The sequence below is a fragment of the Lissotriton vulgaris genome, unplaced genomic scaffold (genome assembly GCF_964263255.1).
Source record: "Lissotriton vulgaris unplaced genomic scaffold, aLisVul1.2 SCAFFOLD_1864, whole genome shotgun sequence".
In the NCBI taxonomy this organism is placed as follows: Eukaryota; Metazoa; Chordata; class Amphibia; order Caudata; family Salamandridae; genus Lissotriton; species Lissotriton vulgaris.
In genome coordinates, this window is record NW_028252660.1 from 77,314 (window position 1) to 148,953 (window position 71,640).

The window sequence follows — 71,640 nt, forward strand, 5'->3', positions numbered from 1 at the left end:
ATTTGCATATAGCCAGGTTCTGAGCTGGGATGGGGCAGTGAGATAAATAACGGTGATGGATCAAGCCCTGATCTTTGGACTGGGTAAGAGTGGTCTGTTTAACTCAGACACTCTGTTCATCACCACCCCTTTTCTAAATCGTTTTTGGCCACTATAGGTGTGGCAGGGTATACTCAGACATGAGTCCCTTTCTCACTGCTCCATCAGGATTCAAGCAAGCCGGGCCGAAGAAGGCTGAAATGCCAGAAACCGGTCCCCGGTAGCTTGTCTCCTTTCTGGTGAAGAATTGGCTTGGTAGTTTAGTCTGCCCTGTTCCCATGATGCACTGGGCCAGGGACAGACTGATTTGCATATAGCCAGGTTCTGAGCTGGGATGGGGCAGTGAGATAAATAACGGTGATGGATCAAGCCCTGATCTTTGGACTGGGTAAGAGTGGTCTGTTTAACTCAGACACTCTGTTCATCACCACCCCTTTTCTAAATCGTTTTTGGCCACTATAGGTGTGGCAGGGTATACTCAGACATGAGTCCCTTTCTCACTGCTCCATCAGGATTCAAGCAAGCCGGGCCGAAGAAGGCTGAAATGCCAGAAACCGGTCCCCGGTAGCTTGTCTCCTTTCTGGTGAAGAATTGGCTTGGTAGTTTAGTCTGCCCTGTTCCCATGATGCACTGGGCCAGGGACAGACTGATTTGCATATAGCCAGGTTCTGAGCTGGGATGGGGCAGTGAGATAAATAACGGTGATGGATCAAGCCCTGATCTTTGGACTGGGTAAGAGTGGTCTGTTTAACTCAGACACTCTGTTCATCACCACCCCTTTTCTAAATCGTTTTTGGCCACTATAGGTGTGGCAGGGTATACTCAGACATGAGTCCCTTTCTCACTGCTCCATCAGGATTCAAGCAAGCCGGGCCGAAGAAGGCTGAAATGCCAGAAACCGGTCCCCGGTAGCTTGTCTCCTTTCTGGTGAAGAATTGGCTTGGTAGTTTAGTCTGCCCTGTTCCCATGATGCACTGGGCCAGGGACAGACTGATTTGCATATAGCCAGGTTCTGAGCTGGGATGGGGCAGTGAGATAAATAACGGTGATGGATCAAGCCCTGATCTTTGGACTGGGTAAGAGTGGTCTGTTTAACTCAGACACTCTGTTCATCACCACCCCTTTTCTAAATCGTTTTTGGCCACTATAGGTGTGGCAGGGTATACTCAGACATGAGTCCCTTTCTCACTGCTCCATCAGGATTCAAGCAAGCCGGGCCGAAGAAGGCTGAAATGCCAGAAACCGGTCCCCGGTAGCTTGTCTCCTTTCTGGTGAAGAATTGGCTTGGTAGTTTAGTCTGCCCTGTTCCCATGATGCACTGGGCCAGGGACAGACTGATTTGCATATAGCCAGGTTCTGAGCTGGGATGGGGCAGTGAGATAAATAACGGTGATGGATCAAGCCCTGATCTTTGGACTGGGTAAGAGTGGTCTGTTTAACTCAGACACTCTGTTCATCACCACCCCTTTTCTAAATCGTTTTTGGCCACTATTGGTGTGGCAGGGTATACTCAGACATGAGTCCCTTTCTCACTGCTCCATCAGGATTCAAGCAAGCCGGGCCGAAGAAGGCTGAAATGCCAGAAACCGGTCCCCGGTAGCTTGTCTCCTTTCTGGTGAAGAATTGGCTTGGTAGTTTAGTCTGCCCTGTTCCCATGATGCACTGGGCCAGGGACAGACTGATTTGCATATAGCCAGGTTCTGAGCTGGGATGGGGCAGTGAGATAAATAACGGTGATGGATCAAGCCCTGATCTTTGGACTGGGTAAGAGTGGTCTGTTTAACTCAGACACTCTGTTCATCACCACCCCTTTTCTAAATCGTTTTTGGCCACTATAGGTGTGGCAGGGTATACTCAGACATGAGTCCCTTTCTCACTGCTCCATCAGGATTCAAGCAAGCCGGGCCGAAGAAGGCTGAAATGCCAGAAACCGGTCCCCGGTAGCTTGTCTCCTTTCTGGTGAAGAATTGGCTTGGTAGTTTAGTCTGTCCTGTTCCCATGATGCACTGGGCCAGGGACAGACTGATTTGCATATAGCCAGGTTCTGAGCTGGGATGGGGCAGTGAGATAAATAACGGTGATGGATCAAGCCCTGATCTTTGGACTGGGTAAGAGTGGTCTGTTTAACTCAGACACTCTGTTCATCACCACCCCTTTTCTAAATCGTTTTTGGCCACTATAGGTGTGGCAGGGTATACTCAGACATGAGTCCCTTTCTCACTGCTCCATCAGGATTCAAGCAAGCCGGGCCGAAGAAGGCTGAAATGCCAGAAACCGGTCCCCGGTAGCTTGTCTCCTTTCTGGTGAAGAATTGGCTTGGTAGTTTAGTCTGCCCTGTTCCCATGATGCACTGGGCCAGGGACAGACTGATTTGCATATAGCCAGGTTCTGAGCTGGGATGGGGCAGTGAGATAAATAACGGTGATGGATCAAGCCCTGATCTTTGGACTGGGTAAGAGTGGTCTGTTTAACTCAGACACTCTGTTCATCACCACCCCTTTTCTAAATCGTTTTTGGCCACTATAGGTGTGGCAGGGTATACTCAGACACGAGTCCCTTTCTCACTGCTCCATCAGGATTCAAGCAAGCCGGGCCGAAGAAGGCTGAAATGCCAGAAACCGGTCCCCGGTAGCTTGTCTCCTTTCTGGTGAAGAATTGGCTTGGTAGTTTAGTCTGCCCTGTTCCCATGATGCACTGGGCCAGGGACAGACTGATTTGCATATAGCCAGGTTCTGAGCTGGGATGGGGCAGTGAGATAAATAACGGTGATGGATCAAGCCCTGATCTTTGGACTGGGTAAGAGTGGTCTGTTTAACTCAGACACTCTGTTCATCACCACCCCTTTTCTAAATCGTTTTTGGCCACTATAGGTGTGGCAGGGTATACTCAGACACGAGTCCCTTTCTCACTGCTCCATCAGGATTCAAGCAAGCCGGGCCGAAGAAGGCTGAAATGCCAGAAACCGGTCCCCGGTAGCTTGTCTCCTTTCTGGTGAAGAATTGGCTTGGTAGTTTAGTCTGCCCTGTTCCCATGATGCACTGGGCCAGGGACAGACTGATTTGCATATAGCCAGGTTCTGAGCTGGGATGGGGCAGTGAGATAAATAACGGTGATGGATCAAGCCCTGATCTTTGGACTGGGTAAGAGTGGTCTGTTTAACTCAGACACTCTGTTCATCACCACCCCTTTTCTAAATCATTTTTGGCCACTATAGGTGTGGCAGGGTATACTCAGACATGAGTCCCTTTCTCACTGCTCCATCAGGATTCAAGCAAGCCGGGCCGAAGAAGGCTGAAATGCCAGAAACCGGTCCCCGGTAGCTTGTCTCCTTTCTGGTGAAGAATTGGCTTGGTAGTTTAGTCTGCCCTGTTCCCATGATGCACTGGGCCAGGGACAGACTGATTTGCATATAGCCAGGTTCTGAGCTGGGATGGGGCAGTGAGATAAATAACGGTGATGGATCAAGCCCTGATCTTTGGACTGGGTAAGAGTGGTCTGTTTAACTCAGACACTCTGTTCATCACCACCCCTTTTCTAAATCGTTTTTGGCCACTATAGGTGTGGCAGGGTATACTCAGACATGAGTCCCTTTCTCACTGCTCCATCAGGATTCAAGCAAGCCGGGCCGAAGAAGGCTGAAATGCCAGAAACCGGTCCCCGGTAGCTTGTCTCCTTTCTGGTGAAGAATTGGCTTGGTAGTTTAGTCTGCCCTGTTCCCATGATGCACTGGGCCAGGGACAGACTGATTTGCATATAGCCAGGTTCTGAGCTGGGATGGGGCAGTGAGATAAATAACGGTGATGGATCAAGCCCTGATCTTTGGACTGGGTAAGAGTGGTCTGTTTAACTCAGACACTCTGTTCATCACCACCCCTTTTCTAAATCGTTTTTGGCCACTATAGGTGTGGCAGGGTATACTCAGACATGAGTCCCTTTCTCACTGCTCCATCAGGATTCAAGCAAGCCGGGCCGAAGAAGGCTGAAATGCCAGAAACCGGTCCCCGGTAGCTTGTCTCCTTTCTGGTGAAGAATTGGCTTGGTAGTTTAGTCTGCCCTGTTCCCATGATGCACTGGGCCAGGGACAGACTGATTTGCATATAGCCAGGTTCTGAGCTGGGATGGGGCAGTGAGATAAATAACGGTGATGGATCAAGCCCTGATCTTTGGACTGGGTAAGAGTGGTCTGTTTAACTCAGACACTCTGTTCATCACCACCCCTTTTCTAAATCGTTTTTGGCCACTATTGGTGTGGCAGGGTATACTCAGACATGAGTCCCTTTCTCACTGCTCCATCAGGATTCAAGCAAGCCGGGCCGAAGAAGGCTGAAATGCCAGAAACCGGTCCCCGGTAGCTTGTCTCCTTTCTGGTGAAGAATTGGCTTGGTAGTTTAGTCTGCCCTGTTCCCATGATGCACTGGGCCAGGGACAGACTGATTTGCATATAGCCAGGTTCTGAGCTGGGATGGGGCAGTGAGATAAATAACGGTGATGGATCAAGCCCTGATCTTTGGACTGGGTAAGAGTTGTCTGTTTAACTCAGACACTCTGTTCATCACCACCCCTTTTCTAAATCGTTTTTGGCCACTATAGGTGTGGCAGGGTATACTCAGACATGAGTCCCTTTCTCACTGCTCCATCAGGATTCAAGCAAGCCGGGCCGAAGAAGGCTGAAATGCCAGAAACCGGTCCCCGGTAGCTTGTCTCCTTTCTGGTGAAGAATTGGCTTGGTAGTTTAGTCTGCCCTGTTCCCATGATGCACTGGGCCAGGGACAGACTGATTTGCATATAGCCAGGTTCTGAGCTGGGATGGGGCAGTGAGATAAATAACTGTGATGGATCAAGCCCTGATCTTTGGACTGGGTAAGAGTGGTCTGTTTAACTCAGACACTCTGTTCATCACCACCCCTTTTCTAAATCGAAAAGAAAGTTTCTGCATAACCTCCTAATGGCTGTTCCACCTTATTACATGTCTCTTGCAGACATATAATATCAAAATTCCACAGATATTTTTCGAGTTCAGGATCTGAATGTAGTTTTTTTGTGCCTACAATGTTCCATGAAAGTATGGTCGTTGCCCTAGGGGCCTTGTCAACTTGATTTTCCTAACGAACTTTTGAATGAATTAATTTTTTGTTTGTGGAAGAATTGCTGTATTTGAGGCTTAATTCCCCAGTGAAACGTTGAAGCTCTTTAGTTATTTACAGTATAGGGATTCTGATTATGTCAATCTATTTTATTTTGATTGACAGTGGGGGAAGCCAGTTCCAGTCTGCTGTATCAAGGTGTACGGGATTGCAAAATCGTTAAGTATGTTCCTGTGATCTATTTAATGATATTGTAACTGACTCTATTGGAGGGATGTGGCTGGCATCACTTGCACCTATCGCGTTCCTCAGAAGAGAGGTCTTTGTCTGACCCACCCAGGCTTGTTTGTTGCCCGTCACAGATGGATGTGATTTGTGGTCAATAGATGATGAAACAGTCGAATATTTCTCCTCATACAAATTTTAGAATTTTCCCCAGTCTGTGAAGATACTATGCTTTTTTTGTAATCAAATTTGCAATTTCAGGTGATGTCCAGGTTACTTCTGCGGCCTCATAAGGATTTCCAGACTTCAATTCTGTTGCATCTGTGCATGTGGAGGGTGGATAGCTGAGGTCTTCCTGTGCATCCAGTGGTTTCAAGATATTAAATCTATTCAGATTATGGCTGTTACCATGTGATTTATAATGGGGTTGGAATAAATGTCTAAAGGCTTTCGAAAGGAGCCAATATCAACTGAGGGCTTATTTTCTGAGGACATTGTTTTGGATGTGGTTCCTTATCAACGAGAGCCTGGACAGATCTAGTGTGGCAAATCATTTGCAGAGGGCTTTTCTTTTGCATTTATTCTACTCAAGGCTTATTTGCAGAGGAAATAGTTGTTGTTTTTAGGTGTAAGTCATTATTAAGCATGGGCGAATTTTGCGAATCTGGCGTTCTCGAATTTTGTGAATTTGCGAACTCGCAATCCGCAAAATCCGCGAATTCTCGCGAATTTGCGGAATTTTTTTTTGTGTTCGCAAGGATTTTTGCCAGTTCGCGAGGATTTTGTACCAGTTCGCAATTGCGAACTTACATGTCGGCTCGCAACGGTCGCGATTATGTTGTTTCTACGTCTGGTTCATCATCACAGGTTCCCAGCACCCTCTGCTTCACCCCTGCCACCCTCTGTTTCACCCATGCCACCCTCTGGTACATCAATGCCACCCTGGTTCATCATCACTGTAGATTATGGGGGGGAAAAGCAAGCACACCTGCCCTGCTTCAACTGACATGAATTAATTTGGGGTTGATTTATTAATGTGTCACTGTTTTAAAATTCCAGTCTGGCACCTGCTTCCTTATCTGTAATTTGCTTTCTGTTGCAGTGCGATTTATTTTTCCAGGACCTTTGTGGCCTATTTGTAGCTATTCTATGAGCCTGCTGTGAGGGTCAGAGCAGGGTCATACAATTGTTGCAACTAGCAACTGAACTGGGAATTTGCGGATTTTTTTTTTTTGTGTTCGCAAGGATTTCTGCTAGTTCGCGAGGGTTTTGTACCAGTTCGCAATTGCGAACTTACATGTCGGCTCGCAACGGTCGCGATTATGTTGTTTCTACGTCTGGTTCATCATCGCAGGTTCCCAGCACCCTCTGTTTCACCCCTGCCACCCTCTGTTTCACCCATGCCACCCTCTGGTACATCAATGCCACCCTCTGGTTCATCATCACTGTAGATTATGGGGGGAAAAGCAAGCACACCTGCCCTGCTTCAAATGACATGAATTAATTTGGGGTTGATTTATTAATGTGTCACTGTTTTAAAATTCCAGTCTGGCACCTGCTTCCTTATCTGTAATTTGCTTTCTGTTGCAGTGCAATTTTTTTTCCAGGACCTTTGTGGCCTACTTGTAGCTATTCTATGAGCCTGCTGTGAGGGTCAGAGCAGGGTCATACAATTGTTGCAACTAGCAACTGAACTCTGGAGGGGCCCCAGTCAGGAAGCACTACAGGGAATGGTTACTAATGATGAGTTTGAACTTTTGCACATGCTGAATGCTTTCACTTTTGCAAAACTCGTTTTTCTGCAGAACAGCATTACAGCAACTGTAATGCCCCAAACAAGCTTACTTGTGAAAGTTGATTTCTAATCCAAAAGTGATCCAAAGAAAGCCAAAAGGCCTCAAATCCAAAAAAGTGCAGGCAAATGTCAACCTGAGGAGTTATTCTGATAAAAATCATCATTTTCAGAAGGTCTATGCTGCTTGCTAGTGGATTTCTTGTGCAGAATTGCAATTTTTGTAATTTCGCGAGTGCGAGATTGTTGCTGCCCGCCGCACCTACATGTTCGCAATTGCGAACTTACACCGCACGCCGCAAAATTGTATCACCAAGAAAAAAAAATCCGCTGCGTGCGAATTTGCGGATTTTCGGTAAATTCGCGAGCGTTCGCGGATTGCGAATTTACCGAAAATCCGCAAAATCCGCGAGCGTAACGGATTTTCCGCCCATGCTTAGTCATTATCCACGAAAGTCTGGGCAGAACTGTTATAACATTTTATTTGTAGAGGGTTCCTTTTCTGCAGTAGTTCCTGAGGGTTTGGTACTGTTACTAAGTGCTCGCCTGTAGTGCTTTGGGCTTTAATTAAAGAATGAGGGGATGATTTTGCATTTTTGCTGGGCTGGGTAACGCTGATTCGTGTTCTCGTTCTCGTTCACTTATGTTTGCAGAGATGCAGCGGAAAGCCATTTTGTGGTTGCCCTTGTTGAAACGCGAGGTGTGCACTCAGGGTTCGACAGCTCTCTGTCAGTAGGGAGGGTTGTACCGTATTTAGGTTCTATATTAGGAAAAGATCTTGTTTGCTTAAATATCAGAAACAATTTCGCAGTTCTTTCTTTTAATTTCATTGCCTTTTTGTTTTTCTCTCTTTTTATTTTGTTTTCTTATTTTCTTTTATTTGCTTCTTGAGGTGACAGCTGGTTCCATGAAGGAATCTAGTACTGAGCTCTTATTAAGATAATGCATTGCTTCAAGTGACAGGAAAGTGTTGGTATCAAACATTGGCTCAGCATGATTGGGTTTTTCACAACCATTGTTCTGAGAGACCTTCAGTTTTGTGCACTTTGGCTACTATACAATGCTTTGTTTGCAGTTGTGTCAGAGAGGGATTCAGTTGGAGAAGTATTTGTTGGCAATTCCTCAGTGTCTGTTGTAGTGTTGCGCTCCAGTCGTTACGCGAGAGCGTGATGACGTGGAGCGCGGTCGCCATTTCGTGGGCGCATAGAGCGCCGATATCGGAGCGATCCGGACGCGTTTCCCGCCGCTCTTCTGTATATATAAATAAATACACTTAATGACCCCTAACAGTATGTGCCTTATCATAGAGACTAACTAGCACCATTACAGTGGTGACGAGGATGGGATCTGAGCAGAAAGCAACACAAGGACCGACTGCAGAGCAAGTAAGGAGGCCACGAGGAACAGTGACCAGGGGGCAGTGCACAGCAGGAGAGCGCGGCAGAGGACTACACCACAACAGGCAAGCACCCATATAAGAAGCAGCCAAGAGCTGAGGGGGGCTTGCACACCTCACAATAAAGAAGGGAGACACCCAATCCCACAGCAAGGGCAGAAGTGGAGCCCGGAAAAAATTATATCCAGCACACTCTAGAAATAAAGGAAAGTCCCAAAGAGGGAAGCAAGCCACAGAGAGGGACCACCCACAACGGAGGGAATCAACGTCCCACCAGGCGCAGCGTCACTCAACTGAAGCACCAACTAGGAAGCTAGGGCCCTGGCGTAACAAGCACAGCACGGACAGGAGCGTGTCTTGGAGCCCCAACAAGATCAAACGCACCACAGAAGCACAAGCACTCCGGGCAGTCCACGGGGAGAAGAGACAGCGCCAGATAGATGTGCAGAAATGTGTGTGCAGGCTTATGACTCGAATCCCATTCCTACCCAAACCGGGCGAGCCCCTGATGAAATGGGTGGACTGGAGAGAATACTTTATGAACTACTAGCAGCCCGTCCCGACGTTATCCGGGTATGAATTGCTGCCGGCCAGTAGTATATTGTTTTGTAGGATTTCGTTTTGATAGTATTTCTTATCTGTGACAGGCCTGTGAAACGCTCGGATTCACAGTGCACTGCTGATGCACTGAAGAGTGCGCGTTCAGTAGTGTGTGAATTCGAGTTTCCCTACTTTATTTTTTCTTGCAATATTATATAGCGCAAACTCGACAGCATTGCATGAGCACAATTTACATTACAGAAGAACACATTCATTTGTGGTTGGCACGGGGAGACAAAGCGATTTGCCTGGAATCACAGGATGTTGAGCTGAGGCCGAGATTCGAAAGTAGCTCTCCAGCTCTAAAGTTCGCAATTCTAGAACTTGTGGCGGGGGGTGTGTCTAAAAGTGTATGTCGCTGCTGGCCATCAATGAGAGAGACCTGTGCATTTTTCAAATGGGTGGTGAAAAAATATGAGCATGTTGCTGGAGATGTGGGCCGCCGTGCCACCAATGTACTTACCGGGAGAGGATAAACACCCATTATTCCCCAACTTTTTTTCCGCATACCATCACTCTGCATACTTTCATTATGAAAGTGCCATGACTCTGCAATGCAATTATAACACATGGCATTACATTTTATATGCTTTTACCACGCATACATTTACAACGAAATTCGTTGTAAATGCATGAATGGTAAAAGCATGTTTTTTTTAATGTTTGGATAAGGTAAGTATGGGTATAGGGATATATGTTTTGGGGTACTGAGGTATATGTTTTGGCTATTTTAAGGGTTCAGATATAGTTTTGGGTTATGGGGTACACCAGTAGTTTTAGGGTTTAGGGATAGGTATGGGTTTTGGGGTACAGGGGTATTTTTAGGGTTCAGGGCTAGGTTTGGGTTTTGGGGTATAGGGGAATTTTTAGGGTTCAGGACTAGGTTTGGGTTTTGGGGTACAGGGGTATTTAAGGGTTATGGGGTAGTTTTGGGTTTTGGGGTGCAGTGGTATTTTTAGGGTTCAGGGCTAGGTTTAGATTTGGGGGTACAGTGGTATTTTTAGGGTTCAGGGATAGGTTTGGGTTTTGAGGTACAGGGGTATTTATAGGGTTTAGGGCTAGATTTGGGTTTTGGGGTTTAGGGATAGGTTTGGGTTTTGGGGTACAGGGGTATTTTTAGGGTTTAGGGATAGGTTTGGGTTTTGGGGTACAGGGTATATTTATAGGGTTAAGATGGGTTAGTGTTTATGGGTGTTGGGGTATTTTAAGGAGTAAGGGTGGGTTATGATTATGGGGTGCAGGGGTATTTAAAGGGAGCAGGGTGGGATTAGCACACGATATGAGACATGGCATGAAGGGCGGAACGTACCACACGCCCCCAGCGTTTGTCACGCCCCAGCACACGCCCACAGCACAGCGCAGACACGCCCACAAGGGACTACTTTGCTAGCATGGTTCATTTGCCTTTTAAATGTATATGGTGGGCGTCTGCATAGCCTATGTCCTTCTGCTGCAACTGCCCTTTCCAACGCTGTATTGGGTGTTGTGATTGGTGCTGTGGTTCCTGAGATTACCCGCCTCAAATGTTTGGGCTCTCTCTTTATTATATTAGTATAGATTTAGAAGCTCTAGAGGATGAGAGTGGAGAGGCATTTCCCAGCAAAAGGAGGAAGAGAATCTTTCTCTAAAACTTAGGCCCAGAAGGAATCAGGGTCTTCCAGAATCTGGTTCCCGCGCAACGGCAGATCGCTGGCGACGACGTGTTTCGGCACGCAGTAGGAGATCTAAACAAACGTTACAGACCGGCGGTGTGCACGTCTATAGACAGATACAATTTCCAGCAGAGGAAACAAGCGACGGGGGAGTCCATCGACGACTACGTGGCAGCATTGAGGAAACTAGCGATCACGTGCAAATTTGGGACCTTGCATGACGAGTTTATCAAACACCAAATAGTCATGCACACGACAAACACAGCAATCAAGGACAAGCTCTGGGTGAATGGGGATGCTACCCTGAAGGAGGTCATAGCTATGGTGAAAAAGGCGGTGCTATCCAAAAGATATGCGGATGCCGTGAAGAGAGAGAACACCGCGAGGCCCATGGTCAATAAAGTTGTCGAAGCAGAACCATCGGAAAGGGACAAAACAACGGCAGAGGAAGGGAAAGCACAAGGCAAATGGACTCCACGTTCCACACAGGCAAAGAAACCGAACAAGGAGGGCACTAACACATGCTACAGGTGCGTGACCCCATTCCATGCGGCATATGATAAACGTTGTCCTGCCTTCCGGGCGAAATGCATGTATTGAGGAATTGTAGGACCCTTTGAAAAGGTGTGTTGTCGCAAGATGAAAAGGCCAACAGTCAAGTACATTGCGCAAGATGAGGGAGTTGACGAAGTCGAGGAAGACGAAGACAACAATGTATTGTGCATTGAAGAACAAGTGCTGGGCATTGACTGCAGACGCTCCAGGAAACCACAATGTGACATGGTTATAGGAGGGGTACCGGTCAAGATGGTAGTTGACTCTGGTTCCCCGTACACCATTGTACAACAGACAGTGTGGAGTAAAATTTCAAACCTAGCCTGGGATCACACCTTGAACCTCCAGACATACGTCCCGTAACGTTTACGGGTGAACCCATCCCGATGGTTGGATATCGAGTCTTGAAGTTTGTGTTCAAGGAACGCAGTGCTGAGTGCAAACTATACGTGGCTGAGAAGGGTCCCTCAGTGCTGGGATGGATCGACCAAGGCGACTTGGGCATACAATTGAACTCAGGAGGGGACACACAAGTCCTGATGACCAACGTAGAGCATCAGCCAAACTTCACAAAAATGAAAAGCGAGTTCCCCACAGTGTTTGGAGGAAAGGTCGGGAGACTAACAAAATTCACACACAGAATTGATCTTAAGGAGAACGTCACACCAGTGGCTCACAAAGTGAGGAATATACCTATAGCAATCAGAGAAGTGGTGCAACAAGAGCTGCAGAGATTGCAAGACTACAGGATCATTGAACCGATAAACTGTTCAGAATGGCTGGCCCCATTGATGGTGGCCACAAAACCCAACGGTAAGGTTCGCCTGTGCGTGGACTTGCGGGAGCTGAACAAGTGCATAATCGTGGAGAAATTCCCTTTACCAAGGATTGAGGAAATGCTAGCAAAAAAAAAGGGGATAAAGTGGTTATCCACCATTGATCTCACGTCTGCATATCACCAGATAGCCCTGCATCACACGAGCTGAAAACTGACATCTTTTATTACGCCCTTCGGATGTTACCAGTTCCGCCGGATGCCATTTGGCCTGGTGTCAGCAGCGGCGGTGTTCCAAAAACTGATGCACAAACTATTTAGAGACATAGAGGGAGTACAATACTTCCAAGACGACATCTTGGTGATGGGCAAGGACAAAACTGACCATGACAGGAAGCTGGCAAGAGTGCTGCAAGTATTGGAAAGAAATAGCCTGACAGTGGAGTGAGAAAAATGCAGGTTCGGAATGGAGTCAGTGACCTACTTAGGGCACGAGATTGGTGAGCAAGGCATCACGCCCGAACACGCAAATGTCAAGGCGATATGTGAAGCACCCGCACCAAAGAACAAGGAAGAAGTGAGATCATTCTTTGAGATGGCCGAATATTACAGTAAGTTTGTGCAGCATTTCGCCACCAAGACACACCACCTGCGGCTACTCATACGCGACTAAACAGCCTTTGAATGGACAGGATAGGCGCAAGGAGAATTTCAGAGAATCAAGGAAGACATCAGCAAAGCAATCCCTCTACAAGGGTATGATCCACAAGGACAATCCATATTGACTACTGACGCGAGCGAACAGGGACTAGGGGCAGTCCTCATGCAAGAAAGGAAGGATGGAGAGATGGCAACAGTCAGCTTTGCGTCTAGGTCATTGTCACTGACAGAACAGAAATTCAGTGTAATAGAAAAAGAGATGCTGGCGGCAGTGTGGGCCATGGGGAAATTCCGCCAATTCTTATGGGGTACGAGGTTCCTACTTAAGACGGACCACAAACCACTGGTCAAAGTGCTCACGTCATACAGTCATGCTAGCGCTACACCCCGCATCGCCAAGATGACGCTGAAGTTGTTAGATTACAGATATGATGTCGAGTACATCCCGGGAACTAAAAACAAGGTGGCAGATTATCTCAGCTGAGCCTCAGCGATGGAGGAAGCACCCACTGGCGCTGACGAGGACGAAGTCAGAGTAGCTTTTGCGGAAGACCCGGAGAAAGTGATAAGTGGTCAGGAATGGAAACAGGCATATGACAATTACACAGATATCAAAGAAGTCAAAAGCTTCCTACTGCAAGGATGGCTGGAGAAAAGACACCTGAAGGCGGAACTAAGAAAATTCTTTGAGGTGCGGGAGGAATTGTCCATTGGAGACCAGGGGACACTCCTGTTTAGAGGTGACAAAGTAGTCCTTCTAGCGTCACTGATACCACACTTGCTAGCGGTGTTGCATAAAGGGCACTTAGGCATTGTGAAGACGAAGTTGAGAACCAAGCAAATGTACTGGTGGCCGGCAATGGACATCCAGATCGAGAGACAAGTACGTGAATGTGACCAGTGCCAAAGAGCGGATAAATCTCAGACCCTACTACGGCCTTCGTTGGGGAAGTTCGACAAGCTTGCTAACCCTTGGGAGGAATTGCCTATAGACATTCTTGGGCCAGTACTGGATGCACAGGAAACTCTGAAGTACGTGTGTGTTTTAATTGATCGATTTTCAAAGTGGCCAGAGGTAGACATACAGGAGGAGATGGACACAGAGACAGTTCTTAGATTTCAGTCTGCCACCTTCCTTAGAGAATGCAAAAACCACAGGTGATGGACAGAATGCAGTACAATGTCATACATTCACCCCAGTACAGAGATCTTGGTCTAAATCCATCGTTTTTTTGCACTCCACACCACCCCAGTTCAGACATGGCCATATGCAAATCAGTCTGACCCTGCGCCTCATGGGAACAGTCCAGCCCGAAGCCATGCCTTCCCTGGACCGGAGACAAGCTACCGAGGACCGGTTTCTGGCATTCCAGCCGTCTTCAGCCCGGCTTGCTTGAATCCAGTGGTGTGGAGTGCATGGGAAGACATGGCTTGGCAGTTCGGGCTGGACTGTTCCATGAGGCACAGGGTCAGACTGATTTGCATATGGCCATGTCTGAACTGGGGTGGCTGAGTGAGCTAAAGAATGGTGATGGATTAAACCCAGATCAGTTGACTGGGAGTGAGTGTTTGATTTGCTCAAACGCTCCGTCCATCATCCCCTTTTGTTTCGCTTTGTTCGCCCTAAGTTGGCAGAGTATGCTCAGACGTGAGTCCCTTGCTCATTTGGCCACTGGATTCAAGATAGCCTGGCTGATGAGGATTATGAATCTGAAACCGGTCCCAGGATGCTTGTTTCTGGTCCAGGGAAGACATGGCTTGGCAGTTTGGGATGGACTGTTCCCATGAGGCACAGGGTCAGACTGATTTGCATATGGCCATATCTGAACTGGGGTGTCTGAGTGAGCTAAAGAATGGTGATGGATTAAACCCAGATCAGTTGACTGGGGGTGAGTGTTTGATTTGCTCAAACGCTCCGTCCATCATCCCCTTTTGTTTCACCTTCCTTAGAGAAGGCATCCCCTGCTCCATTCTGAGTGACAATGGACCTCAATTTACATCGGAAAAGTGGTATCAGTACATGGCACGGAATGGCATCAAGGTGAAACACATGACGGTCTACCACCCAGCGGGCAATGGACTAGCCGAAAGGTTTAATCGCGTCAAAATGGGCTCCATACATGCAGCCATAGCGATGGACAAAGACTGGGAAAAGGAAGTATGGAGTATGCTGTGGGCCTACCGCATTACGCCCGTTAGTACTGGATACAGTCCGTTCCAAATTCTAAGAGGGCGTGACCCTTTCACCAAGGATAATCTGGCGTGGAAGGAGAAGACGGTCACGAGTAAATGGTCACCGGCAGTGGTGCAACACAACTTAGAGAGAGCACAGAGAATAAACACTGAGCACTACAATAAGAGGCGGAACGTGAAGGATACTATGTTGGAAAAGGGAGAGTGGGTCCGAGACAAACTGGCCCAGTTGAGAAGGAAAGAAGAGAGCAAATATAGCTTGCCCATGCAAGTAAAAGAGGTGTACGACAGAGCGGCATTGCTGAGCGACGGAAATGGGTGGTCGCAGGATCGCATGGCAAAGTGCAACTAGATACTACAGTGGCCCCGAGAAGATGGGTCACGGACACAAGACAACCAAGGTTCACCGACTGACAGTCTATCACCGTGCGAAGGGGGAAAGAGTTAGGTGCAGAAAGAAGCGGAATCGATCACGAAGAGGTAGACAACCCCATCGCAGAGGAACATCCGGAGAAGGCTGACAAGACTCCTGAGGTGGGGAGTCCCAAAGGAACAGGAAGGAGAAAGAATAACACAGTAGAGGACTGTGAGAAGGGCATCACCTCCACTCAGGTAAGGCGTACACGTGCAGGAAGAACTATAGTGAGGCCTGCCAAATATAGAGACTATGAGCTGGATGAAGTGAAGTAACTGTCGCCCTAGAGACTCAGAGACCAATTGCATTTTGTTGTGGTCGTTATAAAGAGGGGAGATAAGTAGTGTCGCACTCCAGTCGTTACGCGAGAGCGTGAGGACGTGGAGCGCAGCCGCCATTTTGTGGGCGCACAGAGCGCCAATATCGGAGCGATCCGGTCTCGTTTCCCGGCGCTCTTCTGTATATATAAATATATACACCTAGTGACCCCTAACAGTGTGTGCCTCATCATAGAGACAAACTAGCACCATTACATCTGTGGCTGCAGAAGATCTAGAAAGCTTGTTATCTGTATTAGGAGGGGAATGCGCCTTGATGGTTTGTATTTCCTCAACCAGGGTGGAAACAATGGTTGGAAATGCCTGCAGTTTTTCAATAATAGGACTGCAGGTACAAAACTGGTTGTGTTTATTACATTTGATACCATGATTTCTCTGGTTTGCCCGCCTCGAGGCAGGGGCGGTAGCCGGTAGGCGCTATGTGTACCAGCTACAGTGGAATAGTAAACCTGAGTCATGGTAGTCCTTCTTTTATGTCTGTTACTTTTTCACACTTGGACACAACCTCTGCTGCGCGTGCGCAGTGTCCGCGCCGCTGCTGCCGGTCAGATGAGGTTATTAATGTTAAGCAGACGTGTGCCGCTCTCTGTACGTCAGTCTTCTGGTTTCCATAGGGACGGGCTAGTACGTCACGGCCGATGAGTAGACCTGGCAACCAGCCTGCGCCTCGCACACCTCCCCCCCGCCTCGCGCAGTCAGCCGTGCGTTCTGCTGACGTCAAAGTGACGTCAATGAGGCGGCACGACCTGTCAGCGCCGAGAGGGGAAGCGACGCGAGGGCACGACGAGGGGGGTTTCCAGTCAAGAGCGAGCGCGCGGAAGGAGGTGCGAGACAGAGCGCGCGAGGGAAGGCAGCGCGAGGAGGAGAGCGGCGCGAGCTCTTCAGTCACACACAGGCGCGAGGACACCTGCGCGAGGTACTGACTTGAAGAGGCAGCGCGAGAACAGGCGCGAGGGGGGCTGCTGGCAGCACGTGGCCGCTCGAGCGCGAGGACGGCAGGGCGGAGAGGCGCGCGGCAGAGCCGTTAACGGCCGTTGGAGGGGCAGAGGCGCGTGGACTCTGGGAGAGAGGGGTTCAGGGTCCGCGGAGGGCTTCCAGGGAGAGGCCGGTACCCACCTGAGAGGGGGACTCTGAGGGGGAGAGGCAGAGACTCCACGGGAGGGAGCCCCGAGTTTAGATAGGGCTCTCATGGCGCCTCTCGGAGGGTGGTGACCGGCTGAACCTTGTGGAGACGGGCACTGGCCTCAGAGAGACACATGGAGGCCACAAGCGGAGCCCCCCTCCTCGGTGCCACCCACGGACACCTGGTGCCCGAGACAGCTAGGGACAGGGGTCACCCCCATGGGTGGTCTCCGACGAGACTCTTTCGGCCCCTGGTCCGCACATGGCGGCTTTAGCCGTGGGGCACCCGAGGCCCTCCTGCGATGCCCACCGCTGGGTGTCTGACCAGCACATGGTGACCTTAAGCTCGCGGGCACCTGAGGCCCGCCTGTAATGCCCACAGACGGGGGTCTTGCCTTCTGGGGTGCTGGCACTCACCACAGCTTGGAGTCTGACCAGCACATGATGAGCCCCCGGGGCACCTGAAGCCATCATGCCATGCCCACAGACGGGGGTCTTGCCTTCTGGGGTGCGGGCACTGACCATAGGTGGGGGCGTCTGACCAGCACATGATGTTTTTAGCCCCCGGGGCACCTGAAGCCATCATGCCATGCCCACAGACGGGGGTCTTGCCTTCTGGGGTGCGGGCACTGACCATAGGTGGGGGCGTCTGACCAGCACATGATGACCTTGAGCCTGGGGGCATCATGTGGTGCCACACGGGGCAGGCATTGACCACAGGCGGGTGTTTGACCAGCACATGATGGCTGTGGCACTGGCCACGGGTGATATGGTAGCTTTAGCCCTGGGGGCCACCCTCTAATGCCCACTGGTGGGTGTCTGACCAGCACATGGCGGCTTTAGCCCCGGGGGCACCTAAGGCCACCCTGTAATGCGCACAAACGGGGGTCCTACCTTCTGGGGTGCGAGCATTGACCATTGGTGGGGGTGTCTGACCAGCACATGGTGACCGGGGGCACCTGAGGACATGTGGTGCCACACAGGGGGCGGGCATTGACCACAGGTGGGTGTTTGACCAGCACATGGTGATCCAAGGCCCGGGGGCACCTGAGGTCATCAGCGTCTTGCCTCCAGAGGGGCAGCCACTGACCCTATCCAAGTGATGCCCACGTTGACTTTGGTGGTGTCAGACACTTGAGACCTGCGAGGACTGAGCCCGTGCGGGCACGGGGTGTGGTGGAGGGGGCCACTGCCCTTCCATTCCCTGCCCTCTAGGTACACTCATCTGGAGGGGTCCACTGCCCTTCCATTCCCTGCCCTCCGGGTACACTCATCTGGTGGGGTGGAGGGGTACACTGCCCTTCCATTCCCTGCCCTCTAGGTACACTCATCTGGAGGGGTCCACTGCCCTTCCATTCCCTGCCCTCTAGGTACACTCTTCTGGTGGGGTGGGGTGGAGGGGTACATTGCCCTTCCATTTCCTGCCCTCTAGGTACACTCATCTGGTGGGGTGGGGTGGAGGGGTACATTGCCCTTCCATTTCCTGCCCTCTAGGTACACTCATCTGGTGGGGTCCACTGTCCTTCCATTCTCTGCCCTCTAGGTACACTCATCTGGTGGCGTGGTGTGGAGGGGTCCACTGTCCTTCCATTTCCTGCCCTCTAGGTACACTCATCTGGTGGGGTGGGGTGGAGGGGTACATTGCCCTTCCATTTCCTGCCCTCTAGGTACACTCATCTGGAGGGGTCCACTGTCCTTCCATTCTCTGCCCTCTAGGTACACTCATCTGGTGGCGTGGTGTGGAGGGGTCCACTGTCCTTCCATTCCCTGCCCTCTAGTTACATTCATCTGGAGGGGTCCACTGTCCTTCCATTCCCTGCCCTCTAGGTACATTCATCTGGAGGGGTCCACTGTCCTTCCATTCCCTGCCCTCCGGGTACACTTATCTGGTGGCGTGGTGTGGAGGGGTCCACTGTCTTTCCATTCCCTGCCCTCTAGGTACATTCATCTGGAGGGGTCCACTGTCCTTCCATTCCCTGCCCTCTAGGTACATTCATTGGAGGGATGGGTGGAGGGGGTCCACTGCCCTTCCATTCCCTGCCCTCTAGGTACATTCATCTGGAGGGGTGGGGTGGAGGGGTCCACTGCCCTTCCATTCCCTGCCCTCTAGGTGAACTCGTTTGGTACTGAGCGGCCGGCCCATCTCTTTCAGACACCTCACACGGGTGTGCTCTTTGCGGGTTTCATTTCAACCTGCCTTCGCTGTGTTTAATGAGGTACAACACTGCCCTTGTTTCTGCCTGCAAGAGGACGTTTCATGACGGAAACATTCTTACGAGAAGCCTGAACGATTGTGTCATTGGGCAAAGTGTCAGGGCCTGGATAATCCCAGTTACGTTTGTGGTGTCCTGGTAATCCGGTTGGCCCGTTTCTGGTGGCGGAGCAGGTGATGGCTGTCTAATAACTACCCAAGGAGGGCTCTGTGTACAACACTGTTGGACACACTCCCCTAGTCCCGCATGTGCCATGGGGAGCCACCTGCCTCCTGTGAATGAGAGGCACAGGTGCCTGTGCACGTCCGTCCACTGTTGGCCACACTGGCATGCCATCTGCTCCAGGGGGCATTAAAGCACCCCGGTCATAGTTGCAGACGGGAGCCTGTTTCTCTCTGGGGACACAGAGCACACGTGTTGCCCAATTGGGCAGCCACCACTCCCGAGGTTGCCTTTGGTTTATTTATCTGTGTGGCACTTGCTGCGTCTGTTTCTATACCCTGCTGCATGGCACTGGGCTGGTCCTCCAGCCTTCATCATATCCGTGTGTGGCACCGGCTGCTTCTGTCTCTGTACCCTGCAGGTCACGGGGCTGGTCTTCCAGCCTCAATCTACCCCTGTGTGGCACCTGCTGGGCCTGTCTTTGTACCCACCGGGCTGGTCCTCCTTCCTACTCCTGTGTGGCACCTGCTGTGTCTGTCTCTGTACCCACGGGGCTGGTCCTCCTTCCTACTCCTGTGTGGCACCTGCTGTGTCTGTCTCTGTACCCACGGGGCTGGTCCTCCTTCCTACTCCTGTGTGGCACCTGCTGGGTCTGTCTCTGTACCCACGGGGCTGGTCCTCCTTCCTACTCCTGTGTGGCATCTGCTGGGTCTGTACCCACCGGGCTGGTCCTCCTTCCTACTCCTGTGTGGCACCTGCTGTGTCTGTCTCTGTACCCACGGGGCTGGTCCTCCTTCCTACTCCTGTGTGGCACCTGCTGTGTCTGTCTCTGTACCCACGGGGCTGGTCCTCCTTCCTACTCCTGTGTGGCACCTGCTGTGTCTGTCTCTGTACCCACGGGGCTGGTCCTCCTTCCTACTCCTGTGTGGCACCTGCTGTGTCTGTCTCTGTACCCACGGGGCTGGTCCTCCTTCCTACTCCTGTGTGGCACCTGCTGGGTCTGTCTCTGTACCCACGGGGCTGGTCCTCCTTCCTACTCCTGTGTGGCATCTGCTGGGTCTGTACCCACCGGGCTGGTCCTCCTTCCTACTCCTGTGTGGCACCTGCTGTGTCTGTCTCTGTACCCACGGGGCTGGTCCTCCTTCCTACTCCTGTGTGGCACCTGCTGTGTCTGTCTCTGTACCCACGGGGCTGGTCCTCCTTCCTACTCCTGTGTGGCACCTGCTGTGTCTGTCTCTGTACCCACGGGGCTGGTCCTCCTTCCTACTCCTGTGTGGCACCTGCTGGGTCTGTCTCTGTACCCACGGGGCTGGTCCTCCTTCCTACTCCTGTGTGGCATCTGCTGGGTCTGTACCCACCGGGCTGGTCCTCCTTCCTACTCCTGTGTGGCATCTGCCGGGTCTATCTCTGTACCCACAATGAATTGAATTGGTTTCCTGTGAAGATGGGGAGCGATGTCGTCTGTCTGAGGTGGAGCCTCCATCCTACCCCTGTGTGGCACCGGCTGGGCCTGTCTCAGTTCTCTGCAGGGCACGGGGCTGGACCGCCCAGCCTCAATCCCTCCCTGTGCGGCATGGGTGGGTCTGTCTGCTTGGGTGGTTTCTCCCAGTGTGTCCCAGCCGGCACCGGCCCCGGATTGCGGTCCCAGTGTGGCCCCCGGATTGCGGTCCCAGTGTGGCCCCAGAGTGAGGACCGGTCTAAGCAGCTTACAGTAGTGTCTGTCGGTGGCAGGCGGTGGGAGGGAATGTGCGTGTGCCGCTTACGCACACACGGCCTCAGGTGTCCAGGCTGCTGACTCGGCCCTTTAAAAGCATCCCTGAAAGGCTCTCCCTGGAGCCTGCTGTCGGGCACTCGTTAGCTCGAAGGGCAGCGCAGCTGGCAGGAAGGACGTGCTGGGTGGCGCTGCTGCTAAATAAATCAGTCTGACCCTCGGGGCGGCCTGGAGCTGCGCTCCCAGGGGGGCTGCCTGTGAGTTCAAGGCCGCACCGGGCTCTTGAGCTTGAAGATGCCTCGGAGTGTGCGTGAGGGTGACAGGGGTGCGGGCACGCGTTCGAGTGCGGTGTAAGACGCTTCTTTGGGGGTAGAGGGCACATCTAGGGCGGTCTCAGAGGTGTGTGAGGGTGGCAGGGGTGTGGGCACGCGTTCGAGTGCGGTGTAAGACGCTTCTTTGGGGTAAAGGGCACATCTAGGGCAGTGGGCGGTCTCAGAGGTGCGTGAGGGTGGCAGGGGCGTGGGCACGTGTTCGAGTGCGGTGTAAGACGCTTCTTTGGGGTGAAGGGCACATTTAGGGCGGTGGGCGGTCTCAGAGGTGCGTGAGGGTGGCAGGGGGGCACGTGTTCGAGTGCGGTGTAAGACGCTTCTTTGGGGTAAAGGGCACATCTAGGGCAGTGGGCGGTCTCAGAGGTGCGTGAGGGTGGCAGGGGCATGGGCACGTGTTCGAGTGCGGTGTAAGACGCTTCTTTGGGGGTGAAGGGCACATTTTGGGCGGTGGGCGGTCTCGAAGGTGTCATTTTGTACCCTCCATTCTCTTTTCTGCCTTCATTGGTTACTCTCTAATCTGCTGTGCTTCTTCCTGTGCCCAGGTGCTGTTCGTGCCCGTCGGCGGCTGCATGTGTCTCTCCTGTGCCCCCCAGCAGCAGTGTCCCGTCTGAACCATGGTGGTCATGGCCGATTGCAGCGCGCCCCGCTGCAGACCCCTGCGGGTGGGCTTCTATGACATCGAGCGGACCCTGGGGAAGGGAAACTTTGCAGTGGTGAAGCTCGCCAGGCATCGAGTGACCAAGACCCAGGTGAGAGGAGAGGACAGGCCCAGGGTCGGGGACCCCCGCCCCCAGGTGGGACGGGGGCGTCCTTGTTCATTTGTGCCATTTTGTGCAGCATATCTAAAAATCTGAGTCTTCAATGTGAGATTCTGAGCGCAAAGTGTCGAAAGCACCTCTCGCCACTCAAGCCTTTACCTTGTATCCACTCGAACTGTAATACAAAGGTGAAGGGGTGGGTGGGTGGGAGTATGTCACCTATGCAGCCTCCCCAGAAGAATACCCACATGCCTCCCCGAAAGACTTCCCCCATGCCAAGCATGTGTGCATCAGGCGCCTCAGGAGGTGAGCTGGTGGCAGTCTCACGGTGCACCACAGGGACCTCCCAGCACAGGCTACTTGGAGCGGATTCCAGGCACTGCCCCGCGCCTCAGTGCACACTCCATAGCGATGATCCGAAGTGCTGTGAGTCCTCCGCATCCCCTTGCTTGGCATCCCTTCCTGAGGCCCCTGTGCATTGAACCAGAGCAGATTCACCTGCCCCCCTGCGTGTGATGCTTGGCCGACCCTTGAGGCCACGTTGCGTGTCGCACATGCGGTGCTTGTGATGTCCCCTGTCACTCCTCGTCTCTCTAAACCGAACACTCCATGTTTACATTGGCAGGTTGCCATCAAAATCATCGACAAAACCAGATTAGACCCATCGAATCTGGAGAAGATCTACCGGGAAGTCCAAATCATGAAGCTGCTGAACCACCCGCATATCATCAAGCTGTACCAGGTAAGGGGCTCGCTGTGTCCTCTGGGGCTTCACTCCGTCCCTTCACCTCCCGGGCCTTCTCTTGCGTGTCTCCTGCAGCTGCAGATTGTGTCCTGGTGCCTGTGGTGTGATAGAGGCTTGAGCTGGCACTGCAGCACCAGCTGGTACCTCCCATGGGTCGGAGCTGGGCATTCAGTCTTACCTGGAAGGCCTCGTGTGGGGCCCTTGTGTTGGGTTTAGAGCACTGGCAGTCAACAGCTGGCATCTCTTACGCGACCACTGTTAGTTTGAGTTTGTGTGTGCATTTCTCGTGAGCACGCTTGTGTATCAGGAGCCAGTGAGGTGTGGTGTGAGCGAAGTTGAGGATGAGTCTGGACGTTGATTTCTGGATGGTTTGTAGTGGTCTACTGAGTTTCTTGCTGATTCCTGCTTAAAGAGTGCACCCATAGCTCTTGCTGGTAACTAGGTCTTGTGTGATGGTCTTTTGGGTGTTGCCCAGCTGCCATTAGAAGATTCCCAGGTTCTGACTGGCGTGACCTATTAATCATAGCAGGGGCTGGCAGTCCCCAGGGGTTGTACCCAGGTTCAGACGTGCCTCTGGCCGGTACCCAGGGGTTGGACGTGGGTTCAGGCGTGACTCTGGCCTGTCCTCCGGGGCTGGACCCAGGTTCAGGCGTGACTCTGGCCTGTCCCCTGGGGTTGGACTCAGGTTCTGGCATGACTCTGGCCTGTCCCCATGGGTTGCATCCAGGTTCTTCCCATAGTGTGACTCTGGCCTGTCCCGTGGGGTTGCACCCAGGTCCTACTCCAACCTGTCCCCAGGGGTTGCACCAAGGTTCGGGCGTGACTCTGGCCTGTCCCCAGGGGTGCACCCAGATTCTGGCGTGACTCCAGCCTGTCCGCTGGGGTTGCACCCAGGTTCTTCCCCATGGCGTGACTCCAGCCTGTCCGCTGGGGTTGCACCCAGGTTCTTCCCCATGGCGTGACTCCGGCCTGTCCCCTGGGGTTGCACCCAGTTTCTGGCGTGACTCTGGCCTGTCCCCAGGGGTTGGACCCATGTTCTGGCGTGACTCCGCCTGTCCCCAGGGGTTGTACCCAGTTTCTGACTCCAACCTGTCCCCCGGGGTTGCACCCAGGTTCTGGCGTGACTCTGGCCTGTCCCCAGGGGTCGCACCCAGGTTCTGACTCTGGCCTGTCCCCAGGGGTCGCACCCAGGTTCTGACTCTGGCCTGTCCCCAGGGGTTTCACCCAGGTTCTGACTCCGGCCTGTCCCCAGGGGTCGCACCCAGGCTCTGACTCTGGCCTGTCCCCAGGGGTTGGACCCATGTTCTGGCGTGACTCCGCCTGTCCCCTGGGGTTGCACCCAGGATCTTCCCCATGGCGTGACTCCGGCCTTTCCTCAGGGGTTGCACCCAGTTTCTGACTCCAACCTGTCCCCAGGGGTTGCACCCAGGTTCTGACTCTGGCCTGTCCAGTCGCACCCAGGTTCTGACTCTGCCCTGTCCCCAGGGGTCGCACCCAGGTTCTGACTCTGGCCTGTCCCCAGGTTCTGACTCCGGCCTGTCCCCAGGGCTCGCACCCAGGTTCTAACTCTGGCCTGTCCCCAGGGGTTGGACCCATGTTCTGGCGTGACTCCGCCTGTCCCCGGGGGTTGCACCCAGGATCTTCTCCATGGCGTGACTCTGGCCTGTCCCCAGGGGTTGCAACAAGGTTCTGGCGTGACTCTGGCCTGTCCCCAGGGGTTGCAACCAGGTTCTGGCGTGACTCTGGCCTGTCCCCAGGGGTCGCACCCAGTTTCTGACTGGCCTGTCCCCAGGGGTCGCACCCAGGTTCGGACTCCGGCCTGTCCCCAGGGGTCGCACCCAGTTTCTGACTGGCCTGTCCCCAGGGGTCGCACCCAGGTTCTGACTCCGGCCTGTCCCCAGGGGTCGCACCCAGTTTCTGACTCCGGCCTGTCCCCAGGGGTAGCACCCAGGTTCTGACTTACCTGTCCCAGGGGTTGCACCAGGTTCTGGCGTGACTCTGGCCTGTCCCCAGGGACTGGCCTGTCCCCAGGGATTGCACCAGGTTCTGGCGTGACTCTGGCCTGTCCCCAGGGGTCGCACTCAGGTTCTGGCGTGACTCTGGCCTGTCCCCAGGGGTTGCACCCAGGTCTGGCTGTGGCCTGTCCCCAGGGGTTGCACCCAGGTTCTTCCCCGTGGCGTGCCCTGCCCACGGCTCCGGTGATCGCATTCCAGGCCGGGCCGGTTCTCTTAATCGTCTTTATGTGGAACCAGGAGGCCTCGGTGCAAGGAACCAGGGACCGCTGAGGCCGCATGGATTAGGGCGCTCAGCCCCCACGTGCACGAGGATCAGGGGGGACGCGTGGGGGGACCAGCACCCGGAGTGCTGCTGGCGATGGTGTGAGCGCACGCTCAGCCCCCACGTGCACGAGGATCAGGGGGGGCACGTGAGGGGCCGAGCACCCTGAGTGCTGCTGGCGATGGTGTGAGCGCCTGCCCAGCCCCCACGTGCACGGGCATCAGGGGGGACACGTGAGGGGCCCAGCACCCCGAGTGGTGCTGGCGATGGTGGGAGCGCCGCATGCAATGCCCGCTCGGTGCCAGGAAGGGCACGCCGTGCTGGCTGCGTCAGCGGCCGGTGGGGGCACGCAGCGGGTGTTGGCTGCGTCAGCGGCCGGTGGGGGCACGCAGGAGGTGCTGGCTGCGTCACCAGCCGGTGGGGGCACGCATCGGGCCCTGCCGTGGCTGGCCACATTCCTGGCATAGTTCACGCTCCGCTGGCGCCACCCAGAGGCCGTCCCCGCAGCAGTCTGCCTGCGTGCCTCGTCGCAGGTGGCAGTGCCCTTTCGGTGCCAGCCGGGGACGAGCCTTTCCATGGCAGCATGTGAGGCCGCAGGGGCTGTCTCCCCCCTCCCCATGCTGGCCCGAGAGCTGCTTGTTTGCTATATGGGCGAGTCTCGAACCTTGCTTCAAAGATGCTGCGGTCCAGCCTTCGAGTCTGTGCCTGTCGCCTTTATCTCATTTTTTCCTCCGCCCATCTTCCTGCTCCCATGTGTAGCATTGCCCTCTAGCAGCACTCCCTGCGCCCTGGTTCTCGCCTAGCATATGCACCAGGCGGCTCACCACACAACTTATGTTACACCAGGCGGCATCCACACCATCATATGTTACACCAGTCGGCACCCCACGCCATGTCATCATATGTTACACCTGATGGTACTCCACGCCATCATATGTTACACCAGGCGGCATCCACACCATCTTATGTTACACCAGGCGGCATCCACACCATCATATGTTACACCAGTCGGCACCCCACGCCATGTCATCATATGTTACACCTGATGGCACTCCACGCCATCATATGTTACACCTGACGGCACTCCACGCCATCATATGTTACACCAGGCGGGGCTCCACACCATCATATGTTACACCAGGCGGCGCTCCACGCCATCATATGTTACACCAGGCGGCACTCCACGCCATCATATGTTACACCTGATGGTACTCCACGCCATCATATGTTACACCAGGCGGCATCCACACCATCTTATGTTACACCAGGCGGCATCCACACCATCATATGTTACACCAGTCGGCACCCCACGCCATGTCATCATATGTTACACCTGATGGCACTCCACGCCATCATATGTTACACCTGACGGCACTCCACGCCATCATATGTTACACCAGGCGGCGCTCCACGCCACCATATGTTACACCAGGCGGCACTCCACGCCATCATATGTTACACCTGACGGCACTCCACACCATCATATGTTACACCAGACGGCACTACCCACCATCATGTTACACCAGACGGCACTCCACGCCATGTCATCATATGTTACACCAGACAGCACTCCACAACATCATATGTTACACCTGACGGCACTCCACGCCATCATATTTTACACCTGACGGCACTCCACGTCATCATATGTTACACCAGGCGGCACTTCACACCATCATATGTTACACCAGGCGGCACTCCACGCCATCATATGTTACACCAGGCGGCACTCCACGCCATGTCATCATATGTTACACCAGACAGCACTCCGCGCCATGTCATCATATGTTACAGCAGGCGGCACTCCACGCCATGTCATCATATGTTACACCAGACAGCACTCCACGCCATGTCATCATATGTTACACCAGGTGGCACTCCACGCCATGTCATCATTTGTCACACCAGACGGCATTCCACGCCATGTCATCATATGTTACACCAGACGGCACTCCACGCCATGCCATCATATGTTACACTAGGCGGCACTCCACGCCATGTCATCATATGTTACAGCAGGCGGCACTCCACGCCATGTCATCATATGTTACAGCAGGCGGCACTCCACGCCATGTCATCATATGTTACACCAGGCGGCACTCCACGCCATGTCATCATTTGTTACACCAGACGGCATTCCACACCATGTCATCATATGTTACACCAGACGGCACTCCACGCCATGTCATCATATGTTACACCAGGCGGCACTCCACGCCATGTCATCATATGTTACAGCAGGCGGCACTCCACGCCATGTCATCATATGTTACAGCAGGCGGCACTCCACGCCATGTCATCATATGTTACACCAGACGGCACTCCACTCCATGTCATCTTATGTTACACCAGACGGCACTCCACGCCATGCCATCATATGTTACACCAGACAGCACTCCACGCCATGTCATCATACGTTTTCGCTGTTTCATTTACCTGTGCTGTGTTCGGTCCACTTCCGTCTATGTGCTGACCAGATTTCTTCTGCGTTGTTTTGTTTTAGGTGATGGAAACCAAAGACATGCTCTACATTGTGACAGAGTTTGCAAAGAATGGAGAAATGTTTGGTGAGTTTTTATTTTTCTTGAGCAAAACTGTTTGAAATATACCTTTCAGCCCCACATCATGGAATGATGGGCCCCTTTCCCCAGATCGTCACTATAGCGCCTGCACTTCCTTTCCCTACTTAAGGTGCTAGAACCTGACCCCAGCAGCACCTTCCCGCATACGTGGTCAGATTTTAAACCCTACTATTTGCAGCACTCTCTCGCATGTGAGATTTATGCCTCTTCTGCTCCCTGAAACGAGGTCCTGCGACCTTATTCCTCCTCCATTCAGAGGCGATCATATAACAACCCCCACCCCTGAGATGAGACGATAGCCCCCACCCGGGCAGCGCCTGTACTCCGATGTCCGGTGTGGGGCGCGTCTGCATTGTGCCGCTGCTGCTTCTTCGACAGTTTGTACAACCTGCTTGCTTTCTCTCTGCCTGCAGATTACCTGACGACCAATGGGCACTTGAGTGAGAGCGAGGCCCGCACCAAGTTCAGCCAGATCCTTTCTGCAGTGGAGTACTGTCACCTCCGTCACATTGTGCACCGGGACCTCAAAACTGAGAACCTGCTGCTGGACGCCAACATGAACATCAAGATAGCTGGTGAGCCTCTCTCCTGCTTGGGTTTGGAGACCATCTTGGGGTGGTTGATGGTGAAGGGACACACTAGTACACGTAGAGAACTCATGTTCTTTATTCCCAACAGACTTTGGATTTGGAAACTTCTACAAGTCCGGTGAACCTCTCTCGACGTGGTGCGGGAGCCCTCCTTATGCAGCTCCGGAGGTCTTTGAGGGCAAGGAGTACGAGGGACCCCATCTTGATATTTGGGTAAGCCAGGCAGTGATTGCCCCCTTGCTTTGCTTGGCATACTCAGTCGCCCTCTCCACCCTGTGGCCTGAGCTCTTCTCGGCCCCCCTTACAGGCGCGTGCCATCCTCTCGATCCCTCCTGGGTAGCCAGAGTCCTTCCCTCAGAGCTTTTCTAGCCACTGCATCTCAGTCCACTGCTGTTGGCACATTGTCTGTACATACCATTGTGATGGTCTGAAGGGTCCCCCGCCTGTGGCTCTTGCTGGCACTCAGCAGCCCTTCCAGGCCCCTCTTCAGGCTTTGAATGCGACGTCCAGCATTGTTTGGGGCTAGCGTTTTGACCGAAGATGATGATGTTTCTAACGCTCGTGCTCTTTTCCTTTCAGAGTCTAGGGGTTGTGCTCTATGTTCTTGTCTGCGGCTCGTTCCCTTTCGATGGACCAAACTTGCCAACTCTGCGGCAGCGAGTGCTGGAGGGCAGGTTCCGCATTCCATACTTCATGTCACAAGGTATGTTCTAGGACTCGACCATGACTGCGTTGTGTGTCCCACCCAATGGGGTGGATTTATCCCAGTGTTCACAGTACTGAGACTTTGCTCTTCCTGCTTTTAGTATGTTGGCCCTTAATGTGTCTTTTCTTCTCTCCGTAAACTCTTAGATTGTGAGTCGCTGATCCGTCGGATGCTGGTGGTGGATCCCACCAAACGCCTCACCATCAGCCAGATCAAGCAGCACAAGTGGATGCAAGCGGATCCCTCTCTCCAGCTGTCACAGCCCCCCCTGTCCCCTCCCCTGCAGGACTACAACTCGAACCTGGGAGACTACAGCGAGCAGGTCTTGGGCATCATGAACACACTGGGCATCAACCGGCAGAGGACCGTGGAGGTGAGTGATGTTAGGGTGTCTTGATGCGGGCGTGTATGCTTCTGCCCTCTGCTTTCTGTTTGCTTGTCTGTACATCTCACTTCTGCTAGTGATTCTCTTGTGTTGCTGATGAATTGTATCTTTCCTCCTCAGTCTCTACAGAATTCAAGCTATAATCATTTTGCGGCCATTTACTATCTTCTGCTGGAGCGTCTGAAAGAATACAAGTCTACTGTTTCTTCAACTCTTCCTGCAGCCAGCCAGCAACCGCGACTGAAAACTCTGGAGCTCTGCATGGAGGTGAGTGGCGGCCTGCCTCGGCCACCCGAGAATTGAATATCCTAAAAACCCCAATGCTGTTCCTGCCTTGTCTGATCACGTCAATGCTTGCCCCCTTTCTGGAGGGAGTTGTCCCTGAAACGTCCTGCTTCAGTGATCTGCATTCTTCCCTGGGTATCCTTGACTTAATCAAGAGAGTCGCCAGCTTGGATTTGGTTGAATGTCCATGAGCTTGTGTAGAATTTAGGATTGTGTCTTTACATCTGAGAAGGATTTAAATGTTAAAACATGCCAGAGAGAAGCAACTTTTTCTGCCTTAGTGCTTAATTTGTAAAAGAATAAGTGCCAGGTCCCTCAACATGAGGCCATTGCAGCGTGCACCACCCCTTGTCCGTGCCAGCGCTGCCAATAACCGTACCGAACCATCACACTGCTACAAGTGTGACAAGTCCGACTATAACCGGCCCCAAAGCTATAAGAATGGCTTGGGTTGCAGGAAATATTGTTTGATATGTAGTTTTTTTGTGGTCATCTCTAATTTAGCCAGACTGCACCACCTTGTGGCAGACTGTCATAAGCGCCAGTGCTGACAATGATGTGTCAGTGCCAAGCACCGGAAACCACCGGCTCAAATTAAGCACTGGTTAGATATGTGCAGCGTAGCAATATGAGTCCTATTAAAGGGCACATGACTGACAATGCCCCAGTGCCAGTAGGATAAAAAAAGATTTTTTTTAGCAGGGAATAGTGATTCTTTAGTCAAACTATGGGTGAAAACCTGAACTTCTACTTCAAGAGTCTGGGGAGCTGCCAGACCCTGAGCTATCTTGTGACCAGAAACCCTGCCCGATCTCTAAAACTTTCTTTTATTTGCAGCTTCCTCAGGACAGTGCTGTGTGCGACTCGTTGCAGTCCTCGCTCTTGTACCCGCAGCCTGCGAGCCTGCCGCAGCCCTCGTTGCAGGCAGACATGGAGTGTGACTTGAGCACCCTGCAGGTATGTGTGTGCACCGTCAAGTACCCAGCCTTGATGGACAATTGCAAAGAGCTGTGTGTTTTCTAGGGGCATGTGCAGTGTCTGCAGGATCCTGTGTGTGTGGGTGAGTTTCTGGCTATGGGTCCTCCCACAGTGTGCGTGCCCCAGTCTGCGGGGGGTACTCTGTGTGTGTGAGGTGTTTCTGGCTATGGGTCCTCCCACAGTGTGCGTGCCCCAGTCTGCGGGGGGTACTCTGTGTGTGTGTGTGTGAGGTGTTTCTGGCTATGGGTACTCCCACAGTGTGCGTGCCCCAGTCTGTGGGGGTACTCTGTGTGTGAGTGAGGTGTTTCTGGCTGTAGGTCCTCCTAAAGTGTGCGTGCCCCAGTCTGCGGGGGTACTCTGTGTGTGTGAGTGAGGTGTTTCTGCCTGTGGGTGCTCCCTCGATGTTCCTGTAGCGGGTTTGTGGCGTCCTGTTTGTTGTGTTTGCCGGACTCTGCTGTAACTTATACATATTTTTTATTTTTTATTTCCAGCCCCTGTTCTTTCCCACTGATGCAAACCTCAATGGTTTCTTCAAGAATTGCTCTCTCTCTCCCGGCATTGCACACGACACCAGTATCGGCGACGAGGCGAGGCAGGAGCGGGAACTGGAAGACGAGCTCGTCACTTCCTGCAGTGGGAGTAGGAGGCACACGCTGGCGGAAGTCATGTCGCGCTTTCACCAGTGCTCACCGCCATGTAAGTCCTGGTAGCTTGAGGTTTCCTCTCCAGTGACGCGCACTTGTGGGCTGCTCGGGGATAAGGAATGCAAGCACTGCACCAGTTGTGGGGAGACATGGGGTTTCATGGTTGCTCTTCCTAGGCCCCAGCGCGCGCACTCCATATCTTACGTCAGCCATTCTTCCCTGGGCAGAGACCTAGATGGCAGGCCCTCGCCCATCGGTGAGTTGGTGCCTGTTTTCACGTGGTTTCTTCCTGGAAGGAGGGGGTGGGGGTTATTGGCTAGGCTCGCCCATCGGTGAGTTGGTACCTGTTTTCACATGGGTTCTTGCTGGGAGAAGGGTAGTATTGGCTAGGCTCGCCCAACGGTGAGTTGGTACCTGTTTTCACATTGGTTCTTGCTGGGAGGAGAGGAGTATTGGCTAGGCTTGCCCATCGGTGAGTTGGTATCTGTTTTCACTTGGGTTCAGGCTGGGAGGAGGGGAGTATTGGCTAGGCTCGCCCATCGGTGAGTTGGGATCTGTTTTCACATGGGTTGTATTGGCTAGGCTCGCCCATCGGTGAGTTGGTACCTGTTTTCACATGGGTTCTTGCTGGGCGGAGGCGAGTATTGGCTAGGCTTGCCCATCGGTGAGTTGGTACCTGTTTTCACATGGGTTCAGGCTAGGAGGAGGGTAGTATTGGCTAGGCTCGCCCAACGGTGAGTTGGTACCTGTTTTCACATGGGTTCTTGCTGGGCGGAGGGGAGTATTGGCTAGGCTCGCCCATCGGTGAGTTGGGACCTGTTTTCACATGGGTTCTTGCTGGGCGGAGGGGAGTATTGGCTAGGCTCGCCCATCGGTGAGTTGGTATCTGTTTTCACATGGGTTCTTTCTGGGAGGAGGGTAGTATTGGCTAGGCTCGCCCAACTGTGAGTTGGTACCTGTTTTCACATGGGTTCTTGCTGGGCAGAGGCGAGTATTGGCTAGGCTCGCCCATCGGTGAGTTGGGACCTGTTTTCACTTGGGCTCAGGCTGGGAGGAGGGGAGTATTGGCTAGGCTCGCCCATCGGTGAGTTGGTACCTGTTTTCACATGGGTTCTTGCTGGGAGGAGGGTAGTATTGGCTAGGCTCGCCCAACTGTGAGTTGGTACCTGTTTTCACATGGGTTCTTGCTGGGCGGAGGCGAGTATTGGCTAGGCTCGCCCATCGGTGAGTTGGGACCTGTTTTCACTTGGGCTCAGGCTGGGAGGAGGGGAGTATTGGCTAGGCTCGCCCATCGGTGAGTTGGTACCTGTTTTCACATGGGTTCTTGCTGGGCGGAAGGGAGTATTGGCTAGGCTTGTTATTGTAATGTTAGCTGCCAGCGGTTGCTTCTCAGACTGCCATGTGTTCTGTTTCCGGGAGTCACCTGGGATGTCCTCTTTTTCCCAGGCATCATCGTTTCCTCCTCTGGGAGCCAGGCTGAGGATGTACGTTTGGATGGCTGCCTTGCTGCCTCCTCCAACGGAGGCTCGTTGTCAGCTGGTGTCTGCCTGGCAGAGCAGGTGTGCATTGCCAACCAGGCCACGGCTAGGATGACCACGCCGTTCCTGAATGCCCAGTCTGCCACACCGGCCTTCCAGGCTCAGGGCTGCCTGAGTGGGAACTCTCTGCTCCCGGTCACCTTCCAGGAAGGAAGACGGGCTTCCGATACCTCACTGACACAAGGTAGGTGATGGGTTTCGCCACTGCTTCGTTGGGTTTTGGGAGGCTTACAATGCTCTTCTCCTTTTCATCTCCCGTTGCAATCTAGACCTGCACCCTCAGCCAGCTGAACTAGGGTGCTGTGATAGGTGGTGGCCTTTGAGGTGATTGCGCAGTTGTCGGAGGGCATAATCCGCACAAGATTTTGCTGTTTCCCCTATGTGTGAACTGTCTCTGGGTCAGTACGGGGTCTCTTTACAAGGGCTGCTACATGATGTCATATCTGTACATCTGATTTTTTGGCATGGCTGTAAAGTGAGATTTCTATGGCTGGAACTTCTTTGTGCATAGCCTGGTGTGATTTGATGCACAGGGACGCCTTTCGTGGCACCCACAGGCTGGTAGCACAGCATGCTCATTTCTTTCCTTGCCTATATGTTCAATCCCTCACCTGCCTTTGAAAGCTGGTTTTCCCCTAATTCATTGTTTGCCATCATGTGACTTTTCAGAGGACTTTACAGGTTCTGTTTTTTGTGTTCACCCAAGGGTCTCTAAAATTCTAAAAATGTCCTATTTTTGCTCCACAGGATTGAAAGCTTTTCGGCAGCAGATACGCAAAAATGCTCGAGCCAAGGGTTGCCTGGGTCTGAACAAAATCAAAGGATTTGCTCGCCACATGTGCCAGTCGCCCTCTGCTCGGGCAGCACGCACCGGCCCACTGCAGCATCCCGTGCAGAGCTCCTGCATGTACGGCTCAGGGAATGGGCGAGAGAGCCGGGGCCTGCTGGAGGACGTGCTGCATCAGCAGAGGTGAGTGGAGTGCACTCTCCCCTGTAGCAGCCTTAATGGCCTAGTGCTTGAGCCGGGGTAACACATGGGCACTTGGTGCCATGCTGATTAAACAGCTTTAAGTAGTGACTGGGAGAGAGGCTTTGTGTAGGGGAGCCACAAACTACTGGACAAGTGTGGCACTGCAGATGCTTCCAGGACTGGAATCATCAAACATGGCTCCATTGCCAGGGGAAGGCTGTGGCAAAAGCTCTTCATCGTGGGTACCAGCCCTGCTGCTGGACAGACCAGTGTGAGAGGGTGCCTAAGTGGGCTCTGTTGGTTTGTGCTTAGGAAGGGTGATTTGAGAACAGTCTGAAGGAGGAGGCTTCATCTTCCAAGCACGGGGTGGGAGGTGCACGCTTGAGGTCTGAAGGTGACCTTAGCGCTACTCTGAAAAGTACTGTTCCTAGTGAGGCTCTGGCTTGGGAAGGGTGGTTGGAGAACAGTCTGAGGGAGGAAGCTTCATCTCTTCCTAGCACATCAGTGTGTGTCTGTTTGTCTCCCCCTGAGGTCTGGAGGTGGCCTTAGCACTGCTCCAGAATACTGTAAAAAGCACTGCTCCTCAGGCTCTATGGGGTCTGTTGGTGCCTACAGTTGTGGCTGTGACACAGAAGCTTGAAGTAGGGTGTGAGCTCCTGGGAGAAGATCTAGAGGAAGGATATGTGGCCAAGAATGGAAGGTAGAAGGGTAATTGAAATGTAGAGGTTTTTGTTGAAATGTGTAATGTTTTCAGAGCGGTTACATCAAATGTTACACGGACTCTCTCTTCCTTACTGTCTCATGTAGAATGCTACAGCTGCAGCTCCAGCCTGCACACCTGCCCCCTGCGCACAGCCTGTCACCAACGACTGAAAGCACCAGCCCATCCAGCACCGCCTCCATTGTGCTCTCTGCGCTACAGCCGGAGATCTCTGTGGTGGAGAAGGCTCCGGTCTGCAATGTGTCTGTGTCTTCAGCAGCCCGCCTCCTGGATTCCCAGATCTACGTCAGTGGTGGCAGTCCCATTCCCTGCTTCCCCCAACTGCCCCATTTCACCTTCCTGACCCCTCAGTACCAGCCCATGGGCCTGCTGCCGACAGACTGCGAGATGGAGGACCTCAGCTCCCTGCAGGCAGGGACATTTGTGCTGGTGAAGTAGCAAGGCTAGCTCTAGAGCCTTTCCTGAGACTTGAAGGAATCTGCACCATATAGAATCCGGGGCCTGGAGTTCCAGAGTCTAGCAATAAAACAGACAATGGGGAGCCCTAGGGCCCAACCAAAACCAGCAATATTCTTGGTAGGCATTGCCTACTTCTTGCACTGAAGGCCGATGCAAGCCTCTGAACTCAAAGGAATGGTTGGACAGTACCACCCAGCACAATGGCACAGGCAGCATGCTGTCACCACATAGAGCCACTTTTCCTTTGCACCTTCTTGTGACTCCGAAGATTACCTCTCAAACCGCCAGCGTATTTATGGAGCGCGAGAACACCAAAGTGATGCCCCAGCCCTGTAGGTTGGGTCTTCACTTGTCTAGCACAATAACCTTACTACCTGTTAACCCTTCCACCCTTCTATGGCAAACGCCCAGTCTGAAGGTCAACATGTGCGTTGTGGAGGACGAGCATTGACTGAGGAACGCCTGCAGAGATGCAGTATTCTCTGCTCTGAAGAGGACAGTTGATGGAACCTTTTATCTGCATCTCTGATGGGCATTCAGAGGTAGTTGAACCAAAATCAGCACAATGGGTAGATTAGATGACCTCATCAGTATACACAATACCCTTAGTTACCCAGCGCACTCTCAGTTCCCACCCAGGGCCAGGCCGCTCTGCGGGATTGATGCAGTCAGCTTTGCCATCATTCCAGGACAGGCGGTGCCTGTGCCCTAGGAAGGGGCAGAGAGATTGCATATGATGCACTTTACTAATTTTTAATGCTGCTTTTGTGTGTGTGTGTTTATTGTTTTTTTTGTTTTGAAGAACATTTCAGGTCAGGATCCAAAGTTACCTGATAAATATTTGGGGAAAAGGGTGGATCCTGTATACTTGGAGGATTCTTGTAACCATGCTGGAACAAATTGAATAGCTGTGAGTTATGTCATCTCGTATTAGGAAGAGCATTAGTACATTGAAGGGTAGCCTCTTTGAAATAAACCCTTCGCCCTCCCACATTACCAAAGAACCTCTCACCCCCATTTCAGCGGCCTGTTCTTATAGTAGCACACAGCGTAAGGCAATAACTTCTGCTGTAATCTTTCTCCTACCATCAGCCGTCAAGTCATGTCGATTCAGTGCTAGCTAGGCTGATTTGGCACTTGCGATCAACATTGCCTATGCAGAGGATCAGTGATTAATTCCCTGTAGCCTGCCCCTAAGTTTAGTTGACAAGCTCTGGAGGGTTGGGTGTAGGGAGAAGAGTAGGCTGTTCTGGTCTCTGTTCAGGAAGACTTGCTTATGTCCACAAGCCTGTCAGGCTATGGTCTTCTGTTCCTTGGCACTGCTGAAGCTTAAGGGAACCCTTAAAACCCTACTACCTCAGTTGACCTGTAGACTGAAGTAAAGTGTTGAGTCGAGGGGAGAACTCGCTGCAAGCCGTAGCCCCCCTAGCCTGTGATCATTGTCAGTGAAAGCCATCTGAGGAGCCACAGGTACTATTTTGAAAAGTTGTCCGCTGTGTGGATGCTTTCTCCCTGCAGTCAATAGAGGGTTTCTGGCTGACGTGGACATTCAGTACTTAGCTTAAAATAGAACAACTGTGGTCTGGGAGTGTAGCTGGAAAGTCTGGTGCTGACCACTCTTGGCACCCTGTGACCCTCCGTTTCTACTTTGGATGAACTTGAAATCTTTAGCTATTTGTGTCCCTTTTCACAGGACTGAAGGCCAACCTCCTGTGTTCAGAAAGATGCACATGTCCTATTAATCACAGGTGACACATTAGTGTTGGCAGGGCAGAGAATAGTGTCCCTTGTTTTCTGTTCTATCAGGCCAGCCTCTCCTCCCCTCTATGTTCTCCACAGCCTAGAAGAAGCAGCTTGGGCTGTTAGTATTTTACAGTATGGGAGGCTTATCTTTGGAGTGACCCACCCCCACATGAATTGTTCCGGCTGGATATGTTTTTTGAGCTGCTTTCATTCAGACTGCTGAGCAGTCTTGGAATATGTTAGAGTAGACACTACAGGTTCTCTCATTCAGATGTAAGTTTTTTTTATTTGTTTTTTGTTTTTTACGACAAACTGTACTGATAACTTGTATTTCTTATGTTTCAATGAGAAATGTCTATAAAAAAATATGAAAGGGTTGATGTCTATTTAATATTTAAATAAACAAATGTTTAAGCCATGAAAGATGTCTTGAGGTTCTGTGTCGCCAGGTGGTTCATCAGGCCACTCCATGAAACCCTTAAGTAGCAGAATATTGGTTTCCAAATCAACTCCTCCAGAGGCTTAGCTTCATGTACATTAACAGTAGCAACTGTTCTCAAACATTGGATCTATCACATATTCACATGCTGGAATCATTCCCCATCATCAGTCTGGGGATTTATGTACATTTAACCCCTTCGCTGCGGATGACAAAGCCAGCTCGTCATGGGCGTTACCTGCGCTGCACGCATGACAAGCTGGCTTTGTCACAAAAGCCGTGATTTTCAAATTTCAGCGCACAGCGGGAAAACCCGCTAGCACGCATGCGGTTAAATGGCAGTGAATTGTGTTAAAGTAGCCATAGGCCTGAATAGTGTTTGTTTAGTAGCATTGTCCCCTCTTTTAGCACAGTCTGAACTTCAGTCAATGAGATGCAAGTGTAAGCTCCCCTACTACTTCTAGAGGTCATTATAGTTCAGATTTCTATTGCACGCTTTCTGATAGATACATCTGCTGTGTGGATTCCTCACCTTGTGAATATCCCCTTGCGTCAGTAACATTCGGAAATTCTTTTTGTAGCCTCACGCCGACGTGGACTTGGACGTCGTAGAGACACGGCATCGCACGCGACTCCGCTGACGTCACCGACGCCTACAATAGGCCCACGCCGGCGTGATGACATCAGTTCCCTTTTTTCCGCGTTGTCGACGTTAACCGTTTTGGGATACTCTGTAGCTTCTAGTTACTCTGTTGCTGTATTTCTTCGTTTCTCTGTTCTCTTGCCACTTTGTTCGATAATATGTCGACAAAGAAGACGGGTTTTAAGCCCTGCAGGGAATGTGGAAAGATGATGTCCGTTACGGACCCACACCAGGGCTGTATTTGGTGTTTGAGCTCCGACCACGACATGGATGGGTGTTCGTCATGTCAAAAGATGAATCCAAATCCCTGCGAGAAAGGGAGTCTAAGCTTCTTGTGGCTAAACTGAAGGCCGATAAAGTGAGGAAATCTTCGAAATCCCATTCGAAGAAGTCTAGGTCGAGATCGAGGTCTCGGGAGGCGTCAGCTTTGAGGTCTTCGTCGGATCACGCTTCGAGGTCACGTAAGAAGCATAAGAAGAGGAGACACGAGTCTCGACGTCATTCGGGTGATAAGTCTGGCTCGAGGTCGAGATCACCCAAGAAGGTTAGATCTAAAGTAAATCCTCCACAAGAGGTTTCGGATCAAGAGGGCGAGGCCTCGTCTTCGGAGTCGCAAGTTCATTCTCCAACTCCGGCACCCGATCCCAATCCGGCACCGTCTCCGGCTCAAGAAGAGCGCGATGAAGTTCCTGTGGAGGTTGAGGGATAGACTCCTGTTGTTGAGACAGATTCGAATCTACCTCGAGGTCGACCTGAGCATCCACCTTTTCCAGCTCCAGGTCAGGATCCTTCAACGTTTCTCAACGCTATGTATGATGTTTTCTCAAGGTCTTGGTACCCCTCTGGAGCGCCTTCGGGTCCCATGGGTCCAATGGCATTTAATTTGGGGGTGCCTCATTCATATGCCCCGGCACCTTTCATGCCGTTTTTGCCGGCTCCGACCCTCGCTGTGGCAGTACCAGGCTCCACCAAGGTCGACGCCGATGTCGACGCCGGCTCGTCCGAAGTCGACGACTCCAGCACCGGCGTCGCCCGCTCCAAGCAAATCTCTGGAACATCCTTCTAAGCCTTCGGATTCGATTCCGACGTCGGCTCCGGCGCCGTCGGAGTCGACAGTGGATCCGGCTGCACTCCGTGTTAAGCAGAGATCTAGGAGAGAGGCTCAACGTCTACTGGAAGAGCAGAGGTATTGTGAGTCTCATTCTGATTTGGATGAAGGTGAGCTGGATGAAAATTATTTCGAGGATCTAGCAGAGGCTAGTAGTCTTGAGTTTTCTCCAGAGTGGGTCTTGCCATCAGGTTCTGATGTACCGTCTAAAGATGTTCAGCCATATCATGTGGTGATGAAAAAAGCAGCGGGACTTTTAGGTTTGAAATTGCCAACTGTTGAATTTAAATCGAATCTGCTTACTGAGGTTCTTCATTCTCCGAGCTCAGCTGTGGAGCCATTGCTCCCATTAAATGACGCTTTGACTGATCCCATTATGGAGGTGTGGAAGAAACCTCTTTCTGCACCTGCTGTCTCGAAAGGTGTGGCTCGGAGGTATATAGTGGCACCTGAGGACCCTGCCTTTTTGTCATCTCACCCTTCTCCTGAAAGTTTGGTGATTCAGGCGGCATGTTCTAAGAAGTCAGTAGGGGCTTTTCCCCAAGTTCCTGGTGACAAGGAAGCTAAAAAGCAGGATCAAGTGGCCAAGAAAACTTTGTCTTCCGCGAGTATGGTGTTAAAATCAACAAATGCCACTTGCCTTATGGGAAGATATATCCACGCTCTTATGGACTCTGTACGTACGTTGATCCCTAAGGTTCCTGAAGACAGCAGAGGTGACTTTGAGGAAGTTTTATCTGACACTCAAGCGGCAGCTCATCAGGTTATTCAGAGCGGCCTTGATACTGCTGATTCTGTGGCAAGGATCATGGGCACTGCTGTTGCCACAAGGCGTTCAGCTTGGTTAAAATCCTCAGGTTTTTCTGCTGATGTACAGTCTGCTTTGTTAGATCTGCCTTTTGATGGTGAAGGACTCTTTGGCAAGAAGGCAGATTCGGCCTTGGAGAGGTTTAAGGATAGCAGGGCGACTGCTAGATCTCTTGGTCTACAAGTAAGAGGCTCTACAGCCAGGAAATTCAGAGGCTGTGGTCGCTCTTCTTTTCGTACATTTAGACATGGTCAGCAGCAGCATCAACAGCAGCAGCAAAATACCTTGTATAAGTCGTACAGGGGAAGGCAAAGGGTACGTCCTCGAGGGCGTCAGGCCTCTTCCTCCTCCACCTCCTCCAACCCCCCAGCCACAGAAAAGCAGCCCTAGATCCGCCATTCAGGATCATGTGGGTCCGGTGGGGGGTCGGCTTACCCACTTTCTACGGGATTGGGAATCTGTTACATCAGATCTTTGGGTTCTCAATCTCGTACAAAATGGGTATGCCCTTCCCTTTCGGGAATTGCCTCCCAATTACCCTCCTTGCCAGGGATATTGCTCAGAGGAACATCTGTTACTCCTACAGGAGGAAGTTCAAACTCTGTTGAGAAAGGGTGCGATAGAGGTGGTCCCAGAGCAGGAAAAAGGTCAGGGATGCTACTCCTGGTATTTTCTGATCCCCAAGAAGGATGGCAGCTTTGTCCAATCTTGGATCTCAGGATCTTGAATTTTTATCTGAAGCAAGAGAAATTCAAGATGCTCACCCTTGCTCAGGTTCTTCAGGCTCTGCTGGAAGAAGACTGGATGGTGTCGCTCGACTTGCAGGATGCGTACTTTCACATCCTCATCCTGAAGTCGCACAGGAAGTATCTCCGTTTTACGGTGGGATCGCAGCACTATCAGTTTGCGGTCCTTCCGTTTGGGCTTACTACTGCGCCTCGAGTCTTCACCAAGGTGGTGGCGGTGCATCTCAGAAGGTCGGGGATTCCTGTATTCCCTTATTTGGACGACTGGCTGATTAAGGCAGAGTCGCCAGAGAGAGTGTTCTATCATCTGCAGGAGACAACCCAGTTGTTGTACAGGTTGGGTTTTTTGACAAAAAATGTACCCAAATCTCACCTGGTGCCCTCCCAGCGCAACCTGTTCATAGGTGCAGTACTGGACACAACTGAATGTCGTGCATTCCCTCCTCCACAAAGGATTCGCGACATAAAGGAAATGATTCCTTTATTTTTCAATGGAGCGGTCGTTCCAGTCCTGAAGGTCCTTCGCCTGCTCGGTCTGATGGCTTCTTGCATTCTGTTGGTCAACCATGCACGCTGGCACATGAGGGCGCTCCAGTGGTGCCACCGCATGCAGTGGTATCAGCACAACGGAGATCTCAGGGAGTCAGTGAGGCTCTCCAGAGAAGCTGCGGCAGATTTGTCTTGGTGGGGCGTGGAAGGCAACCTGTCTCAGCGGAAGCCTTTTCAGCTGCCTCCTCCAGTGGCCACAGTGATTACGGATGCATCCACTCTAGGGTGGGGTGCTCATCTGGGGGATCTGGAGGTCAAGGGTCTTTGGTCTCCAGAGGAAAGGTTACTTCACATCGACCTTCTAGAATTGCGGGCTCTTAAGGCCTTCCTGCCTTCCCTTCGCGGTCGGTCGATCCAAGTCCTGATGGACAACACGACCGCAATGTGGTACATCAACAAGCAGGGAGGAGTGGGGTCGTAGTGTCTCTGCAGAGAGGCTCTGCGTCTCTGGTCCTGGGTTCAGGACCACCAGATTTGTCTGATGGCAAATCATCTGGCCGCAGTTCTGAACGTGCGCGCAGACAGTCTCAGTCAGCAGTTCTCTGCCGACCACGAGTGGAGGCTTCACCCGGAGGTGGTACGTCACGTCTTTCGGACGTGGGGGACTCCTCAGGTGGACCTGTTTGCAACTCGCGAGAATGCTCACTGCCCGTCCTTCTGCAGTCTCCAGTATCCGATGCAAGGAGCCTTGGGGGACGCGTTTCAGTTGAGTTGGGGAAGTCCAGTCCTTTACGCGTTTCCTCCCATACCTTTGATTCCTCGGGTTCTGAGGAAGATTCGCCTAGACCGGGCCCAAGTTATATTGGTCGCCCCGGACTGGCCAAGAAGGGTGTGGTATACAGATCTTCTCCACCTCTCCTCTCACCCGCCGCTCCGTCTCCCTTTCAGGGCAGACCTCCTCTCTCAGATGGAGGGGCAGGTTCTACACCCCCACCTCCAGACATTGCACCTTCATGCCTGGAGATTGAACGGGGCAATCTGATTTCCTTTTCTCTCACACCTGACGTGGTGGATGTCATCTTGTCAGCCAGGCGTGACTCCACTTAATCTGTCTATTCATATAGATGGTCAAAATTTGTCACTTGGTGTGGTGGGAATTCTATTGACCCTTTGAGAGCCCGTTTGTCTGATGTTCTCCAGTTTGCCCTTTCTCTGGCGCAGGAAGGGCTTGCTGTTGCCACGGTTAAGGGCTATCTTTCGGCGCTGTCGGCTTTTCTCTGTTTGCCTGACCAGCCATCTCTTTTTAAGTCTCCTGTAGTTTTAAGGTTTTTGAAGGGCCTCACAAATAAGTTCCCTCCTCCTACTCCTTTTATTGTGCCTCAGTGGGACTTAAATCTTGTCTTGACCTGTCTGATGGGTGCTCCCTTTGAGCCCCTTCATAAATGTCCTATGAGGCTTTTAACTCTTAAGGCAGTCTTCCTCGTTGCAATAACCACAGCAAGGAGGGTGAGTGAGCTTCAAGCTCTTAGTTCCAAGCCCCCTTTCTTGACCATTCATGCTGATCGAATGATTCTTAGGACCAGGGCGGCTTTTCTTCCTAAGGTTGTGACTCCTTTCCACCTTAGTCAATCCATTACCCTCCCTACCTTTTATCCTCCCGCACACTCTTCCAAGGAGGAGGAGAGGTTACACCGTCTGGACCCTAAGAGGGCGGTGTCTTTTTACCTGGACAGGACTAAAGACTGTCGTTTGGATGACCAGCTCTTCGTTGGGTTTGCTGGCTGCAAAAGAGGAAGGGCGTTCCATAAAAAACATTGTCAAGACGGATTGTCCTCTGTATAAAGATCTGCTACTCTTTGGCCGGTAAGGATCCTCCAGAGGGTATAAGGGCTCATTGTACTAGAGCTAAGTCGTCTACCTCTGCATTGGCTAGAGGTGTTCCTGTAGAGGACATTTGTAGGGCGGCAACTTGGTCTTCCCTCCACACGTTTGCGAAGCATTACTGCTTGGATACTGAGGTGAGGAGGGACGGCCACTTTGCACGCTCTGTCCTTCACGATTTCCTGGTTTAGAAGAGTGGACACCCTCCTCCGGGAGTGGGGACTGCTGTGGGACTCTATTCACAAGGTGAGGAATCCACACGGCAGATGTATCTAACAGAAGAACAAATTACTTGCCTTCGGTAACGCTTTTTCTGGTAGATACTATATCTGCCTGTGGATTACTCACTGACCCACCCGCCTCCCCATTGTCCACTCTTCTTTACCAGAGTTACTGTAATGCATTGTTTATATATTGTAATGTTATGGAGTTGTTTCCATTGCTTTCTTGCACTTGCTTCACACTATGTGTGTTTCTCCTTGGCTATTGTGTATTGTGTATACTATGTATATTTCTACTGCCATTGCTCCGTCCTCGATGGCACGGAAAAAAGGGCGGAACTGATGTCATCACGCCGGCGTGGGCCTATTGTAGGCGTCGGTGACGTCAGCGGAGTCGCGTGCAATGCCGTGTCTCTGACGTCCAAGTCCACGTCGGCGCGAGGCTACAAAAAGAATTTCCGAATGTTGCTGACGCAAGGGGATATTCACAAGGTGAGGAATCCACAGGCAGATATAGTATCTACCAGAAAAAGCGTTACCGAAGGTAAGTAACTTGTTCGTCTGTGAGGTAGTCCACAGGCAGAGCTGTGCTGTAACCCTTAGTGAACCTAAACTTGTTCTGCTTGATGGTATGTGTGGCTGTAGATATGCCCTGCATACTCCTGCCATCTAGTGTTGGGTAAGGATGTGTGCAAGTTGTTTTCCTTTGAAGAAGTCTCTCGAGTCACAAGGTAAAGTGACTCCTCTCAGTGATATTGTGCATGGGCTTCGACTCCATTGTTAGATTGTTTTTTTTCTGCCATGGGATTCGGATGTGCTCTTCCACGCCCGATTCAAGACTGCTTTTTGCCTCCCATTGGTTCATTGTTCACCTCTATATCCTTTGTGAGTGAGTGTGGCTCACTGGTTAGAGGCGGCAGACCCGAGAGCAGAGGACGGCCCGGGACCAGGGTTCGATTCCCGGCGCGGCGCGAGGCTACAAAAAGAATTTCCGAATGTTGCTGACGCAAGGGGATATTCACAAGGTGAGGAATCCACAGGCAGATATAGTATCTACCAGAAAAAGCGTTACCGAAGGTAAGTAACTTGTTCGTCTGTGAGGTAGTCCACAGGCAGAGCTGTGCTGTAACCCTTAGTGAACCTAAACTTGTTCTGCTTGATGGTATGTGTGGCTGTAGATATGCCCTGCATACTCCTGCCATCTAGTGTTGGGTAAGGATGTGTGCAAGTTGTTTTCCTTTGAAGAAGTCTCTCGAGTCACAAGGTAAAGTGACTCCTCTCAGTGATATTGTGCATGGGCTTCGACTCCATTGTTAGATTGTTATTTTTCTGCCATGGGATTCGGATGTGCTCTTCCACGCCCGATTCAAGACTGCTTTTTGCCTCCCATTGGTTCATTGTTCACCTCTATATCCTTTGTGAGTGAGTGTGGCTCACTGGTTAGAGGCGGCAGACCCGAGAGCAGAGGACGGCCCGGGACCAGGGTTCGATTCCCGGCGCGGCGACCAGGGTTCGATTCCCGGCGGGGCAGGTTTCTGGACCAGGGTCAGCGGACTCAATAATTCTCTCGCCTTGGTGCCCACTCTGATCAGCGAGCACACTCGGCAACTCTGGGCATTAGCTTGCCCCATCCTCACTAACGGCCCCACCAGACCGCCGGGGTGCCTGGTCTCACCCTGGAGATACCCATTAAGGGACCATCTCTCAGGGAAGCCAGGAAGGGTTTCGCAGCGGTCGAAGCGCCTTGGGACCCTACGGGTAAGTAGTGCGCTATATAAATGCCTATACATTTACATTTACACCGCTGCCTGTCGAAAACAAAAGCAATCCTTTGTTTGTCCTTTCGACATTCTCTAGCTGTGGCCTTCGGGCTTTGCCTATTTAGGCCTTCTCCATTCGGACCTTGTTGCTTGTCTCATCGGCTTCGACCAATAATGCGCTGCTCATGGACTGAACTCCCATTTCGATTTTGTTCAAACTGCCAACCAAAATGCCTGCATACTGACTTCATCAGGTTTGCAGCCTGTGTCTGTCTCCTGACCACAACGGGGAAAACTGTGAGGCCTGTCTATCTTTACCATCTAAGAAAATGTTGCAGGACTTTCGAATGTGTCGGAAAGAGATGCAGCGCCGAAATCTGGAAGAGATTCCGGACATATTTGGCCAACACAATGTCAAAGAGACGGAGGAGGAAATGCACAAGGCTTCGGCAGCAGAGAAAGAGGCCCTTTCCATATCGGAATCAGCATCCAAACCTGAAATTGAGTTTGGCCTACAGATGCAGCACTTACTTTCGAGACAGTGCATAGTAAGTACCCATGTCTATGTCCAGCTCACTAAGACAATCAGTTTCGACTGAAATTATGGCTTCTGGGCAGTCACAGCCGACAGGCCATGGTAGGCACTGAATATCTGCTACGGATGCTCTGCCCTCGGCCCGTACCGAAAGCCAAGCCGAAAATGTACACATCGATCCAAGCAGAATATCCAAAGCATCGGCTCAAAGCACCAAGTCCTCCGCCACTTAGACTCAGACCTCGGTGCCGAAACAGAAATCAAGTACGGCACTGAAACCATACATTTCGGTACCAGGACAGATCCTCAAAACTAAAAAAAAAAAAAAAGTTTTGATCCAAAGAAGATAAATAATCAGCCTTCTACTGGTCGCATTTTTGCAAAATCAGTACAATCAGCACCTTCTTCATCCAAACGGCAACTTTCTTTTGAGGACACCATCGATCTACCCGTACCTCCTATAATACAGAAAAAGCATTTGCAATGCAATAGGTCTCGCACTTGCAAGAGTTTAAGCTATTGGCATTATAAATGACTGCCTTTATTTTTCGCACTTTTGCTAATTAACACACAAAAGGCATTGTCATTTACAATGCCAATAGCTCAAACTCTTGTTAATGCAAGACCTATTTAAAGAAGTGGCCGACATTGTTCCGGGCTGCTCAGAAAGTTAAAGCGCACATGGCCCGCTGAATGTTGCAGGACTGCGTGTAATGCCTACAGTAGGAGAAACTTATTAAAGAAAATCGTGCTTACAGACTAAAAAAGACGTACTGTGTAACAATCGAAGTAAAAGGGCATGTCCATGGCGGTACTAAGGAGGGACTAACAAGGCTATTAACGAATCAGAAGCCAGCATTTACGAAGGGCAATGACAAATATGGGCGGAGAGTGGGCAGGGCTTCAATTCCATAATCCAATACAATATGCCACAGAGCAGTGCATACGCTGCCCAGGTTCGTCCTGAAAAGGACATTGCTACCCATCCTTTACAGCTACCACCCCCCTCACCATCGCTACCTCCTTCATCTCATCACTCTATTAGGGATACAGAAGACATTACTCCACAGGGATCCCCACAGTCATACTGGGTATCTGGGGGGGGGGGGGGGCGGAGAGGACTATGACTAGCAGCCTACAGATCCATGGGACAGCTGCGGCATTGACCCCCCACCCCCGGATAATGACCCAGACCTTTATCCAACTAACCCATCACCCCTGGATGATGAAACACTCTTCTAGGAACTTATAGCTAGGGCAGCTACATATCACCGGGTCCCGTTGCACAAAGACCTCATAGAGGAGGACTTCCTCTTTGAAACACTCTCTTCTACTACTAGGGCATGCCTGTACCCCTCAGCCCCCATGTTAAAGGGGATGCTCAGTACCTCTGATGAAATCTTTAAATATCTGATACGGGCACATACTATTACACCAAGAGTAGACAAAAAATACAAAGCTGCTCCCTCCGATCCACCTTAACCCCTTCGATGCTCATGACGGAACGGTTCCGTCATGAAGCACAGTGGAGCTGTGCTCATGACGGAACCGTTCCGTCATGACCACACCCATTATCATTGACCCTCAGCACAGGAGGGGAATATGTTAAGCAGTGATGAGGCTAAATCAAGGGCCAACTTCCTCCAGACTTCCTGTGGTATCCTGTGCCCGCAAGAGGGTTAATTCTCAGACATCAGCAGATGCCCCTCGACCCGGCAGAGTATAAACTCATCGTTGCTTCAGGGAAAAGGGTATCTGTCTATTGTAACAAGGAGTGATCCTGTTCTGGTCCTAGGGGGCTGGAATCGCTTATCTTTTGAGGAGTGTGAAGATACCCCCTATACCACTGATCTTAATTTAAATGTCCCTTGTTTTTATTTAAGAATGTCATCTTATGACCATTATAAAATAAATTTACTTTGTTTTTGATCGCTCAGCTACCTCATATCTTGTAATATAAAGTTGTGCACCCAAAAAAGAGAAAATATGTCATCTTATAAAGTATGTTTTAAACTTGATGTCATTGCCTTTTCTTTCAAGTACCACCCATAATACATTCAATGGCGTGCCAAAACAGCTTGTGTGCAATTTGTATAAATACTTCTATGCACAACACCATAAAAAAAATACATAAAAAATATCAAAACATTACATTGACACATTACGTTTATCTTTCTATGCCATATTAGGTCACAAGTAGTGCATATTGTGAAGGGAGTGTCCTATGGTGTAACCCTAAGACAACTACATGTGTTGAAATCTTTGGGAATATGTTTTAACCCTCAGTGTGTTATGATTCGCAATGTACCCCTATATAGGCCTGGGTAGTCACCTAATCTTTCACCTACATTTACCCTGCCATTGTACTACATAACAGTTTTGTGCGGACCTTTTACCTAGTTAGGTGCTGCATAAATGTTGTGTGGTTTTCTCCGAAAACTAGCCACATTTATTATACATGAGGATTCTCAGAATCACAGCTTGATTACCATCTTCCGATACACGTTGTCTTGTTCCTTTCAGGGTTCATCAAAGAACTCTGAGTGGGAAGGACGGTCAGAACACAGATAAGAAGAACAAACAAAGTCCATAGATACACATCATACTTCGGACTATAATATCAAAAAAGAAGATAAACATAAATCAAAATCTCAATTTAAAAAGAAGAAAGTGGCCTTAAAGTGAGAAATGACCAGGCTGCTGAGGACTCAGCTTCTGAAAGGGGAATGGGCTCCGACGATTCTAGACAGCGCAGCAAAAGTAACTACAGCTCTCCAGAACCTGATGGAATTTGTGGTCACAGCAGTGTTGAATGAACATATCACGGTGGAAACACCGTATACTAGAGTAAGTGCCCCACACCTGTTATACGAAATAACACTCCAAATGGAGGGGGACAAACCCAGGAAGGTTAAAGGTCTCATTTGGGAGAACCTGAGTTTTGGTTATGATTTCCTTTTGGCTGAAAAAGATTGGCCACCTGAGTTTGTTATGGATTGCCCAAAAAGAGAGACTGGAATTTTACCAGCTTTCTCTGACCTTGTTCCAGAATCACTAAAACACTTGTATGCGCAGGAGTGGGCGGTAGCATTAGCTCCTGCATTATACCGCAATCATGTAGGGTAGGATGCTGAGTTACCTCACCATGAAATAGCAGTTCAAACTCCTCCCAACTCCACAGAGACAGTACCCAATAAAACTTGGTGCCAAAAAAACTAGTCGGGGGATCTTAGATCAACTTGATTACCAAGGTGTAATAGAGAATTGCACCTCTTCCATGAATAATCCTTCGTTTCCCGTAATGAAATCCAATAATTCATATTGTTTAGTTTTGGACTATAGGCATTATGCACAAATACATTTGCAGTACAGAATGCACACAGTGCCGCATTGATCAGACCCCCCAGGATATTGCGGCATGGATTAGAACATTTAGCGGCACAAATATGGACATTTAGCTGCACAAATATGGACATTTCGCGGCATTTTTGCGGCACTTTATTTTACTCATAATCATTTATTTTCAGTCTGAAATCAATGGAAACTCTTTTAGCAGGTTATTTCACTTTGAAATTGGTATCTGCAGCTCTACAGAAGCAAAGCTTCAGTCCTAACCTTGTAGGAGGGAGCTGTACTGAATCCAAGATGAGAGTCTGAGTCCACTCACAGAGTGGGAAGATTCAAAACTCATCCAACTGCTTTCCTCTCACACATGCATCCTCACCCAGTGTTCCCTGCAACCTACACACAGGATAGTTGGCTCTCATCCCCGGGTCCCAACAGTCATGCCCAAGGCAGGCGTCACGGTGAGTGTCCAGTATCTAGGTATATGTTGCCCCTAATTCCTAAATCAGGTCTAATTCTAGTCCTACCCCAATAAGTGGATGCCTCCCTACAGTTTGGACACAGATTTTGTCTGCTATCACTAAGCTGGAAGGGCGTGTAATTCTCAGCGCTGTTATTGATGGTGGTGGGTGCCCAGATCACCACAAATGATCTCAAATGGAGCAGTAACGTTTTGTTTCAGCGCAAATATGCATGCTTACCTCTGTCACTCTGAAGGATTCACAAACTAAACAAGAAAGAAGAGAGATCAACTTACAAGGGCCTAAGTGAAGAAGACATCCTTTTCCATCTTGACCAAGCTCCGTTTCCCAAGATAAAGTCCTTTGGTATTTTATGGGACCAATAAAATATTCAAACTTCACATGCTGTAATATCTAGCGTAAGATTGTAAGAAATGCTTACTGGCTCTCCCTGCCAAAAGTTATATTTGTACCACAGCATTCTCTCTTTTTTAATAGGAGAGCTCGTTGAATCTCCCACATCCTTAGGAATCTCTATGAAAACACATTTTAACATCATCTTAGTGTTTGTCACCCTGCTTCTCTTTTAACATTGGGAAGACATCTTGCTCAGGTGAGGAAAGTCGTAAGCTCTACATTTGACTTCAAGTCGTTTGTGAGTAATGGGCACAAGATACTAGATTTTAAATACCACATCACATGCCTGCTGTTACATTAGAATGAGGTATGTTTTTATTTTCCCCCTAAACTATAGGTGATAATGGATGGAGTTCCAAAGCTGCAGCAACAGAGATGAGAATGATAAGATGTTGGCACTGTGCTGCTTACAGAACGGAAGCAGGAATGTCATGGCTGAGTGTACCCTCCTGCCAGTCGGATGCTAAATTTCCTGGGTGTATACACTTAAAGGGGATAATAACTGACTGTGTAGATATAAGGGAACATATTATGTTTGCTACCTCCCACAAAATGTCCTAGCAAGTGAGGGTTTTATCATATTAAGATCACCCCTGGGTTTCAACTGTTGCAAATTAAATAGTGACGTATTTCTAGACAGCCCAAACAGATTACACATTGCTACTTCTCTGATGGAGCATAAAACTGCGCAGCGACACTCACTGAAACACTACCTAACTTAAACAGCTCCCGCTCCCTTAACACTGTAATTGTTTGACTTTTGTGACCTTGAATGTCGGGAATATCTGAATGCTTGCTTCCTCATAGTAGGCATGGACAGGGCCTCCGTTCCCGTCTCTCGTTTGCACGGTGTGCAGCATATATTTTCTTAACACAGGCGAGGAAGAAGTGCCAGATTGCAAGATGCAACTGTGGCGAGACACAAAGGCAGCCGTTTCCATCGTCCTATGAAGCTCACTCCTCCGAACTTCATCATCCCATACAAACTCGCCAGTCACTGGGCCTTGTCAGTGAGTGATGTGGGTGGGGCTGACCAAAGCGAAGACAGAGGGATGAGTCTGGGGAGTAGGATATTAAAAATAGCAGGACTAGACTTTTCCGTTATCTGAAAGTAATCCGGGAGACTGGGAAGCAGTTGATTTACCAGCTGCACGACAGGCCTGGACTGCTTGCTTTCCTGCATGAATGCCTCATTAATTCAGGTCGACCCACTTGATCCCGGGAACGGCTGCACTTAAAATAACTTACAACTGAGCGTGTTCTCGGAGGCTAACTCCCTCACTGAATAAACTGGCACCTATAATGTTGCAGGAGGAAGCAGCTATTTGATGGCTCACTACGGCACGTACTGACGTGCATGTATACAGCCAATAAGAAGGCTGGTTTGCCGGGAGACCTTTTTATAGCGGCCAAAATAATAAGTATCACGGCCACCGCGCTACTAAGCAGATTTTGCGATTTTTTCGCGGATCGCGAAATCGCGAAATGCTGGAGGGTCTGATTGATGAATAACATTGTGTGGAAAAAATACAAAACATTAGATATTTGACAGCATTTTAAGCTCTAGCCTTTCAGCGTCAATTCTGTCGACTGCCCCAAGGGTATATAAGAATAGCCCCGGGTTGTTCTCAGCAAGGGTAACAGAGTAACTTCAAACTTTTGATGAAGAGGCATTGTCCTATGTAGATGATATTTATCTGACGGATGATAAATTATTGGATTACTTGACCAGGGTGAACAACAAAATTTTAGGGTTCGCCTCTGAGGGCTACAAATGTAACTTTAAAAAATCAAAAATTGCCCATCTCAATGTCCTATTTTTGGGATATGAGCTTTCAAGTGAAGAGCAAAACCTAGCAGCTAACTTTTAAGAAAAGTGTGTGCTGCTCCTACCTCCCAAAACTCTGAAAAATTGACAATCCATTTTAGGATTCCTACATTTTGGCAGAACATACATTTTAGATTACGCTGAAATAGTAAAACCTTTCTACGACTTAATCAGACCATATTTCTCAGTTCAACATTGACACAGGAACACACGAAGATACTTCGTTCCTTACAAGCTGACCTGATAGCTTCTAAACCCTTACACATGTGTAAACACTACACATTTGGTGATCCGTGTAGTGGCGGGTCAGTCGGGGTACACTTACCCAACCTTCAATGAAGGCAAAACTGTACCCATTGCATACAAATCTCATCTGTACACAAACCCTGAGATGCGCTTTGCATGCACTGAAAAGATTCTAACAGCAGAACCAACTGTTGTAGTTAGAGAAAGAGCACTGACACAAGGGAAACAAATAATTGTCATGACTCCAGTAGAGGCTGTTACAAAAGCTAGCGTTCAAAACGCAAAAGCACTACATCCACGATGGATACAACGGGTTAATTCTCTCACTGCAACAGATATAGCCTACAAATTTGATCCTACATTAAAAACTCAAGCATTTCTGCCGTACGAAGAAGAACATCCTCTCCCAAATGTAATAATGCCTCTAGATCAGTATGAATACATTATTTACCCTGACGGATCTGCTGAGCCTGCCGTAGGAAGTAAATAGCAATAGAGCGCAGCATGTGTGATTGTTGAGGGTCGTTTGCGAGACGGTAAGTTTCGTCCTAGCAATACGCAGATGCAGTCTCTAGGAGATTGCACGGCTCAGCTGGCAGATCTAAAGCCCTAGTACTGGCCCTAAAAAATAAGGATAGAGAATTCCCCACTCCTATTGTGCGCGATTCATTTTATTGTGTCCAGTCATACAATGAATATCTTCACTACTAGGCTCAGAATGGTTTTAAAGACTCAAAAGGTTGCACATTAAAGCATATGTTGCTTTGGGAACAAATGGCAGAGCTGAAAAAAGGCTTGCCACAGGCTCACGTGATTAATACACATTGGGGCCGATTCACAGAACTAATCCTAGACAAAATCCTTAACTTACTACTGTTGGTATTTACAGAAGGTATTTAGTAGTAGTAGTAAAGTTAGGATTTTGTCTTAACTTTGACTTAAGACAGACTTAGGACAGACTTAAGACAAAATCCAAACTTTACTACTACTAAATGCCTTCTGTGAATACCAAAAGTAGTAAGTTTAGGATTTTGTCTCAGATTATTTCTGTGAATCGGGCCCTGAGTCATCAACGTATTGGCATGTATGATGAAGGGAATTCATTGGCTGATGAAGCCGCCAAGGCAACAGTGCGACCTGCTGCCATAGCTGAAATCACTCATTCAAAAATGAGGATAGACGGACAGATAACGGTTGCTGTCATCGCTTCACGCAAAAACAGCAAAATCTTGCCGAAAGCCTTTCCACTCAAGTTCTCCTACAGGTTAGATGCGCAAAATATTCTGTATGCTCAAATTCCAGGAGTGGGGGATGGAGTAATATCAAACGTGGATCACCAATTAGGTTTAATTCACAAGGGTCTGAGTTCAGCACACAAAGGGATTACTGCAAAAGTTTCACTATTGAAACAACGCTATTGGTGGCCAGGTTTAATGAAACAGACAAAACATTTGTCCTTAAATGCAACATCTACCAGCAGATGAAGGGTTCCAATGTAGCACGCCCACCACAAACACCACTACGGTTTTCAGACAGACCGCTCGCATTTGTGTTTATTTGGACCACTGCGGCCCCTTACAATCTGATGGGGCTTATAAGTATATCTTGGTGGCAGTGGATTCATGCTCTAGATTTTGTTGGTTGGGCCTCGGCTCTCGGCTGACGCCCGAACTGTTATAAAGGATTTGTGAGTCTTTTATAGGGACATATGCAGTTGGCACATCACCTTCCGACTGTGGCTATGCGTTTAGCTCTCAGGCTTATATGGAAGCCATGGGAAGTTTGGGTGTTGCATTGCGGTACTCATCTCGGTATCATCCTGAGGGAAATGCAATAGTGGGGAGGAAAAACAGGGACTTAAAGCAATTCTTAACAGCAAGGGTATTAGGCTTGGGTGTTAGTTGGGTCAATCACCTATATGAGGTCCAGAGGGCACTTATTAACATGCCAGGAAGTTCCCTAGGAGTCCAAACTCCTTACAAGGTCCTATTTAGGATGAGAATGTGGGTGCCCGACCTAGATTGTGGCAGCCAAGTGGCGGATGAAAAACTATTTGACATCAATAACTGTTTGGCTTTTTTACAGGTACTCAATGAATTCCGGGCAAGTAAAATGCACCACCACTGGGGAAGTAAAGTCAGTAACAGCAAGACCTGCCTGGGTCCCAAAAGTCAGGGTTCTGGTCAGAGAAAAAATTGTGGACAAGAAAGAATTTGGGCCATCTTACAGAACGCTTGTACCTGTCCTGGCTGTTGAAGGAACAAGAACTGTACTTCTTCCGCCTCTTGCCAATAAAAAAGAAAAGAGATTTGTTTCCATTGATCTGATCAAACCATACTATGAGGCCGATACGGAATAGCAGGCCGTGTGGGCACCTGGGTAGCTCCGATCTCCTCGCTACCATACAGGAGATCAGACAGAAAGACTAAACATTTGAATATTCTTCTATAGGAAGTAATGGTGTTTCCAACAATGAAATGGAACTCGTTCATTTTGGAATTGGACACCAACAAAGAACAAATGAAACACAGATCTCAATTCGGCCTAATACCGACATCTATGTGAATGGCTTAAAGCGAGTCATCTGCAAGTTTAACAATTCTGCAGAGCTACCAAAGATAGATTAAACTGCACCTGTTTATTTAATCGATTTTTGACATCTTCTCTCTGGATCCAAGTGATCTTGAGTCACTGCCAGCTCCAGTTTCCCACAAAAATCAACGTCATGATTTCTACCTTTGGCTGAAAAAGACTTACCTTGTTTCACCCTGGCTACAGCTTTGGATAGCACTTGGTATACTGTTCCTAGTTCCTCTCGATAGGTTTGGTGACTGTCTTTTTCTTGCTACTGAATGGACATTATCTCCCAGAACGCTCCACAGGATCATATGTGAACTTGGTCCTGAAACAATCAACCTCTGGTGGAAAATTCCACTAGTTTACCAAGCGCACTCCAATATATTTAACGTATGACAAATATAAACAATTGATAACCTGAAGTATTTCAATTAATCACTCAAAAAGAAAGTTCTTCTTTCAAACAAAGTTTTTATGTAATCTTTTGCATGTGAATCTTATTTGTTTCACCAAATCAATCTAGGATTACATTAATACAAAATATGAAAATTAACAGCTTTATATCACCAAAATACAGAATTACTGTAATAACTGAAATGCTGACAAAATTTTTGATATAGTTGAAAACAAAGTTGAGATATAGGCCCAATGCATTTCGGGAGGGTTCCCTTCTTCAGGGGCACTGTGAAAATAAAACAATGTATCAATAATTTGCATTTACTTTCCTTATGTTCAACTAAAACTTCAGAAAACAACTAATTAGATTGTATGCGCAGACAGTTCATAAAAACAGTGGCAATACATATATTTATACAGACATCTAGTTTAAACAATTGATTTATGTGAAAGCTATAAGCCATGGACATCTTATACAGGTCAAAGTTGTAAGAGAAGTAAAAGTGAATTATAAACTAAAGAAACTCCTCTACCGCCATTAATAGGTATTGCAATACGATGTTGTGTACAAAAAAGTTGAGGAACAACAAATTAAACTCGATGTAAATGGCCGAAAATTGCCACCGTGCTGCTTGTATTTATAAAAACAAGATTGGTAGCTGTTGTACTCACATCTCAACTACTGGGTATCATGTAGGAGTATTCCAATGTTCCAACACGTAGAATTGTCGAATATAAATCTTACAGCTAAGAACGAAAACAACAAGATGCATCTCTGTCAACACCTTGACTTCAATGTATTCAGAGGCCATGTAAAAAATCACTCCTTTAAGTGTGCACTTACTTGATGCTGTAAATAACTGTAATTGAAAAAACTGAACTCAGTGGAATAGTGTAGGGAAACGGAATTTAGTCGTGCATGAACGCCGGAGCCATCATTGCTCAAGCGTCAACCAACCGCTGCGGGGAAACCATTGATCCTCCACTATCTATAGTACAAAAGAAAGCAAAGACACATGAGGAGCTACCCTTACGAACTAGAAGGTTGAGTTCTAGAAAACTACCGCTTGGATTTAGACAAAAAAGGAAGACACCTCCTGTTACTTGAATAAAGCCAATTACCACATGTCTCAGAAACCATTTGCTCTTGTAACTTCTTTACAAATGGGACTGCTGAGCTTAAAATATGGCACTACAGCAGTACCTGGAAACAACCATTTTTAGACTCTATGTAAAGCTTGAATGCTCCTTTGAGCTGAGCCCCTTTAAAAATTGTGTGCTCACCAGAATTACGTGAATCCTCACCAGTGAAAGTCTAAACCTCTTTGTTTCAATCTGCAAAGCAAGAACATCTACTTGTGAAATCTGAAATAACACGGTGTAAGAAATGGGGCTTACCCAAATCTCCAAGGGGGTAGCATGGCATCAAGCGGGCAGGCCAAACTTCGAGGACATGTGAAGCATTTACGCAGTACCCACAGTCAACACACCAGGCACACCACAAAAGAGGCAGGACACCAGTTTGAGTTGGAAAAAGATACGTAGTTTAGTAGGGTTTCCAACCTGCAAGGCAAAAGAATGCAAAACAGTAGTGTCACACAGGACGCCAAATGGCGCCAGAGCCAAGTGAATACTGGGGGGAATTATTTACATAGGAAGTAGTCCATGCTGAAAGAGAAAAAGGATGGAATCAAAATGTCATTAGATTTGGGGCCAATCTGGCGGGGCCAACTCAGACTCTCATCCTACAGGGAAGGCTGTAATTGCAAAAGTTCTACATTAGCATAGTTAACCATCACGCACATTAACACCAACCCAACCCCTGTTAGGGAAAGAAAACATTAGGGCATCACGGCATAACATGGGCAGGAACACCTGCAATAAATCAGCCTGTCTGGCCCATCAATCTGGTACATAAACAAGGGCCTGGAATAACATCTCAGGCCAACCCATTGACCAACCTAGGCGGAACTTACATCGCCCAGCATAGATATCAGGTAGGAGCTCTCCTCATATATCAGGAACACCTGTAAGGAAATAGCTAGGCTCCCTCTACCATCAAACTAGGGGTATCAACATCGGGGTGTACACAACAGCCAACCCTCATTACCTCTAGACTCCCGTAGACATTTCCTTGCCCAGACGTCCTCCCTAACTGGGGACCTCAGGACAACCCATAAGGTAGGTACCTACATTTGTGATGAGGGGGAATAAGACTCTCTACCCCAGAATATGCCATAAGGGCAACCGGCTTGCTCCCGAGTAGTCTAGTAGTGCAGTTAGTGGTAGGAAAGTTAGGGCAGCTCAACAAATCTGGAGCCCAAGTCACAGGTGCCCTCCACAAAACGGGGCACCTGACAAGGCAACACAGTCCCCGGGGCGGGCACCGACAGTGTACCCCGTTGCCCTCTATGTCCCCCACACAATTAAGCGTAGGCCCCACTCACCGGGCTCTCCTCGATGGCTCCTGCGGGGCTCCTTTGGGGTCTCCTCTGCAGGGGGGGGGAACCAGGCACCGACAATGTGCCTCGAGTCGCGGGACCCTCCGGTGATCTGCGTGGTCACTCGGGCCCACCCGGCCTCACCCAGGCCTCAGCATTGCAACCGGGGCTCCCTCTTCACTATGGGGGGCCCCACTTCACAACTCCTCCTGTCTTGGGCCCTCCGCCGGGCTCCTCTCCTTAATCAGGGACCCGGGGCTCTCCACAACAGGAGACTGAGCTCTTTCCCAGGGGAAGGGGCAGGCACCAGCAATGTGCCTCGAGGCCCCTCCCTCCCTGTGGCATCACTCGGGCCTCTATTCTCCTCTCAGGGGCCCATGGGGGGGGGGGTCACTGCACCTCTGTGCGGCCCCAGCGGGCTTCCTTCTCTGGTCCCTTTCAGGTCGGGACCGGCAGTGTACCCCGGCCCCGCCTACCTTACCGGCCCCTCGCGTGGGGCACAGACCGGCGGGGTGGCCTCCCGCTCCGGTCGCTTCTCTCGGGGCTCCCTCCTTGACACGGGGGCCCCGCAACGGTGCTTCGCCTGGGTCCTCCCTCCCTCACGGGGGCCCAGGGCTTGGTGTCGCTTCCTCGCGGCCTCCTCAATCCGGGCCGCAGACCGGCGGGGTGGACTACCGCTCCGGTCGTTCTTCACAGGGCTCCCTCCTGACCACGGGGGCCCTGCACCGAGCTTCACCCGGGTCCTCCCTCCCTCACTGGGACCCGGGGCTTTTACTCCCCTTCTTCTGGCCTTCCCGGCCAACAGCCAATCCCTGCGCGGCCTTCAGAGGTCACGGCCGCGCAGGCCAATCCGTGCGCGGCAGGGGCGGGCCGATGACGCGACCTGGTCCCCCCGTCACGTAATGCGGGAGTCGGCGGCCTCAGGGCCGAGCGCGGCCCTTCCTTCACCTCGGCGGCCCTCTCCTGGTACCGGGGGCCGCCGCAACGATCGCCACAGAATTGGGGGGAATCCCCACGACAGCGCCGGGCCGCGGCGGTGATTTCCGGTGGCAATAAGGGGTAGGCTTCCTTTTAATTAATTCTCCACATCGGCAAAAACGCGCTTCCTCCAATGGCGCTAGTCACAAGCTGCCTCAGTCTCCTCAGGGAAAACAGCGAAAATGGCGCTATTTACAAGCTGCCACAGTCTCTTTATAAAACAGCGCTTTTCATAGCGCACAGCGCCTCCCTCTGCCCACAACCTCAGCTCCTTCTTCAGACCACGCCAAGGGGGCTGGAATTTAGCGCTTCACCACACAGCGCTGGACAAGCGGGCTTTTCAACACTAGGGGGCCACAACAGTCCCAGGGGCCCAGCGCTTCCACAGGGCCTCACACCACCTCAGCCCGCAGCAGTTCCTTTGGGGGCACAATCTTCCCCAGGGGGCTTCAGAGGGGCAGACAGTCCCACAGCAGTTCCTCAGGGGCACACTCCTCACCTCCTGGGCGCTTCTTCACACAGCGCTGGCGTGGTACCCGGTCAAATAGCGTAAGTGACCTGGATAGGGGCCTTCCCTTGTCAGGGGCCCATGGGGACAGTAGAGGGGGGTTTATAGGAGTGCAGGGCCCAGCTCACAGGCCCATGTGGCGGTAGCACCTCACAGCAGGTCCCCTCTCTTCCTTGTCCCAGCGCTGACTGACTTTCTGGTGGCACTTCTCCCCATTTATACCCTCCTCCCAGGCAGTGCCAGGACCTTCTAGAATGTTGGCAAATCTAGCCTAAACTGGTTCTAGGGGAGGGGGTGAGCACCCTGGGTGCCAGGCTTTCCCTCCAAAAGCTAGGGGTAGCTGGGTAATATTATCTAGACCGCTGACCTATGGCAGTCCAGTGGCAAAACCCAGGGCCATGGCATCCATTTTAAGAACACAGTACATTTTAGCCAGGTACATTTTTAAAATGGGGATTGTTTTCTGCACACCATTTAATAACATGTAATCTCACACAGGGCAACTCTTACCACACATGGTCCATACATATTTAATACCATGGGGGAGTCATTCAAATTAGGGGGGCAAAAAGCGAAAAATTTGGGGGGAAAAAGGCCAAGTCCAACACAACTCCCCCCCAGCCAAAAGCCAGGGTAGACTGATCAATGCCTTGATGGGCTTCCCTGCTTGGGGCGGAAAAAGGTGGACGCAGGCCTGCAACTACAGGAGCACCTGCAGTCTCTCCTCCACTCTAGAACCCAATGGTTCTCTCTCGCAACCCTCCCTTCACTAACAAAACCACCCCACTGGTGTTCCCTAGTGGGATGTTTCTCCTTCCTAGAGTGGGCGGCTCTAGCCTCAGGCTTGGAATTCTCTTGAACCACTCTCCTCTCTCCAAATTGCCACTGGTCCACCCATCTGGGGTCTACACCCTCAGACTGACCAGCCCTTAGGGGCGAGGCTCTCCTCACCCTACTTCTCCTCCTAGGGTTCCTCCATCTCCTACGCCTGGGGACACCCTCACACAACTCTCTCCCCAACCTGGAGTCGAGACCCTCAGGTTGACCTGGTGACAGGGGCGAGTCCTCCCTCCCCCTGCACCCCCTCCCAGAGTTTCGCACCCTCCTACCCGGAGAAGTACCCCTGGGAGTCACTTCCGTGGGGACTCTGGTTACAGATGTCCCTCCCACCAGGGCAGGCAACTCCTGTCTCTGGCCACCCAACCCAGGATCTGTGCCCTGTGGCTGAGCTGGTGACAGAGAAGAGACCTTCCTCCCTCTGCACCCCCTCCCAGAGTTCTGCACCCTCCCACTGGGAGTGGTACCCCTGGGAGTCGATTTCGTAGGGACCTGCATTACAGGAACCCCACCTTCCAGGTCAGGCAACCCCTGAACCTGGAACCCCAGTCCAGGATCTAGACCCTGTGACTGGTCAGACCCCCGAACCACTGGAGCTCTGATTATTGATGCTCCGGGTTCTCCTGACATAAGGGGATCCCTCCCTCTGGATGACACATCGGGGCAGCCTAGCCTCCCAAGCTGGGGTTCTCTTAAAGAACACTCCAGGCCCGGTGGCCGCAGCTGGGGCACCTTGGGACACCTCCCCGTCTCACTCCCTTCAGGATCACTCCCCTCAGCCTTCCCAGACGCTCTGGCACTTACCCAGAGGTCTGCCTCCCGTGCAAGTTCCCTGGGGTCTGAGAACCCGCACTGCAACAGATGGTGACGCAGTCTTGGGAAACAACTCCTCAGCATGTGCTCCCGGATAACGGCATGGCACAGCCCTTCCCAATCCTCCACTGCTCTCCTCACCACCCAATCCTCCAGTACAGTCCAACACTCCTCCTCAAACTCTCCCCAGGACTGATGGGACAGCTTTCCCCTGCCCCTGAACACTAACCCGTCCTCCTCTTCCGGGGAATCAGGCACAGTCTCCTGGGCTTCGGGAGTGGGACTCCTTGCACTGGACCTACACTCGCTGCCACCACTGGATCCCACCCACCTCGGTGAATCCAGACTCCTAAAACCACGCTTAGGGGACAAACTACCCACCTGAGCTGATCTCTCCCTGGCGAAGGCCCTCTCCGCCTCTGCCATCCTCTCCAGCGCTAGGACTTTTTCAGTCTCTAGTCGCTGCTCTTCTACCCTCAGCTGCGCTAAGCCCTCGGCATGCCTGAGCTTTGCCAGCGCCAGCTGATACTCCCTCTCTTCTCTCCTATCTACCCACTCTTCTGGGGTCAGGGAAAGGGATGGGGCAGTGGCCCCGGGGCTGGAACCAGTGCTGGACTCCCTACCTACAGTGTCCTCATCAGCTCCTGGCATCTCCGCCCTCTCAAATTCTTCCTCCTCCTCATCGGAGTAATTACCTCCCAGGGTTCTGGATGGGGAGCCCTCTCTCTGGTCTCTAACCCACTGACCCTTTAAAACCTCGGGGGGTAGTCAGACAAGTCCCCATCAATCTCTAAGGGCTCTCCCCTCTTGAGGGCCTCATAGAGAAACAAATTCCTCCTAATGTTCCCTACTGGGGGTATCCCTCTCTCCAGGAGGAAGTCTATCACCTCCTGTTCGGTGTACTCCATCAGTTCCACTTCCTGGTAAATCAACCCCATCGTGGCGAGGTACACCCGGGACACACCCTCCCAGTGGAACAAGGGGACAATTCAGAATACTCTTTAGGAGGAAGCAATCAAAAAACACAATATTCAGCCAAACAACAATAATCCCCACCACAAGGCTCTACTTGTGGTGTAACCTGTGGCCGCTATGGTACTGCGTAAACACAAGTCCTATCCCACCGCTTGCCACCAATGTAAGAAATGGGGCTTACCCAAATCTCCAAGGGGGTAGCATGGCATCAAGCGGGCAGGCCAAATTTCGAGGACATGTGAAGCATTTACGCAGTACCCACAGTCAACACACCAGGCACACCACAAAAGAGGCAGGACACCAGTTTGAGTTGGAAAAAGATACGTAGTTTAGTAGGGTTTCCAACCTGCAAGGCAAAAGAATGCAAAACAGTAGTGTCACACAGGACGCCAAATGGCGCCAGAGCCAAGTGAATACTGGGGGGAATTATTTACATAGGAAGTAGTCCATGCTGAAAGAGAAAAAGGATGGAATCAAAATGTCATTAGATTTGGGGCCAATCTGGCGGGGCCAACTCAGACTCTCATCCTACAGGGAAGGCTGTAATTGCAAAAGTTCTACATTAGCATAGTTAACCATCACGCACATTAACACCAACCCAACCCCTGTTAGGGAAAGAAAACATTAGGGCATCACGGCATAACATGGGCAGGAACACCTGCAATAAATCAGCCTGTCTGGCCCATCAATCTGGTACATAAACAAGGGCCTGGAATAACATCTCAGGCCAACCCATTGACCAACCTAGGCGGAACTTACATCGCCCAGCATAGATATCAGGTAGGAGCTCTCCTCATATATCAGGAACACCTGTAAGGAAATAGCTAGGCTCCCTCTACCATCAAACTAGGGGTATCAACATCGGGGTGTACACAACAGCCAACCCTCATTACCTCTAGACTCCCTTAGACATTTCCTTGCCCAGACTTCCTCTCTAACTGGGGACCTCAGGACAACCCATAAGGTAGGTACCTAAATTTGCGATGAGGGGGAATAAGACTCTCTACCCCAGAATATGCCATAAGGGCAACCGGCTTGCTCCCGAGTAGTCTAGTAGTGCAGTTAGTGGTAGGAAAGTTAGGGCAGCTCAACAAATCTGGAACCCAAGTCACAGGTGCCCTCCACAAAACGGGGCACCTGACAAGGCAGGGCGGGCACCGACAGTGTACCCGTTGCCCTCTATGTCCCCCACACAATTAAGCGTAGGCCCCACTCACCGGGCTCTCCTCGATGGCTCCTGCGGGGCTCCTTTGGGGTCTCCTCTGCAGGGGGGGGGAACCAGGCACCGACAATGTGCCTCGAGTCGCGGGACCCTCCGGTGATCTGCGTGGTCACTCGGGCCCACCCGGCCTCACCCAGGCCTCAGCGTTGCAACCGGGGCTCCCTCTTCACTATGGGGGGCCCCACTTCACAACTCCTCCTGTCTTGGGCCCTCCGCCGGGCTCCTCTCCTTACTCAGGGACCCGGGGCTCTCCACAACAGGAGACTGAGCTCTTTCCCAGGGGAAGGGGCAGGCACCAGCAATGTGCCTCGAGGCCCCTCCCTCCCTGTGGCATCACTCGGGCCTCTATTCTCCTCTCAGGGGCCCATGGGGGGGGGGCGGTCACTGCACCTCTGTGCGGCCCCAGCGGGCTTCCTTCTCTGGTCCCTTTCAGGTCGGGACCGGCAGTGTACCCCGGCCCCGCCTACCTTACCGGCCCCTCGCGTCGGGCACAGACCGGCGGGGTGGCCTCCCGCTCCGGTCGCTTCTCTCAGGGCTCCCTCCTTGACACGGGGGCCCCGCAACGGTGCTTCGCCTGGGTCCTCCCTCCCTCACGGGGACCCAGGGCTTGGTGTCGCTTCCTCGCGGCCTCCTCAATCCGGGCCGCAGACCGGCGGGGTGGACTCCCGCTCCGGTCGTTCTTCACAGGGCTCCCTCCTGACCACGGGGGCCCTGCACCGAGCTTCACCCGGGTCCTCCCTCCCTCACGGGGACCCGGGGCTTTTACTCCCCTTCTTCTGGCCTTCCCGGCCAACAGCCAATCCCTGCGCGGCCTTCAGAGGTCACGGCCGCGCAGGCCAATCCGTGCGCGGCAGGGGCGGGCCGATGACGCGACCTGGTCCCTACGTCACGTAATGCGGGAGTCGGCGGCCTCAGGGCCGAGCGCGGCCCTTCCTTCACCTCGGCGGCCCTCTCCTGGTACCGGGGGCCGCCGCAACGATCGCCACAGTAGTGGGGGGAATCCCCACGACAGCGCCGGGCCGCAGCGGTGATTTCCGGTGGCAATAAGGGGTAGGCTTCCTTTTCATTAATTCTCCACATCGGCAAAAACGCGCTTCCTCCAACGGCGCTAGTCACAAGCTGCCTCAGTCTCCTCAGGGAAAACAGCGAAAATGGCGCTATTTACAAGCTGCCACAGTCTCTTTATAAAACAGCGCTTTTCATAGCGCACAGCGCCTCCCTCTGCTTACAACCTCAGCTCCTTCTTCAGACCACGCCAAGGGGGCTGGAATTTAGCGCTTCACCACACAGCGCTGGACAAGCGGGCTTTTCAACACTAGGGGGCCACAACAGTCCCAGGGGCCCAGCGCTTCCACAGGGCCTCACACCACCTCAGCCCACAGCAGTTCCTTTGGGGGCACAATCTTCCCCAGGGGGCTTCAGAGGGGCAGACAGTCCCACAGCAGTTCCTCAGGGGCACACTCCTCACCTCCTGGGTGCTTCTTCACACAGCGCTGGCGTGGTACCCGGTCAAATAGCGTAAGTTACCTGGATAGGGGCCTTCCCTTGTCAGGGGCCCATGGGGACAGTAGAGGGGGGTTTATAGGAGTGCAGGGCCCAGCTCACAGGCCCATGTGGCGGTAGCACCTCACAGCAGGTCCCCTCTCTTCCTTGTCCCAGCGCTGACTGACTTTCTGGTGGCACTTCTCCCCATTTATACCCTCCTCCCTGGCAGTGCCAGGACCTTCTAGAATGTTGGCAAATCTAGCCTAAACTGGTTCTAGGGGAGGGGGTGAGCACCCTGGGTGCCAGGCTTTCCCTCCAAAAGCTAGGGGTAGCTGGCTAATATTATCTAGACCGCTGACCTATGGCAGTCCAGTGGCAAAACCCATGGCCATGGCATCCATTTTAAGAACACAGTACATTTTAGCCAGGTACATTTTTAAAATGGGGATTGTTTTCTGCACACCATTTAATAACATGTAATCTCACACAGGGCAACTCTTACCACACATGGTCCATACATATTTAATACCATGGGGGAGTCATTCAAATTAGGGGGGCAAAAAGCGAAAAATTTGGGGGGAAAAAGGCCAAGTCCAACACAACTCCCCCCCAGCCAAAAGCCAGGGTAGACTGATCAATGCCTTGATGGGCTTCCCTGCTTGGGGCGGAAAAAGGTGGACGCAGGCCTGCAACTACAGGAGCACCTGCAGTCTCTCCTCCACTCTAGAACCCAATGGTTCTCTCTCGCAACCCTCCCTTCACTAACAAAACCACCCCACTGGTGTTACCTAGTGGGATGTTTCTCCTTCCTAGAGTGGGCGGCTCTAGCCTCAGGCTTGGAATTCTCTTGAACCACTCTCCTCTCTCCAAATTGCCACTGGTCCACCCATCTGGGGTCTACACCCTCAGACTGACCAGCCCTTAGGGGCGAGGCTCTCCTCCCCCTACTTCTCCTCCTAGGGTTCCTCCATCTCCTACGCCTGGGGACACCCTCACACAACTCTCTCCCCAACCTGGAGTCGAGACCCTCAGGTTGACCTGGTGACAGGGGCGAGTCCTCCCTCCCCCTGCACCCCCTCCCAGAGTTTCGCACCCTCCTACCCGGAGAAGTACCCCTGGGAGTCACTTCTGGGGGGACTCTGGTTACAGATGTCCCTCCCACCAGGGCAGGCAACTCCTGTCTCTGGCCACCCAACCCAGGATCTGTGCCCTGTGGCTGAGCTGGTGACAGAGAAGAGACCTTCCTCCCTCTGCACCCCCTCCCAGAGTTCCGCACCCTCCCACTGGGAGTGGTACCCCTGGGAGTCGATTTCGTAGGGACCTGCATTACAGGAACCCCACCTTCCAGGTCAGGCAACCCCTGAACCTGGAACCCCAGTCCAGGATCTAGACCCTGTGACTGGTCAGACCCCCGAACCACTGGAGCTCTGATTATTGATGCTCCGGGTTCTCCTGACATAAGGGGATCCCTCCCTCTGGATGACACATCGGGGCAGCCTAGCCTCCCAAGCTGGGGTTCTCTTAAAGAACACTCCAGGCCCGGTGGCCGCAGCTGGGGCACCTTGGGACACCTCCCCGTCTCACTCCCTTCAGGATCACTCCCCTCAGCCTTCCCAGACGCTCTGGCACTTACCGAGAGGTCTGCCTCCCGTGCAAGTTCCCTGGGGTCTGAGAACCCGCACTGCAACAGATGGTGACGCAGTCTTGGGAAACAACTCCTCAGCATGTGCTCCCGGATAACGGCATGGCACAGCCCTTCCCAATCCTCCACTGCTCTCCTCACCACCCAATCCTCCAGTACAGTCCAACACTCCTCCTCAAACTCTCCCCAGGACTGATGGGACAGCTTTCCCCTGCCCCTGAACACTAACCCGTCCTCTTCTTCCGGGGAATCAGGCACAGTCTCCTGGGCTTCGGGAGTGGGACTCCTTGCACTGGACCTACACTCGCTGCCACCACTGGATCCCACCCACCTCGGTGAATCCAGACTCCTAAAACCACTCTTAGGGGACAAACTACCCACCTGAGCTGATCTCTCCCTGGCGAAGGCCCTCTCCGCCTCTGCCATCCTCTCCAGCGCTAGGACTTTTTCAGTCTCTAGTCGCTGCTCTTCTACCCTCAGCTGCGCTAAGCCCTCGGCATGCCTGAGCTTTGCCAGCGCCAGCTGATACTCCCTCTCTTCTCTCCTATCTACCCACTCTTCTGGGGTCAGGGAAAGGGATGGGGCAGTGGCCCCGGGGCTGGAACCAGTGCTGGACTCCCTACCTACAGTGTCCTCATCAGCTCCTGGCATCTCCGCCCTCTCAAATTCTTCCTCCTCCTCATCGGAGTAATTACCTCCCAGGGTTCTGGATGGGGAGCCCTCTCTCTGGTCTCTAACCCACTGACCCTTTAAAACCTCGGGGGGGTAGTCAGACAAGTCCCCATCAATCTCTAAGGGCTCTCCCCTCTTGAGGGCCTCATAGAGAAACAAATTCCTCCTAATGTTCCCTACTGGGGGTATCCCTCTCTCCAGGAGGAAGTCTATCACCTCCTGTTCGGTGTACTCCATCAGTTCCACTTCCTGGTAAATCAACCCCATCGTGGCGAGGTACACCCGGGACACACCCTCCCAGTGGAACAAGGGGACAATTCAGAATACTCTTTAGGAGGAAGCAATCAAAAAACACAATATTCAGCCAAACAACAATAATCCCCACCACAAGGCTCTACTTGTGGTGTAACCTGTGGCCGCTGTGGTACTGCGTAAACACAAGTCCTATCCCACCGCTTGCCACCAATGTAAGAAATGGGGCTTACCCAAATCTCCAAGGGGGTAGCATGGCATCAAGCGGGCAGGCCAAACTTCGAGGATATGTGAAGCATTTACGCAGTACCCACAGTCAACACACCAGGCACACCACAAAAGAGGCAGGACACCAGTTTGAGTTGGAAAAAGATACGTAGTTTAGTAGGGTTTCCAACCTGCAAGGCAAAAGAATGCAAAACAGTAGTGTCACACAGGACGCCAGATGGCGCCAGAGCCAAGTGAATACTGGGGGGAATTATTTACATAGGAAGTAGTCCATGCTGAAAGAGAAAAAGGATGGAATCAAAATGTCATTAGATTTGGGGCCAATCTGGCGGGGCCAACTCAGACTCTCATCCTACAGGGAAGGCTGTAATTGCAAAAGTTCTACATTAGCATAGTTAACCATCACGCACATTAACACCAACCCAACCCCTGTTAGGGAAAGAAAACATTAGGGCATCACGGCATAACATGTGCAGGAACACCTGCAATAAATCAGCCTGTCTGGCCCATCAATCTGGTACATAAACAAGGGCCTGGAATAACACCTCAGGCCAACCCATTGACCAACCTAGGCGGAACTTACATCGCCCAGCATAGATATCAGGTAGGAGCTCTCCTCATATATCAGGAACACCTGTAAGGAAATAGCTAGGCTCCCTCTACCATCAAACTAGGGGTATCAACATCGGGGTGTACACAACAGCCAACCCTCATTACCTCTAGACTCCCTTAGACATTTCCTTGCCCAGACGTCCTCTCTAACTGGGGACCTCAGGACAACCCATAAGGTAGGTACCTAAATTTGCGATGAGGGGGAATAAGACTCTCTACCCCAGAATATGCCATAAGGGCAACCGGCTTGCTCCCGAGTAGTCTAGTAGTGCAGTTAGTGGTAGGAAAGTTAGGGCAGCTCAACAAATCTGGAGCCCAAGTCACAGGTGCCCTCCACAAAACGGGGCACCTGACAAGGCAACACAGTCCCCGGGGCGGGCACCGACAGTGTACCCGTTGTCCTCTATGTCCCCCACACAATTAAGCGCAGGCCCCACTCACCGGGCTCTCCTCGATGGCTCCTGCGGGGCTCCTTTGGGGTCTCCTCTGCAGGGGGGGGGAACCAGGCACCGACAATGTGCCTCGAGTTGCGGGACTCTCCGGTGACCTACGTGGTCACTCGGGCCCACCCGGCCTCACCCAGGCCTCAGCGTTGCAACCGGGGCTCCCTCTTCACTATGGGGGGCCCCACTTCACAACTCCTCCTGTCTTGGGCCCTCCGCCGGGCTCCTCTCCTTACTCAGGGACCCGGGGCTCTCCACAACAGGAGACTGAGCTCTTTCCCAGGGGAAGGGGCAGGCACCGGCAATGTGCCTCGAGGCCCCTCCCTCCCTGTGGCATCACTCGGGCCTCTCTTCTCCTCTCAGGGGCCCATGGGGGGGGGTCACTGCACCTCTGTGCGGCCCCAGCGGGCTTCCTTCTCTGGTCCCTTTCAGGTCGGGAGGCGGGCTGGTACCGGCAGTGTACCCCGGCCCCGCCTACCTTACCGGCCCCTCGCGTGGGGCACAGACCGGCAGGGTGGCCTCCCGCTACGGTCGCTTCTCTCGGGGCTCCCTCCTTGACACGGGGGCCCCGCAACGGTGCTTCGCCTGGGTTCTCCCTCCCTCACGGGGACCCAGGGCTTGGTGTCGCTTCCTCGCGGCCTCCTCAATCCGGGCCGCAGACCGGCGGGGTGGACTCCCGCTCCGGTCGTTCTTCACAGGGCTCCCTCCTGACCACGGGGGCCCTGCACCGAGCTTCACCCGGGTCCTCCCTCCCTCACGGGGACCCGGGGCTTTTACTCCCCTTCTTCTGGCCTTCCCGGCCAACAGCCAATCCCTGCGCGGCCTTCAGAGGTCACGGCCGCGCAGGCCAATCCGTGCGCAGCGGGGGCGGGCCGATGACGCGGCCTGGTCCCCCCGTCACGTGATGCGGGAGTCGGCGGCCTCAGGGCCGGGCGCGGCCCTTCCTTCACCTCGGCGGCCCTCTCCTGGTACCGGGGGCCGCCGCAACGATCGCCACAGTAGTGGGGGGAATCCCCACGACAGCGCCGGGCCGCGGCGGTGATTTCCGGTGGCAATAAGGGGTAGGCTTCCTTTTAATTAATTCTCCACACCGGCAAAAGCGCGCTTCCTCCAACGGCGCTAGTCACAAGCTGCCTCAGTCTCCTCAGGGAAAACAGCGAAAATGGCGCTATTTACAAGCTGCCACAGTCTCTTTATAAAACAGCGCTTTTCATAGCGCACAGCTCCTCCCTCTGCCCACAACTTCAGCTCCTTCTTCAGATCACGCCAAGGGGGCTGGAATATAGCGCTTCACCACACAGCGCTGGACAAGCGGGCTTTTCAACACTAGGGGGCCACAACAGTCCCAGGGGCCCAGCGCTTCCACAGGGCCTCACACCACCTCAGCCCACAGCAGTTCCTTTGGGGGCACAATCTTCCCCAGGGGGCTTCAGAGGGGCAGACAGTCCCACAGCAGTTCCTCAGGGGCACACTCCTCACCTCCTGGGTGCTTCTTCACACAGCGCTGGCGTGGTACCCGGTCAAATAGCGTAAGTTACCTGGATAGGGGCCTTCCCTTGTCAGGGGCCCATGGGGACAGTAGAGGGGGGTTTATAGGAGTGCAGGGCCCAGCTCACAGGCCCATGTGGCGGTAGCACCTCACAGCAGGTCCCCTCTCTTCCTTGTCCCAGCGCTGACTGACTTTCTGGTGGCATTTCTCCCCATTTATACCCTCCTCCCTGGCAGTGCCAGGACCTTCTAGAATGTTGGCAAATCTAGCCTAAACTGGTTCTAGGGGAGGGGGTGAGCACCCTGGGTGCCAGGCTTTCCCTCCAAAAGCTAGGGGTAGCTGGCTAATATTATCTAGACCGCTGACCTATGGCAGTCCAGTGGCAAAACCCATGGCCATGGCATCCATTTTAAGAACACAGTACATTTTAGCCAGGTACATTTTTAAAATGGGGATTGTTTTCTGCACACCATTTAATAACATGTAATCTCACACAGGGCAACTCTTACCACACATGGTCCATACATTTAAAACCATGGGGGAGTCATTCAAATTAGGGGGGCAAAAAGCGAAACATTTTTGGGGAAAAAGGCCAAGTCCAACACACGGACTCTGTGCTAATACTAACTCAACCAGACATCGACTCACCTCTGGCTACATGAATTCAGACCTGTTGTGCTTCCAAACTCCACCACGGATTAAAATTCCAGTAGCGTGCGGCAATGTTATATACCCGCGTTTGTTTAGTAAACAGTGAAACAAGACTGCATTGTGTCATCCTCTCGTTGGGCTCCCACGTGAGCTCTATTGACAAAGTAGAAGGACTAAAAAATGGTCTCCTATCTTGGAATGGTGAAACATCAAAAGCGTGCGAAAATCTTCTGCCTATAATGGTAAAATAAACCATGGAACAAAACTACATATTTAATCCACTATATCGCGTGAGCACTGTTACCAAATGCTAGAAAAACGTGGTCATTCATCTAACAATGAGAAAGAGTCTTGTTCTTATCAAGTTTTCTCTGAACAGCAGTACAAAGTCGTTGTGTAAACACTCCATAAATCCGCCGGGGAGAATATACAACAGCAAGCACGGACAAGAATTACCAATAGGATGCAATGATCTATTGTGTTCTACCGTGTATGGTATATGTAGATAAAATTGTGAAAAAGAAACTGAAAGGAAGACAAAATAAATGAAATGTGAATGATACAGAGCGTGATGACTATTGTTTGACCTGTATAAGAACCATTTACAAAGACCAAGCTAAACAACATGTTGAGTGTTATGCACTCAGAACAATTTGCGTTGCAGATATTATGTCAAGCCCATTGACAAAAGCCTAGCTGAATAACATGTTGAATATTATACACTCAGAACGATTGACATTGCAGATATCAAATAAATCAATAGTGCAGTTATAAGAAACATTGTAGTTCAATCCTGTCATTGAGCCCACTAGGTACCATAGTTTGCAGATATTTTGTCCACCAGGCTTCCCTTTGAGCTAAGTGTACTGGATGATTTTGATCTGGTTTCACTGTGACAATTTCTAGGATAGTGAACCTGAGCTGTGCATTGGTGTGTTGGTGTTCTAACCAATGTGTGGCAAAGAATGATTTGGTAGATTTTGTTCTAAATGTACTTTTGTGTTCCGAAATGCGTACCTTGATTTTCCTCGAGGTTTTGCCTACATAAAGCAGACCACATGGGCATCTGATGGTATAAATTACATTCGAACTGTTGCAATCCCCATTGTATCTTAATGAAATGCTCTTCCCCGATTGTGGGTGGTGGATAACATTCCCTGTTATTACATTATTACAATGTACACAATTGTAACATTTTCGCATTCCATTAAATAGTGGTTGATCTTCTGGAACTGTGGTATTCAAAATTTCCTTGAGATTCTTATTCCTTGTGTACGCAAATAGAGGCTCTTCATCATACAATCCTTTAAAATCAGGCTCTTGTTTCAGCAATTCCCATCTTGATTTGATGATATGTTTGATTGCTTGAGATCTTGATGAATATTTCGATACGAACACATGTCTATTAGTCTTCTGTTTAGACTTAGTAGTTAGCAACTCCTCACAATGTTTGGCTCCAGTTTTATTCAAAGCTGTCTCAAGAACTTCTGCAGGGTAACCTCTTTGTTTGAATCTATCCGACTGGTGCTCTAACGCTTCTTGTAGGACTGCTGGATTAGAAGTGATCCGCTTGACTCTTAGCAATTGTGAGTACGGGAGATTATTTTTCAGTGAAGGAGAGTGAAAACTGGAGTACAACAATAAATTGTTTCTATCAGTGGGTTTCGTGTACACTGATGTTTCCAATTTGTTGTCTCTGTGAGTTATCAAGACATCCAGGTAGTGAATCTGTTGTTGACTTATCTCGTGGGTAAATTTGATTCTTTCATGCTTGTGGTTTAGTTCATCAACCAACTGTTCTAGTAAATCTTGGGAACTTTTCCTTACAAGGAATATATCATCTATGAATC

General features: G+C 51.2%; 1 protein-coding gene across 1 annotated transcript; it reads left to right on the forward strand.

Moving 5' to 3' along the window:
• The first annotated feature begins 16,443 nt into the window (after nt 1-16,443).
• Nucleotides 16,444-37,065, forward strand: LOC147662081 (serine/threonine-protein kinase SIK2-like). Its single transcript, XM_086951125.1, has 14 exons — nt 16,444-16,640; nt 21,804-22,010; nt 22,645-22,761; nt 27,545-27,608; nt 28,037-28,198; nt 28,302-28,426; nt 28,793-28,916; nt 29,066-29,292; nt 29,425-29,571; nt 30,427-30,546; nt 31,059-31,263; nt 32,658-32,933; nt 33,497-33,719; nt 34,527-37,065. The coding sequence occupies exons 2-14, from the start codon at nt 21,876-21,878 to the stop codon at nt 34,876-34,878; spliced, it is 2,277 nt and encodes a 758-aa protein (XP_086807251.1). The 5' UTR covers nt 16,444-16,640; nt 21,804-21,875; the 3' UTR covers nt 34,879-37,065.
• The last annotated feature ends 34,575 nt before the right edge of the window (nt 37,066-71,640 follow it).

Coding starts and splice junctions, on each gene's coding strand:
- LOC147662081 (XM_086951125.1), top strand. CDS start 21,876: ATGGTGGTCATGGCCGATTGCAGCGCGCCCCGCTGCAGACCCCTGCGG. Junction 28,917..29,065: donor TCCATACTTCATGTCACAAG/GTATGTTCTAGG, acceptor GTAAACTCTTAG/ATTGTGAGTCGCTGATCCGT. Junction 29,293..29,424: donor ACCGGCAGAGGACCGTGGAG/GTGAGTGATGTT, acceptor TTTCCTCCTCAG/TCTCTACAGAATTCAAGCTA.